Here is a 72,089-nt window from a genome sequence, read left to right as displayed (position 1 = left end):
AAAGTTGATATGTTTCTGTTTCTTGCCTCAAAAGAATACTATAAAATGATTTACAAAACGGAATCAAATGAAAGCTTTTCATTACTGTCAAAAATAATTTTAAAATGTTATCCAAATTAAAGATTTCATTTTACTTAGAAATAAGAAATAGGTTAGTAATGCAATTAAATCTTTTTTTTAATGCCTAAAATTATTATTTTTAAATATATATAATTTATATACAGTATTTGTGTTCCTGAACATTATTTAGATAGCAAAACGTTTACTGAAATAATTTCTAGAGTTCTCCTGAGCACTGATTTCAATCACAAGAACTTGTCTCAGTTGAAGTATGGTATTAAATTTCACTCTCAGACTAGCACTTTTCAATGTGAATTAGCATATCACCATCTGATTACTACTTCAAAAGAAGTCCTCTGAAAATTTAAGTGCCTGTGGTTGATCCAGTTGATCCATGCCCCTTAACTCTCACAAGAGTCTAATATCCTCTGTCAGTTTTTCCATTCAACTTCAAATCTCTTGATAGAAAATTTGATTTATCTGTAGTCTTTATTTACCTTTACTATTAAACACTGACATTGACAAGGCCTTCGTAAATAGGTGAATGCTATGGAGTCTGTCTATCTGATTCATACATACACAGTGTTTTAGACTTAATCATCTCAGAATTTCTCAGAATTTCTCACCTCAACCTCTCTTTTTCTTGTGTTTCCTTTCCTGGGTAGAAGGACATGGACCAAAGTTAGTTTAAGTGAATCCCACTGGAAGTTGTACGATTCATTATTTTGTTTACACCTGAGTTAGTTTAGTGACCTTTAATTAGATTGCAAAGTGATGAGCATAAATTCTGACCCTACCTATTATAAGTGAAAAATGAACAAACAAACAAAAAACTGTTAGTTCTTGTCATTTGTCCTCCCATCACAACTGTTTATGTCCACTACAAAGTTAAATATATGAGGCAATGGGAATTTTCCATGTTCCTCAGGAATACGAACACAGAATTTAATGGATCTCAGTGTTCAAGTTTTTATTTCAATATTTAAATTTCTCCATTCCTAAATTTCAGTGCTTTCATTCTACTTAATCACCCACCCTTCCACCTGATATTTATGCAGACCTGTTAATGTAAGCATAACTTTTTACTCTCTTGGTAATTTTTTAGCAAACTCTATACTGAAATTTCATTTTGCCACCCTTTAAACACTTGAATTGTTCTTTTCTAAACGTTCATTGCCAACTCATCAGTGCCAATATATTTTAAATATATTTTTATTTCTACCTATTGCCTTTCAGATATATCTTTACCATATTTGAGGCTCAGGGGAAACCTTATTGCTCTCTACAAGTACCTGAAAGGAAGTTGAGAGGAGCTGGGGGTCGTCCTCTTCTCTCAGATAACTAGTGATAAGACTAGCAGGAATAGCCTCATGTTGAATCAGGGGAGATTTAGGTTGGATATTAGGAGACATTTCTTCTCAGAAATAGTAGCCAGACATTGGAACAGGTTGCCTAGGGAAGTGGTGGAGTCACCATCCCTGGGGATGTTTAAAGAAAGGTTGGACTTGGTGCTTAGGGACATGGTTTAGTGGGTGACATTGGTAGTCGGGTGGTAGTTGGACCAGATGATCTTGGAGGTCTTCTCCAACCCTAATGATTCTATGATTCTATGAATCTATGAATCATAGCAAAAATTTCAGTTATGATGATCCTCAGTGAAAAGTTAAAGTGCTGAAATCTAAACTTCTTTTTCAGTTTGGGTATCCCATGAAGATAACTGGATTATTTTATTTTATTTTATTTTATTCTATTTTATTTTATTTTAATTTAATTTAATTTTATTTTATATATATATATATATAATTTTCTTATCATATATTCTTTTAGATAATAGCTTTTGAGTCTCAACGGAAGCTTCTTACTACAGCCTGAGTTTTTAAACCCTGAGCTAAGATGTGTATTATCTGACACGTAGTCCCCTGTTAATTTAAAAAGTCTTGCATTATATGCCACGGCAATAGTGCTCATGACATTTCTTGCTGTGAATAAGTGGTATCAGGGCCTGTGACAGAGGACAAAATAGCTAGACGTTTAATACATCTGCCCTCTTGAGACTCTCTGTAGGTGGTCAGCCATTCTGAATTACTTTTGTTGCCTGATTTTGCTTGCTGGTATAATACTCTAGAGTACAATGTTTCAAACCAAGTGCTCTGTCTTTGAGTTTGTCTAATAACAACACCATAGTGTTGTTAAACATAGATCTCAATGTCAAAAGGGATCACTTTTGTCATTTAGTCTGATCTGCCACAACACTCTGGTTGTAAGATTTGCAGGACAATCTCTTTTGTTAAAACTGAGATTGTCTCTCAGAAAGCAACTGCTGGTTAAACGTTCTTGGAAAAAAGCAGAACCTAATGCTGGAAGAAAAAAAAAAAAAAAAAAAAGGAATGCAGCAAATTGCAATAACTTCTGGTAGTAGGAACTGCTAATTTTATTATTATTATTGCCCATCACATCTGGTTATTTGATATTCGATTCCTATCTCTGCTTCATGAAATCTTCAGCCAAGGCCATGGTTTTGTTCAAATAAAAATCACTTTCCATTTACTGTGACATTTTTGAAATTAGAATTCAGATTCCAAAATTATGTTCCTATCTTATGTCCTTTTTCCTGATTCCTAGCTTGTCCTTTATTTAGCTGCCAGCTAGAACATGCATAGAATTGCTTCACAGAGAAATTAGGGTTAGTGAAGCTCTGGCAAAGCCTGACCACAGCTAGATTTCCTTTTCACAGATCTGCCTTTCAGGTATAATTCCATATGCCACTATGTGACTTATACATAATTTCAATAAGTGGTGTACAGACTCAATCAACAGGCAGATTTGATACTCCAACATAAACCATACTTTATACTTGACTTTCAAGGGTATGGTAAAGTATTTATTTCCCTTTGTATTTCTCTCAGGATCTGTACTTCTGCAGAAAGCTGTAAACACAATGTGTATTAGATTCAGTTCAAGGGAGCTAGCGCTGTTTGTCCTCAAGCTCTTTTTTTGAATTGTCCTGCAAACAGCAGTAAGAAGAGAAAACAAGATGAGTAGATGATGGTCTGTCAGTGAGAGCTCTGAGATTTTTCCAAGCCTGTAATAAACAGAAACAACCAAGATCAAAGAAGGGAATATAGTTCATCCCTAGACTTTAAAATTTGGCAGGTATAGGCCTATCTTACCTTTTACCTTGTTTATTTTCAAACACACTCTTAGACACATTAAACTTTACCTGTAAATGTTACTGGAGGCCTATTATTGACTAAAGTCCTTGAAAATGTAGAGGTTGAATAAGGTCTCTGGAGACGTGCTTTAAAGAGTAGAGAAAAATGTCACTAAAACACTGATTTCCATTCTTTCCATGACAAATAGTGATGTAGAGAAAATTTTGGACCTAGAATCTTATCATTTGGGGTATCTGTTTATAGGGGTACCTGTTTATAGGGGTGTTTGATTCCAACATTGCCAGAATGGTATGAGATACAGAAGGCCTACCTAATCTAACAGACTTAGTAGAAAGGACTGTGTCCAACATTTCAAAGACTAAAAACTTCATGAGATGGTGTGGTGGTTTTACTCGGGTGGGTAGCTGAGTTCCACCATGGCTGCTCTCTCACTCTCCCTCCACAAAGGGGAAAGGGGAGAAAATACGACACAAAGGGCTCAAGGTTTGAGATAAGGATGATTTAATTAAAGGGAAAAGGGAGAGGGGAAAAAAAAAAAAAAAAAGAAAAAAAAAAAGCAAAGGCCATGCGGAAGCACAGAGAGAGAAAAGCAGTTACTCTCTACTTCCCATCAATTTCCCATCAATGAGCGATGTTTGGCCACGTCCTGGGAAGCAGGGCCTCAATACCTGTAGCGGTTGTTCGGGAGGACAGACGCTTCCACGACGAGAGCCTCCCCCCACTTCCCCTTTCCCACCTTTTGTTACTGAGTAAGACATCATATGGCTTGGAATATCCCTTTGGTCGGTTTAGGTCGGCTGCCCTGGTGATGTCCCCTTCCCATCACTTGCCCACCCCAGCCGGCTGGCTCTGGTGGGGTTGGAGGGAGTCCTGATGTGGTGCCAGTATTGTGCAGCAATAGACACAACACTGGTGTAATACCAGTGCTGTTCTAGCTACAAGTGCAGAGCACAGCACTGTATGGGCTGCTGCAGGGAAATTTAACTCCATGCCTGCCAGACCCAGCACAGATTGCTTGGAGATCGGAAAGACAAAGGAGAGCACTGACTGGGAACCCTCTTTGTATGTTGTATAATCTGTACTTTGCATTAACTGTTTTGGATGGAGGACATGTAAAGCTACTTCAGCCTTTAAGATGTGTTAAATTAGAACATCTCAAGTTATTTTCATTTGATCGGTTGTATTTGTACAGAAGTCTTACTGATAGCAACTTATAGTAGCTCATTCTGCCTCCTAAGCACTTTCCTTCTCCTGTTTCATAGTTTATCTTCTATTATGGTTAAGATTTACCTCACAATTCATTTTGTCATTGTGTTCCCCCTGAAAAAAAATGTAGGCTTTAGATATCTTTGTAGATAAAGCAAGACTGATTTCTGGCTCTGAGGCCAGATGGGACAGATTGATCACATCCACATTAGTGGCCCTTTGCCCTAGATTTTAAACTTTCTGTGAATGACAGTCTCTATCAGAAAAGTTCTGATTTATTTTTATTTTTATTTTTATTTTTATTTTTATTTTTATTTTTATTTATTTTTTTTTGTTCCTTTAGCCTTTATTTGACTCAGGCTTGAGGTCAACTCTATTCACTTTACTTTTATTTTGTTGCAGGATAATAGTTTTATATTTTTGTATGTGTAACAAAACAGTAGATTATTTTAATAAGGCTTATAAGCATGTCACTTACACTTAATTATGTGAGTAGTAACATTGTAGTCAGATAACATAACTGACTGCTGAAGTATTCAGAATGAGAGAACAAACAAGAATGAAGTTTTCAAGTTGAAACTGACACAGATTTATTTCAATTTTATTTTTGCAAGTAGTTAGTCATCATATGATTCACTCTGTCAATTGAGCCAAACTTTTTAGTCTACTATAGCTCATCAGGGGTTTCTCAGTGGATTTTTAATTTTGCATTTAACTCAGTTTTATAGACTGTTCATATGTTTTCAAACAAAGCTTTTGAAATTATTTTCTTTCAAGAAAAAAAAATGTGAATTCAACCTAGGTTCAGGTGAAAAAACTGTCATGTATAGGAAAATCAAGAAGCATAAAAAAAAATAATTAAAAAAAACAGCAAACCACCTTCTTTGTTCTTTTGATAGCTTACAGCTAAATAGTCAGTGTGAACTGTTTTTTGTTCATTCCACAGACTGTTAAAGGGTGCGTTAGAAAAACCTGTACATTAATTCAAAAATCTCCAGAAATCAGAATCAGTTGCTGTTTGAAATTAGTTTTTTTTTTTTTCTGCAAATATGCAATTTCAACTTTTTATGTTCTCTCTCTCTTTTAAAAAAATATTACTAATTCTGAATTCCTTCTTTTTTGAAAATGAATATTCTTAAAGGATATCTTGTTAGTTCCCTCTAATGAGCAAATACTCTTGAGTATTCAGAACTTGAGGAATGCTGTACTGTATCTATTAACCCTTTCTGTAAGCATGCTCTCTATCTTCATTCTGTTGTTGTTTCACAATTGTATGATATTTCTACTGTCATTATCTATAACAATCCTGAAAATCCCAGGCATTTTTGTCACATGCAGGTCATAATTATTAATCAAAAATATTTTTTTTTTCTTAGTTTTCTTTTCACTTCTGTGAAATATACCTTCCTGTGAAATACTGCCTAACATGGATTCTATAATGATTCAGGACCATTGACCAAAAAATGTTCAGCCTGGTGTGGTGAATGCAGTGACTGGCATAATCAGTTATTCATCAGAGTGTAATAGACTTATCATGCTGATTGATGCAATAAGATTTGTGATTGTATTTTTAAGGTCAGGAGGTGCTCAGCTGTGATTGGCATGACAATTCTGTTCCACCAGAATCAGTAGCAGACTGTTGTGAACTCTGTGCTAAGACTTGTCTCCTGTTATCAAACATTTTGCATGATATACTTAGTGGATGCAAATTATATAATTTTAAAATAAGAACTGATGGTAACATTCATATTGATTTTAAATAACTTCTAAAAGTGACTCTTAGATTAGCAGAATATTTCTTTAGTTTGCTTGCTACACAGTTGACATTCTGCAGATCTGACATCAGGACATAGTTACAGAATACTGTACATTTATGTGAGTTGTACATGTATAAGTGAAAAAAAAAAAAAAAAAAAGCCACAGAAATCCCATGTAGAAGTTATGACATTTACTTAGTTAAGATATGTGAAGATGATTTCTGCAGTTTAGAGACAGAAACTGTTTGGTTCTGAAGAAGAAGGGAAAAGATCAAGGAAAATCCATGGAACTAAACGTCCATGGGAAACAGAAATGCTTTAAACAAAGAGGTGTCATCATCAGAAGACAAAAACAAAACAAAAATAAAAACAGCAACAACAAACAATAACAAAAAAAATAAAGAATTGAACCATGGAAATGTAATCCAACAACTGCCTTACTTTCTAGTATACATAGATGAAAATTGGCTGGTGTAAAATATGTGTAAGACATCGTAACTCTTCTACTGAGAAAACTATCTACTCTTTTATATTAAGCAGTCTTCTGAATGTCCTACCTGATGAAGATGAGCACCAAGAGCATATGCCAAAACCCAGTGTCTTCCAGAAATTTCCTCAGGCAAGTGATGGGCAAGACACAGAAAACTAACACAAAAATATTTTTACAGGATCATAGTGTTGTTTGGGTTGGATGGCCCCTTAAAGATCATCTAATTCATCATGCCATGGGCAGCTGCTGCTGCCTTCTGCTGGATCTGGTTGCTCGAAGTCCCATCAAGCCTGGCCTTGAACACTTCCAGAGATGGGCTACCCACAGCTTTTTTGGGCAACCTGTTCCAGTGCTTCACCACGCTCATAGAAAAGAAGGTTTTCCAAATATCTAATCTCAATCTATCTTCTTTTAATTTAAAACCATTACCCCTTGTGTTATCACTACACTCCCCGATAAAGAGTCTTTCCTCATCTTTCCTGTAGGCCTATTTAAGTGCTGGTATCCCGAGTCTTCTTTTTTTCCAGGCTGAACAACCCCAACTCCCTCAGCCTTTCTTCATGAGAAGTGCTCCAGCCCTCTGATCATCTTTGTGGCCCTACTCTGAACCAACTCTAATAGGTCTATGTCTTTCTTATGCTGAGGGCCCCAAAGCTGAACAGAGTACCCCGTGTGGGATCTCATGAGAGTGGAGTAGAGGAAGAATCACCTCTCTCGACCTGCTAGCTACATTTCTTTTGACATAGCCCAGGATATGGTTGGCTTTCTTGGCTGCAAGCACACCTTGCTAGCTCATGTCAAACTTTTCATACACCAACACCCCCAAATCCTTCTCAGGGCTGCTATTTCATTGCCCAGCCTGTATTCATGCTTGGGATTGTTCTGACCCAAGTGTAGGACCTTGCACTTGGACTTGTTGAACTACATGTTGTTTGCATGGGGGGGACTTATCAATGTGAGCTTATGACAGGCACTTACTGGGAATTCCTTGTTTGTGGGGAATAATTTCAGTCCCTGATCCCCAACATGAATGGGGTTCAATAGGTTACCTATGCTAGGGTAGACACAAGCTGAGCCAGTCAGTGTAACGCTTGTGCAGCCCCAGACATCTAAAGATAATACAGACCTGTTATTGCTCAATCTCAGGTAGATGAACATCACTTGTCCCTCTAAGAAGTTAGACATCAACCACCTGAGGAATGTGTAACTAGTTCATATGTCAGAGTCTCATTTATTATTGGAATTAACCAGACAAATCACTCCACCACCCATGGAATCAATTAAGAGCTCTCAATCTGCTAGTCCTGTCCATGTCTGGGCTGGGTGATATTTTCTATGTTTCCTTTTATTCTATCTATCCATCCATCCACCTATCTATCTATCTATCTATAATCAATTTCTTCACTTTATTACAGACTGAACGTTATAACACATACAAAAACATCTGGGTTATTTTCTGCTGGTTTCCACGGGGCATAGATTAATCCCATACTGCTAGGACAGATAATACCCAATTAGCTCCTGCAGATAAGGAAATCAGAAATTCCTCACATCTAGTAAATATAAGTGAAGAATTGCTGTAACTATCCTCTCTTCAAGTTTGTCTCCTTGTTATCTGAATTAAAATGCAAGCAAAATAATGCAACAGAAAATTTTACTACAGGTCTGACCATGGAAATGTATGTGGCTAGATTTGCAGAAGCAACTTAAGGGAATTAAAGACCCAAATCCAAGAGGAACTGAATTGTCTCTCTATTGTCTCCCTTAGGCTTCTTTTCAAAATCTTTCACAAATTATTTCTCGCTTATTTAGTGTTCTTTTTTTAGAGTAAAATTGGCAGTCCTTACTCTGTGAAAACCTCTGTTACTTTTAATCTGTCAAGGCATTATCAGAAACAGTTTACTAATTCAGTAATGCAGAAATCAGTAATGTTCCCTCATTACTGAGGTCATTATATAAAAACCAAAGGGAAAATAAAAAAAAAAAAAAATTAATCATTTTTTTCACATAAACAATTTTTTTCCAGTATTTAAACCATAATTCTATATTTTGTCTAAGTGTCTGAGAATGTGGGATCAGCCCCAATGTATGGTTGATTGTCAGACATTTCCGCACCTGGCTTCTTGGAACTATGTCAAAAAGAGACAAGGCAAGTCATAAAACTGTGAAAATCATAAAACAGAGGACTTAATAGATTTGATAATGCTCAAACTTTAACTAGAAAATCTATCTTGAAAATCCACACTGGATATTTAATCCTTAGTTGTTAGGTGATGAAGTATGCCTAACTGCAGTTTTTTCTCTGACCAATATTGCATAAAGTTCACTCATGAAAGATAACAAATGGCATAGAAATGTCTGAACCTAAATGTCTGTGTCCCGCAGGAGTGCTGAATGTGTCCTGCTGTTGATACCACCTGTGAGCAAAAGACAAAACGGGCTGGCTCCAGATAGGTGTGTCTCATTGTTAGCATTTACTCCACTACCTTGGTGAAAGATTGAGGCATTTTCCTCAGCACTTTTATATTTAAAGATTGCTTAAGGGAATCATAAATCTTGCTTTGTCGTATTTTCTAGTCTAACTTACTTTCTCCATACATTCTTTTCAGAATCACTCTTTTAAGTCTTGGGTTTCAAGCTAGTTTCTCAAGGCAGAATTCTTTTTGTTTCTTCTGCTTTTATCTAAGATCACGCAATGTTTATCCTCTATTCAGCACCTGTATTTTTCCCCTGCAGGAACAATCGCATCACAGCCATGAATTGAGCTTCTTAAAGCATGATATGACTTAAAATAAAAGAATTGGAAAGAAAAGTGGATCTGAAAAGTAGTCTATGTTCAGACTCGTCTTTACTTAAGGCATGCCCTCCTTTAGAACAAGGGAATGGCCAATATGATCAATTTATTTAATCTCTTTATAAAGTGTGCCATCCTCTACACAATTATTTTTAAATGTTTATAGTACCCATTCTCTTCTCTAATTTCCAGTCCAAAGGAAATGTATTCTCTTTTTGTTCCTAGAAAATTTCTGAATCTTTGCATTGAGTTGTTTCCCTGCTTGATAATTCCTGAATGCCTCCCCATTAAGCTGAGGGAATATCTTAATATAACAAAATATTGCATCACCAGGAAATTCAGCTTCATCTGACAGCACAGGAAATTCTGTGGGTCCTGGTTTTGGCAGGGATAGAATTAATTTTCTTCCTAGTAGCTGATATGCTGTGTTTTAGATTTAGAATGAGAATAATGCTGATAACACACCATTGTTTTAGTTGTTGCTGAGCAGTGCTTAGACTAAGTCAAGAGCTTTTCAGCTTCTTGAGCTGCCCTACCAGTGAGAAGGCTGGGTCTGCATAAGAAGCTGGAGGGGACACAGCCAGGACAGCTGACTTAAACTGGCCAAAGGGATATCCTATACCACATGGCATCATGCTGAACAATAAAAATGGGAAGAGTTCGCCAGAAAGGTGGGGGTCTGCAGCTCAGGGTCTGTCTGGACATCAGTCAGTGGGTGGTGATCAATTGCATTGTGCATCACTTGCTTTATTCTTTATTATTTTTACTTTATTCTTTTATTATTGTTAAATCATAAAATCATAGAATATCCCAAGTTGGAAGGGACCCACAAGGATCATCGAGTCCAACTTCCGGGTCCCCAAAGGACCACCCAAAAGGTCAGACCACGTGTCTGAGAGCATTATCCAAGCTCTTCTTGAACTCCAGCAGGCTCAGTGTTGTGACCATTTCCCTGGGGATCCCGTTCCAGTGCCCGACCACTTTCTTGGTCAAGAACCTTTTCCTGATATCCAGCCTGAACCGCTCCTGTTGCGGTTCCAAGCCATTTCCTTGGGTCCTATCGCTGGTCACCAGAGGAAGGAGATCAGTACCTGCCCCTATTCTCCCCCTCATGAGAAAGGTGTAGATCATGATGAGGTCTCCCTTTAGTCTTCTCTTCTCCAGGCTGAACAAACCTTCAGTCAAAACCTGACTTCAACCACTCGCCTCACCCTCCAGACTCTTTACCATCTTCATAGTCCTCCTTTGGACACTAACAGTTTTATATCTTTCTTATGCTGTGGCATCAAAAACTGCACACACTACTTGAGGTGAGGCCACACCAGTGCAGAGTAGAGTGGGACAATCTCTTCCTTTGACTGGCTAGCAATGCCGTGCTTGATGCGCCCCAGGGTACAGTTGACCTTCCTGTCTGCAAAGGCACACTGCTTGCTCATGTTCAGCTTGCTGTTTTCCAAAACCCCCAGATCCCTTTCTGCAGGGCTGTTGTCCAGCATCTCGACTCCCAGTCTGTATGTACAACCAGGGTTGCCCCTTCCCAGGTATAGAATCCAATCACACAAATTCTCACCCTACAAAGGAAAGCAGCATCCCTGTAATCCTCCCATGTTGCCTTATCTTGCTTTCAATGACCGTACACTTTCTTTTTCCACCTAAGCTCTTGAAGAAGATCCCTGCTCAGCCAGGCTGACCTTCTGCCCCTCCTGTTTGACTTTCCACATTTAGGAATGGCCTGCTCCTGCATTCTTAGGAGGTGGTACTTAGAAACTGACCAGCACTGATGGACCCCAATGTCTTTAAAAGCAGTTTACCAGGGAACCTCACTAACTAGTTCACTGAGCCGTCTGAAGTCTGCTCTCCCTGAGTTCACGGTTGAAGTTTTTGTGGCAGTTTTCCTATCACTAAATATTTTAAACTTGACTACTTGGTCACTATGGCCAAGGCAGTCACCTATCACCATTTCACCCAGAAGACCCTCCCTATTTACAAGAAAGATGTTGTTGATATTAGTTATTATTATTGTTATTATCCCCTCCTTTTCCATCCTCTTAAACTGTCTTAATTGTCTTCAAACCTTGAGCTTTTTTTTTTTTTTCTTTCCTGATTTTCTACCCCATCCCACCATGGGGTTAGGGGAGTGAGTAAATAACTAACTGTGTCATGCTTAGCTTCCTCCCAGGTTAAACCACAACAGTGAGCTTTGAAGATACATTGAAGATAAGACATATCTGTCTTACCATATCCGTCTAATTCATGAGGTACAGAACAACAAGAAAAGAAATCTGCTAAACAAAACAGTTTGTGCTAAGTTTTCATATCTACACTATCCATATTTCAGGATTTGGTGATTGTTTTGTTTTGTCTTTAGTTCAGATTTGTTCTTGTCTGATCCCATGAACCAAATACTCTTTAGTGACATCAGAGATACACATCTATATTTAGTTTCACTCCAGAGGAAACCAGCTCATGATCTTTGATATATCTCCAGAAGGCAAACAAGAACACAGTAAGTGAGCGTGACTGAGAGATCCCCCTCCAAAACACACTTCTGGCCTAAGGAGGAATATGGATTATGAGTTGATCCAGTCAGACATTGCCAAACCTCGCAGCAGAACTCTGCCATGATTAAAATGGGATACCAGCTACTGGCCTTGATTGTGCTACAGGTAGAGAAGCCCTGAAAGCATTGAGAAATGGAACCAGTAGAGATGCCAGATATTCATACTTTATTGCTATGATGCTCCAAGATAAGGAAACTTAAGTCTTAAGGATATTTTTTCATAATATGCTCCTTGTCCTTATTCACCATTGCTATTGTCTGAATTTTCTTTGCATGACTGAAAGCTTCTGAATGTCTCTTTCTTTGTAAGTCTATCTGAAATGCTAAAAAGGTTATCCACTCTTGAAAAGAGAAAAATAAGATCCTTAGTAATGAACAGAAGGTTGTGTGTGTGTGTGTGTTTATTCAAGTAAATTAATGTCTTTAAAATTAAAAAAGAAAGTGAATGCTCTTAGTAAATAATGTGAGATTGTGTTTTTCTCACTTATAGAGGTAGAACTAGAATAAGATAAATTTCAGGAAACACTATGAGAAAGTCAAAGTAGTTGCAAAAATAATTACTGGAGAAGATGAGAGAGTACACTGTACCCATAACATTTCTTGGAAAGTAAAATGCAAAAAGTACAATTGATCAAAAGCAAAGACCAGTATATTGACTGCTGGAAGTAGAACAGCTTTCATGAGGTGAGAATAACCATTTTAAGAACCAGCTTTTCCTGGTGTAGACCAAAGGCTGGTATAAGTAATATTTTGTAAATTATCCATATGTTCTGTCAATCTCTTTTGAGAGTTCTTTTGCTATGCTGAGATGAATGCTCTTCTGTTCACATAAAATAAAATGGTAACAATTATTGAGGCATAAAAGATGAAAGACAATGCTGGTAGAAGAGCTAGATTCTGGAAAATTTAGTCTGTCTGTGTAATCTCTTCCCACGGCAGGGACTGTAATGCTCAATAAATGAATTCAAAATAAAGAAAAGAAACAGGTCATGAAAGACATCAAAAGGATTAAGCGGTATGGAATGGAGCAATGAGACAGAAGGAAAATAAAATGGGAGGGAAACAGCAAAGTTGTACAATATTGAATTTACTACAACCTCTCTGCATGGCTGTCAAAAATACTTTTACCTGAAAAAGCCCTACATCATACATAAAGAATCACATGGACAAAAGGTCTAACACTTGAGTTGCATGAAATTTTAAGAGGAAGGAAATAGAAGATCTTATTGTGGGAAATAGTTCAATCTTTAAGGTACTAGAAAATATATGAGTTTTATGTTTTCTACATAATCTCTTAAGAAGAGATGACATTATGTAGGCTTCTTATTCTTTACTGTCTCATCCTTCCTAAAATAAGGAGCAAGACTAAAATTCCAACCTTCATCTGTGAGGGGATTCCACAGGGTGATATGTAGGCCAACTATACTATTAGCTTTTTGGGACTAACGAAGTGAATAACTTCCTAGGAAAGGATTCAAAACATTGTGCTTCGGTTATCTACACATTTCTGAAGGAATTGACTTAAGTTTGTCAAAGAGACAAAATGCCATAGTTATCCTTGTCTTTGTTGCTTGTTTTTTAAAAAAAAAACTCAATTTCTACACAGTACTGTAAAAACACAGGTCTATAAAGTTCAATGGCAGTTTTGTCACTGATTTCAGAGGCACCAGGACTGTATTTTTGACAGAGAGGTTACCGTCTGAATACATGCATGAATGTATATGTTTATGAATGTGTGACTGAGGAGCATTAAATCACATCCTCTAGTTTAATAACTCATTGGAGACTACTAATTTTTTTTTCTCACTTATTTTTAAGATCATTCATAATGCACAGCTTAATGAAATACTACATTTATTTAGTCCCAAGAGATGCACAACCATTCGTACAAACATGCATCCTTACTTATGCACTGGCATTGCAGTCAAAACCACTTTATATGGAAATGCAAACTATGTTATTTGTACAGAACTGTTTGAATGTTAGCTACATTTCTTGCTACTGTAAAGCTTACTGCTAAAATTTATAATGCTCTGTTTTTATGAAAGCCCAGTGTTCAAAAAACCTTTATGATCAAGGCTTGCAGAGCATGCTGAGAAGCTTGGTTCATCCAAATGTATGTACCAGACCAGGCCAAACCAGGCACCTCCCCAGTTGTTCCAAGGACATAGATACAAAATGGACTTAGATAAATGGACCTAGCTAGAAGGGCATTTTAATACTATTGGCACTCAAGAGAGCACTAATGTATTCTAATTCTCCACAGAATTTTTATGTGTGTATGGTTTTTATTTTCATTGCAAATTTGTAAGTTGTCATTACAACTCCAGTAGGAATTTTAACATTTTATACAGGTTGAAACTATCAAAAATGATAATTTCTAGAATGAAAGAAAACAAAAAGAAAACAAATGAAAACCAAAACCAAATAAACCAGAAGCCAAAAACCAAAACAAAATCAGCCATCCAACCAAACCTCTCCCCCCCCCAAAAAAAAAACACAACACCCTCCTGATATACAGGAAGGACATCTACAGTCAAATTCTCTGTAAATCAGCTAAGAAAGACCAGCCATCCTGTATTCAAACTATGTTTTTCAAAAAAATTAGATATATTGCTCGAGCAGGTGAAAAAAAACAAAACATGTATTTTCCAGTCCATGTGCCAGAAACCTGCAATGTAGAACTCATCAATAATATTTAATCTTCTTTCTCATCAGTAGTTCTAAAACAGAGATGACCAATCCGAGGTTATTATGGTGGCAAAAATATAGCACCCACAAAAGCCTACCAACAGCCATCAGGTGTCTAAAAGGGCATCCGCTTACAAGGCTAATAAGAAAATAAATATGTTATTTTATTAAATATATAATGCATTTATCTGTAAGTGAAGAAGTTTGTCTTCTTTATGAGTCAAATAAAAGTACGTTAACATATAAACGTGTATATATTAGTTAAATACTATAGTATTTATTTAAAATCTTTTAACTTCAGTAAGAACTGACCCTAAGTAAAATATCAAAATAAATACATACATAAATGGAAAAATAAATCCAGATGTTAAATCTATGTAGAAACATCTTTTATATGTCATTTCACTGTCACTTATTATAAAGAATATCTCTACTCACACATACAGCATGAGGGAGTTGTGCATACATCAGACAGGGCTAAGCACATCAGTTTACTTTGCCTTGCTTGTCAAAATATCATATTTTAGACTAAAAACAGGAAAGCAGAGTAAGATAATATTGAAGGAATTTGAAGCTATACAAGCATTAGTTTTGATGAAAACTCATTTACATTTTTATCCAGTGTTGTACACAGGGGTACATTGTATATATTTTCTTCCCTTAAAACTTTCCTGGTTTTAAGGGACAATCCAGTTAAGCTGAGAACAAATAAGTGACAGGAAGAAGTAAAGGACTAGAGGAGACCTAGAGGGAGAAACTCATACAGTATTCAACAAGAAGGAACAACAAGAAATCAATTTTTCCATTGCAAAAATAATTCCTAAAAAAGTTTGAGTAACTTTTTCCTAAAAAAAAAAAAAAAAAAAGTCAACCAACCAACACCAAAAGCAGTAAAAATAAATAAATCCAGGAACAGAAATTCTACATCTTTACTTGGCAATAATTTTCAAAGATTTAATATCTTCATAGAAAGAAGCATTTTTCCTAGTATCTGGAGAATGGTACTTTCCCATATTCTTTTCACTACCATTTTTCATACTTGCAGAATATTATCTATTCTTCTGTTTGCTCCTTTCCATTTTACAGAAACAGGTTTTCACTCACCTCCTTCTACTGATATGGACTAGCGCACATGTATTTTGGAGTGAGCCTAAACCTGGGTTGAGAGAGAGAGAGAAAGAGAGAGAGAGAGAGAGAGAAAGAGAGATGCTTTAGGTAGCACTAAACTGAGTGAAGTTTTTCTTCCTATATCTTACACAGGATACTTATTTTATATTTCATGCAAGCTGTGAAGAAGAGCAGTGTCTTCCCCTCCACCTCTATGCAGTTCTGTATCCAAAATGGAAGGTCTTTTTAAATTCCTTTTATCAAGGTATTTTAAAATATGCCCATTTAAAATGATGATCAGCTTAATGATAAAATGTATTAATCCAGATTTATTGAAAATTGATAAAGATATACATTTATTGAATATTTTCATTATATTGATCTTTATATTTGTAATATGCATTTAATACATGGATATGGAAATAATTATGAATATTTACCAGGTATAAATAAGAAATCATGTTTATTTGTAAACGTATATAAATGTATGTTTATATTTCAGTATGATATGTTTCTTAGTATTTCAATTTCCCATTAGGAAAATCTAAATAGTTTTAGGACATTTGATCCATGGATTGTAAACTGTTGCACTAAGACAGACCATTTTGCATCACATTGACAATCTATAAATTTATGATGTATATAATAGATATAAAAGCTAGCACCATTCAGTTAATCCTCTTTTTTTGTGAGGATTTTTGACAAAGGATCCAGAGGTGAACTGGCATTTGGAAAGACTAAGCAATATCACAGTTAAAAGTAAAATAGAGCATAAGAGGAAGGCAGAGTGGTCAAAGCTGAACATCATTATCGCATTGGTCTTCACGTAGTAGAATTTATTTGCCTTTAAAGGTCTTGATATCAGATTTAGAGACCACAACTTAGGTTAGAAACTTCCCCAACTCCCCAGGTATCCCTTTGTCAGCTAAAGATGAGAATATAGTCCTTTCCATCAACTCTAGCTAGATAATTTTACTACGTTTTTCATTTCTGTGACGTCTGAGAACTTACAAAGAGCTGCCACTTAAAATAACTTGAAATTTCTATTGCTACAGTATGCCATAATCTTCATATTACTTGTTGCTTCAGGATAAACTTGTCAGCACACTCACTTGGTTTTACAGAGTAGTAGCATATTTGCCCTCTTCATTCCTTCTGTGACTGTAAATCCAGACAGAAGAGAGAAAGCTGTAACAAAAAAATGTAACTCAATGTCCATATCAGTTTGCCAGAACTGGCACAGATGGGAATAACGCTGAACAGGCTTATACTCTCTTTGCAGGTATCTTCAGGGAGAAACAATTAAAACTAGATCTTGGCATGACTGCAGAGCTGGCAAGAACATTGCAGTGAAAGTTTTCTATGAAGTCAAATTCAATGCTTACTTTTTTTTCCATGAATTTAGCACATGGCTTCCGCTTAAAAGTCCTATTTCTCAAATATAAACAGCAGTTGCTGCTGATGCACTACAGTTTCAATGGTGCAAAAGGATGTCTCCTTTAACACTCACCATTCTGTCATATCTCATTAGGGACCTTGCCATTAGACTGTGCCAAGCCACAGAAGATACAACTTCAGATGACTGGACAGTTCAAATGTAAAAGCCAGCAACATTGACTAGCTACCTGCTGCCGGTCTAGTGTTCTAGCTGGATAGTCTGCAGCTGAAGCCCTGCTAGAGCCAGAGAAAAGACAGCTAGAAGTCTCTTGGCACTTCACTGCCCACTAATTTCAATATGTCCTCCAAATACTGCAGGAAACAAGCTATTGAAGTGATGTTTAGAGACAGGTTATTTATTTTTAAAAGGTGTTATTTTTAATACCTATATCCACAAAACAAAATAAGCTTTTATTTTTTATTCAAATCACTGTTTATGAAGTTAACATTTAAGAAACAATAGTTTCTTAAAAGCAGATTATTGTCAGTCACAAAAACCAAAGGTTTCACAACAGCAGCAATGCGAGTTTTTACCTTAAATCCACAATTGTACTCTATATGTGATTTAAACGAAATGTTTCTTGAAATGTAAGGGGTGTACAATTTCCTAATAATTGGTTCCAATTTTTTATGTAGAAAGTCTTGACAGCTCAACTATTAGTACCCTATACTATGTTTTGATTTAACCTTTGTTAAAATACAGGATGGAAAAGATCATTTTAGGTCATCATATCCATTTCTCTACTGTCACAGCCACCATATATCTTAAATTTGTCACTCCTGAACAGCAGGTTGGTTTATTTGTCCCTGTAGACTTACTGAATGACTGTCCAAAATCTACACCTAACTGAAGCTCAGGAATATTCTCATCCTTGGCCCATCACTGCCCAGTTCATTTGTTCCTATGCCAGTCTCACATATATGTTGTTTATCTCTTATGTACTTTACACAAGGTAGTCATATCTCCTTATACCTTTTGCTAGATTAGCCAAATCCATAATTTCTGTTCCCTCTTACAATATATACACACACACACACCTTCTTTTTCCCCCTGGCCGTCTTATATATTTTTCTATTCAAGGCTTAATTAATCTTTTACATGGCTTCTGAGAGAAAGCTAGCAACTTCTGTCATGTACTTTTGTTGTCATTATGCTAATGTCTACCCAAATATCTTTTCAAATGGAAAACCAGAATTCTGTCCTATTTTAAAGCATGAGGAAGGCCATAACTCCTATGAGTGCCTGCCAGGCTTGAAGAGATTGGCAGATGCTCTGGATGTTATTATTGGAAGGACAATGAATTTGGATTAAGATTCCTGAATAGATTCACCAATTTATTGTTTGTGTCTGGAGAAGTCTATGTTTGCACTTTTTTCATAATTACTTGGAATAGATCTTCCATAACAACACTGAAAGTTTAAGAGGTTTCATAAATAAATACTGGGAAAAAAAAAGAAAAAAACCTGCAAAACAAGCAAATAAAATTAAAAAAAAAAAAAAAGACTTATCAAACCTTCCTGCCTTTTTTTTTTTTTTTTTTTTTTTAAATAAAAGGATCCTGAGCATTCTGGTATCGCCTTTTCCCAAAGAGTCACTCGACAGAAAGAAAATGTTTTACAGGAAAGATTGTCTACTAAACAACCTAATCAAAATATTATTAAACAATTACACTGCAGTATGCTGCTTAATTAAGTGTTTTCAGTGTGGTTTGAACATTAATAGCAACAGTGTTAAGCTGTTTTGTGCTCTGTGTATCAAACAGCCTGGGGTAATGTGAGCTGACTAACAGCCAAATAAAATCTTGAAGCGCCTCTGACAGACAATATACTTGTGCCAGTCTAAATCTTGTCATGTATTATTATTGCTCACAGAAATGACAAAAAGGAATGTCAAGAGCTTCTACATAGTATATATCATAGTTAACTCCATGATAATAGGGGACCTACTGCATTCTTCCTTGTGGCTGCCCTGTGCTCTAATGGGGATTTGAATCTTAGCAAGAATTTGAGGCCGCATATTCTACAACTGTGTGAAAAGAAAGTTTAGATTTCTTTTCAGATTCAGCAACACTCCTGGGCTGTTGCTACAGGTGCTGCATCAGCATATAACTTACAGATAGTTGCTGGATCCCAACAGTTCAATTGGCTTTAAAAGGAGAGAAGAATACTCAAGCGAATGAGGAAACGGCCTGTCTGAATCTTTGCTGACTAAAGCTTTTCTAAAGCTCAGTATCTGTGAGATTTTTGCTTGCTTTAGCAAGAGGCCAATGATAGGATATCTAGCCAATCTTAAATGGAGACATAGGCATACTATTTCAGGATTTTGTCCCCAAAGCAATAAAAAAATTTCGTTAAGAAGATCCATTGTTACTGAATATCAACAGAAAAGGAAATTGATAGAGTGTGAAAACACAGCTAAATCTAGATTTAAATCTGGACTTCCTAGGGATGGGTTGCATTACCATTAGCATAAGAGCAGAAAAAAGTGGATAAGTGAAAAACTGTAATATTTCAATATTCTTTCATAGTTATTCCAGTTATGGAACTTAGAACAGTGGCTAAGGAGTTATGGTGATCGTCTTTAAAAAATGATTGAAGTAACTGTCAGTTCTGATTCCCCAACACCCTAGATCAGAACTGTCCCAAAAGAAAGAATGTCTGCACTTCAGCTGGCCTCTGTACAAAGTCCTTTTCTTATCAAACTGCTAATAGAAGTGGCTTTAGGTTGGGGTTTTGGTGCTGAAGCATCTGAGCTGAGGACATACTTTCTTTTCCAGTAACTCCACTGTATCTAGTGGGTAAAGAAGCATAACTTCTCACTGGCTGACAGAATAAAGAGCTAGGCACTACCACCTCTTAAGCACCCCACCATGAAGTGCCTGGGACATTGTTTTTAAATTGAGCCCGTGTCTATATGGATGCCTATATAGTGAACTCTGCACCCTGAGTAGCTCACAGTGACATAGCCCAGAGGACTTGCTGAAGTAGTGAGCAACTCTCACCTCTACTTGTACTCAAATTTAAAAGGAGGCTGAGCTCCAAGGTTTATTTCCTTTAGCCCCAACCTGGTCTGCCTTCACCTCAGTGTTTCTGTATATGCATTTTACATAAGCATGTGCAAGCTTTCTTAATTTTATCACACTGCCACAGCAAGACTGTCAATGTTGGTGTTAAGATGTGGGTAACAAGCACCTTTACTATGGTAAAACATAATGTCATTTTCTGGCAGTTAATGTTGCACAGTATGGAACCTATTAGTCTCAGAGGCACAAGTTGCGTTGCAGTTGTAGCAGGGTAAGAGTGTAGGAGTAGTTGGTGAGCTCTAAATAAACCCTGCAGCTTACATTGTGAATTTACCCTACAACAGCTTGTTCATTATTTTTTTTTTAATGATGCTTAAGCATTTTTAGTCTTCTTCAAGAAGCTTTTGTCTGAATTTTGCTGAAATGTGAAGAAATTGCAAGGCTGAGGTATTGTTTTCTTAACAGCTACTGAAGCCAACAAAGATGGAACAATGTTTTGTCTCTCCTTTCCAACTTAGCAACACAATGCACTGATTACAGTAATTCTCTCTTCCGAAAAACATCGTCCTCCACTTCCAAAAATATCTTTTCCACCGATCATCAAAGTGTTTCCTAATAGCAGTGAGAGAGCCCTAATGGGGTGGTTGCCATGAGATAATTGGATAACATACTCCTGAGATCTGAGGTGTTGGAAGCATGGCTTAGCTGTGCTTTGCCTCACTACACCTTGGAGATGTGATATAGGCAATTGAAGTTTCTGTTTCCACTTATGCCTCCTTGCCTCAGCACGCCAGATCACTCTCATGCAAACCTTGATGACACTTTTGGGCCTAATATAGCCTATGCTTATGGGTTCTGCAACACAACAATTTGATCAGCAGTAGCTAAAGTATGATACAACAATATTAGACCCGGCCAAAAAATAAAAATCCAAAACCACAGGTTTTCATTAGCAGATGTGGATTTCTGCAAAACAAAGCTTTTCATGGGAACATAGTATCCATAAAGGAAATTACCAATCTATTTGCTCATCTTATCATTCCTGTTGGAGTTATTCCACTGTCATAAATATTTAAATTCTGATTCAGGAGGGTAAAAACATGACTATACAGCCACTGGATTTGGGAATGCCAGGCTCTGAGTGTCTCTTCCTCTGTAATTAGGGAAATATGGAAGAGATAGCCATACCCAAATCCATTTCGAGGTCAGACTGGGCCTTTAGGCTCATTCACAGTTTTGGACTTATTAAGTTTGGGAAAAATCATCACTACTTTAGACACTTGACAGATCTGCCAGTAGTTCTTCTTAAACCAGAAATGCCTAAAGCTTCTGCACAAGGCAGTGGATAGTCTTGCAACAATATTTTTTCAGCAAAAAAAACAAAACAAACAAACAAAAAAAACCATAAGAGGTTAGAAATATAGTAGAGGCAGCAGTCCTGAGTCACACTGACTGACAACAGTTAAGGCTGGAACAGAGAGAGTTTGATTGAAAGAGATTAAAAGAAAAATATTCATTAGGGGAAAAACACATCCATACAGCTTCAACATTTGACCAAAAAGACATTGAAGATGAAGAAATGGGAATCCAGATTTTCTTTTCTTTTTGTCTTTAAGACATTGACAAGAGGGGAAAAAAATAGAAAAGAAAAAAATATCTGGTTCCAATTACTCCAGTTTTTCAAATCTCTACGGCATGTACACTTAAATATTTGCTTCCAATAAGTTGTTTGAATTACTATTTTTATGCACATACAAGTCTTTTGTGATCTGCAAGAATCTGCAAAAGTATCATAGAAAAAAAAAATAATCAGTGTTCATATTTCCCAAGAAACTTCATGCAGTGATCTGTGGTGGGAAATTTCCTGGCTGATAACATTTTTCATTTTTCTTTTTTCCTTTTTTTCTCCTTTTTGTAATTTTTGTTGTTACTGTTTTTGTTTTTCCTCACTGAAACTCTGATTTTAAACTAAGCACTGTTGTTCAGAATACCGCTGGCAATATCTTTAAATTACTACATTTGGAAGTACAGAGCTCTTTAAAAAGCATGAAACCTAAGACCACTCACACTTATTAATTTTTCATCCTTAAGTACTGGTATTAAGGAAGTTGGATGGTCCCCAGTATGACCCAGTTTATCCTGGGCACCTGCATTTTAGTAGCATTTTGCTACATAAAAAGATTTTTTCTGCTTTTTCTAGTTGTGTAGATTTCTTAACACATAACCTCTGGAGAAGAAAAAAACAAGTTTGACACCATGAATTGACATATTTAGAAAGTGAAATTTGTTTCTGAAACATTGCTTTACTTGCTGTCACTAGATATTAAAAATAAAAGCAGATAAAACACAAACAGTTTTTGGTACTATTCAAAACAAACAAACAAACCTAAGTAAAATTGTGACCAGATAATATGTTACATAATGTCAGTATTATATCATATACTTTGCTTAAGATCAGTGTCTTAGGTGTTTTCCAGACAGAAACAAAACCCAGTGTAGCATTATGTCTAATTAAAAGAAATAACTCCCTCCAGTAATGAGAGAAAGGTGAATTATAACTTATACTTGGAATTATTTTTATATTTATTGTTTTCTATTTTAAAATATTCATTTGTGAAAAGATTTATATATCAAAGATCTTTAGGCATACAGGATGTACTCACCTCTATCTGTCTACCCAATACCTAACCACCTACCCGTCAAACACAGCTCTGGCATAGGGTCTGCCACCTGAAAGCTTATGGTAATAACCCTGGAGCTACAGGGGAAGCTCAACACCAGTATCAATTACAACCTGAATCTGGGTAAACCATGCATTTATTCACCTGATGTTTCCATTCGTTTGGGTGGTTGCTAGGTTACAAATGCAGTATTGCCAGGTTTGCATGTTGTGTATTAGGTGCTGTTACACTTCATTATGTGCAAATGTGTTGTAAATGAATAAAGGATTAGGGCCCAAAATAGGATTTTTTTTTGTGATGCTATCTTTCTGTTCTAGGTAGAATCATTAAAAAGAAATATTTCCAGACTCAGAAGAGAGATTGTTCCACTGACAAGAATGACTTAACTGGCAGTGCCAGAACAAGAAGGGCATCAAATGAACTAATTTATGCTTTGTATTAATTAGATAATTTTTAATTTTATTAGACTCTTCAAAAAAAAAAAAAATCTGCTAGAGCTAAGTCAAAACTCAGAGCAGAAAGTCAAAAACAGAGCATTCTGAAATATACAAGCATTGTCTAACTCTTTGTATTTTCTTTCACTTACCTCTTATTATATGTCTTGACTCAGAAATTCACCTGTATTCTACTGCAGGTATTTAAATTACACCCCATCATGGGGCTTAAATCATATCTTAATTGCTTTTCTAAATTAAAACTAGGTTCATATTATTAGTGCTTTAATATTTGACACAATCTAAAAGCTACTTCATAAACCAACATCAAGTCTGGCTGTGCTGGAACTATCTATTCAGTGTATTCAATTTATGAGTAGGAGGGAAGTGGGTGTGGTACTGAAGATCTTTACATTCTTCCTGAAGAATGAATGTGTCACCAGCTTTGTGTCTTCCATCTTTTTTATTCACTTTTAACTTTTGAAACCTTCACAATAGTTTGAATTTATAGACTTCCAAGATCTAACACAGATTCCCTAATGAATTTATGGATTTTCTTTCTCAGTTGTCTCTGGAATCCCTGAGACTATTAATCTCATATGATTTCAATGTCCATGTTGACAATGTAGAAGATATGTTTACTTTCATGCTCATCCTTTGTATCATAGGCAAAATTATATGTTTATTGGGTTTGTCTATTATCCCTCTGACAACTCATGACTGCAAGATTTAATCCTTCTCTCCATGCTCATCATTGGATTGAATGACAGTTCTTCAATCTCTCCAGTTATATGGAAGCATTCACAATAATTCTGCCTAGTTTAATATCACCAGCTATGAAGCCCTTTCTATTTATTTTTTTGCCCTCATCTGTTTTTATTTTTTTAATTTTGTAATTATTTAATGTAACCACTTGTACTCAATTAATGTAATAAATACATTTTTTTTTTTTTCATGTAAAAGCATACAACATTTTTTGCCTTTAAGATCAGTTTTTGGATGTTTTTATTATTTTTTTTCTATTTTTCTATCACTTTAGAATTTTAGTATTATTTATCAGCTATTTCTATTAATTTAGTCTGCATTTTCTTTATAACTTATGTCATCAATATTGTCTGGGCTTGGATTTTTTTTTCTCTGTTCTCCAGTACTGTTTAATTTATGAGATTATTTTCTTCATATCTTAATATTCACATTTTAAATTCATTTATCCACATTTGGTTTTGGTTTTGGTTCTGATTTTTTGTTTGTTTGTTTGTTTGCTTTGTTGTTGTTGTTGTTGTTTTTTAATTTAAAATTTCCTGGTTATAATTTCTTATATATAACATACCAATTTATACCATATTATAACATACCAATTCTCGTTGTGTCTCTTCTAATCTACAGAAATGTCCAGTTTCCAAAAATGTTGTGCCTTGTTATTTTGGACTTGCATTACTTCAATTAGCCCTGGGCAATATTCCTTGCTTTTACCATAGGTGGTAAAAGGAAGGAGGAATTATTTTCTGTTCCCAGTAAAATGAACAGGCTGCAAAGAGGAAGCTGCAAAATCTGGTGTAAAATTAAGGTACAGGCTCAGACTGGTCCTGTAAAACCTCAACTGTTTGACTAATGTTTATTGTTCAAGTTCATCCTCAGAAACTGAGGTAAAAAATTAAACAAAGATAAAAATGTTTCTACTCTGTAGAAGAGCAGTATCCCAGACAAATCTTGGGATCTAAGTACACCACTTGGGAGCTACAGTCACATTACACAAACCCTAAGTAAGAAAACTTAGCAACATTCCCCTGCATACACATTTCATGCAGTTGGTAGGGAAATCCTGGACCTTGGATTTGGTTTTCCTTTGGTGCTACACAACAGTAACCATGGGAGGGAAGATGCCCACAAAAAACAGTTTTTAAGCTCTGGTTTCTTAAAATTCTTTGGCAAGAGCTAAAGTGATCCAAAGTCATCCAAAGATCCAGTGTGAAGTGATAATCTTCTTTTACCATCTCTCTCAACTACATTTTGTTTGAAAGGAATAATTTCTCTTTATATGTTGGGACGTTTTCTATTGCTGCTCTCTTCTCCTAGTAAAGGTATAATTTTCTTCTGATGATGTCCCTGTACTGGCACACACATTTTATATTTTCTAAATATTTTTTACTTTCCTTAGGGAGTGAGATGCTATGATATTCAAAACTTCTTTTGAAAAATCACCCATAATCATTGCACAAAAATGCTGTTTTTATTTATTTCTGTAAATAAAAATAAAAATAATAAAATGCAACTGTTAAAATCAAGGATTTTTGATGCTGGCTGTTGACATCTCACAAATGTAGAGCACCTTTTGTGTCCATGTTGAAGTCTTTGAGTGTTTTATCTTTCAGTGCTGTAAAAGTTGCATAGGGCCTGAAGTTCAAAAGCAAGAATCAGAAGTAATGGCTGAATTTTACATGTGGGGAAAATGAAGTGTGGAGTCACAAAGTGGCTTCTTCAGAGTCAATGTCAAAACTAGGAAATGAACCAAGAATTTCTCATTCCTAACCTGAGAATTTTAGCTTCTTCCTCTGAAGTGCATCATTTAAAAATTAGAGCTTGATGGCTCTGGTTGATAACATTAATTCATGCACAAAACACTTATCCTTATTTCTTTCTGACTGCCATAAGTAAAATTTTCAGAAACAACAAAGAAAAACAAAATTGCTTTGACTGCATTTATATGAATAAACTAATGAGCTAAATTAGTCTATCAAACTCAGTTTTATGGCAAAGTGTTTTTGTCTGTTTGTTTGCTCATTTTTTTGTTTTGTCCTGGAAGATTAGATGGTGTTTGGAAAACAGCGTGCAGCAAGGACATTTTGGCATAGTTGCCATCACAGAAACATGGTAGGATGTCTCACACAATTGGAGTGCTGCAACGTATGGCTATAAACACTTCAGAAGGGATAGACTGGGGGGGGTGTGGGGGGGGTGGGGGGTGGGGGAGGTAGTAGCCCTGTATATTAGGGAGTATTTTGATTGTCTAGGGCTGAACAATGGTAATGGCAGGATTGAGTGCTTATGGGTAAGAATCAGGGGAAGGCCAAAGAGGCGGAAGTCATGGTGGGAATCTGCTATAGACCACACAACCAGGCTGAAGCAGCAGATGAAATATTCTATAAGCAAATGGGAGAAGCCTCACAATCTCTAGCCTTTGTTCTCATGGGGGACTTCAATTTACAAGACATCTGCTGGAAATACAACACAGAAGAGAAGAAACAGTCTAGGAGGTTACTAGAGTGTGTGGAAGATAACTTCCTGACAGAGCTGGTGAGAGAGCCAGCTAGGAACAACACCCCACTGAATCTTTTGCTTGTTAACAGAGAAGGACTAGTGAGTGATGGAGGCCATCTTGGGCATAGTGATTATGAATTAATAGTTCTCGATTCTTGGAAAAGTAAAGAAGAGGGTCAGCAGAACTGCCACCCTGGACTTCCAAAGGACAGATTTTAGTCTCCTAAGGAGACTGGTGGCAGAGTCCCTTGGGAGGTGGTCCTGAAGGGCAAAGGAGTCCAGGAAAGATGGACACCCTTCAAGAAGGAAATCCTAAAGGCATGGGAGCAGACTGTCCCCACATGCCAAAAGATGAGCTGGCGTTGAAGACTGGCCTGGATGAACAGAGACCTGTGGCTAGAGCTCAGGAAGAAAAAGAGGGTTTATGACAATTGGAAGAAGAAGCGGGTCACTCAGGAGGACTACAAAGATGTCATGAGACTGTGCAGGAAGAAAATTAAAAGGGACTTGATGATCTTAGAGGTCTTTTCCAATCTAAATGTTTCTATGATTCTGTGATTTATATGCTCCTGGTATTTAATCATCTTTTTCAGTCTTGGATTGCCTGTCATAATTAAGAATTTAGAAATATTTTCCATTTAATATAGTAAATTGCTTCTGTGATTTTTCTGTGATTATTGCGCATGAAAAAGGTCATAGAGATTCTTTTGCACTAAATTTGAAACAAACAAACAAAAAAGTGATTATCATCACACTGCTAACGTACCTGTGTAATCATCTGAATAACAACATGTGCACAGTTTTTTTTCTCTGAATGTAGTTTGTAGGCAGCTACATTTGGATAAAAAAGACTAATCAATGACTCACTGCAAAACAAGGGTTTTTAGACCTCTCCCTGCTTCATCCTGGCTATCAATCTCTTTACCACAAAGTTTTAATGGCCCAGAATTAACTAATATCCATAACACGCTTTTCAGCTAACAATAAGTAGACTATTGCTGTCACATTTTCAATAACAAAATAGGCAGTTCTGGAAATAAAACACTACTAAGAAGCAAGATTTTCAGTAATACAAAGTCTGCTTTTGCTGAAATCCAATATTAGTGTGGACTGCTTTTTGTTGTTATTATTATTTTGTTGTTGTTGTTGTTTTGTTTTGTTTTCCTTGATCCCTGACCAAAACCAAAAATCTTGTTGTGACTTAAATGAAATTTAAATACCTCTTTATAAAAATGTAGTTCCCCAAATGTGCCCGTTAGCTGCTACCTATCTTTGGAAGAATCTGAACAGTATAACTGTTTCAAATATTACCTTTTCACCTAAAGAAATTAAGCTTATACAATCTTGCTGTCTACTTGTATCAATTTTTTCCTCATTAATCTCTTAACCTAATGGCTAAAGGACTGAAGTCAGTGACAGCCCTGCGCAGTGTACACAAATGCAGTTTACCATATCTAGATCTTCAGAGTCTCAGAGTCCACAAGCCCATTCAACTCATCAACAATTAAGGTACAGTGTCCAGAAAAGACAGTCAAAAAACACACAGCACCAGCTAAAAATGTTTTTTCTTTATTCACTGCGAAGGTAGATAATTTATGTAGATGAGAGCTAAGAATGCTGGGAAAATTAACATAAGATAGTGGAGGAGATGGAAGGATTGGAGTCAGAAAAGGCTGCAGTGTGAATATGAATTCATACTGAAGTTTGATTCAGTTAGGAAGTTAATCAAATACTAATCTCCCGGAAATTAAACTATATTATTTTTTATGTTTGTGGATTTGCTGCAATCAGAGATTCCCATGTGTCAAATCTTCTTCAGTTGACAAGTCTGACCAGCTCTCTAACTAGATTACATTTAAACCCTGTCCAAAACGTACGTGTTCCACTGACTGTCTAGCAGAAGGCTTCATGTTGAGGATATTCCCTATGCTCATTTGATAAAGCATGCTTCAGTTACAGTAATTCAGAAACTGTTTCTTTTAAATTGTAGCAAAAAGACAACTTTCTTGTCTGTATTAAAAAGCTCTGTGTTTACAACTCTTCAAAGGTATGAAGGACTCAGAGTTTGTTCATTCCTCTGCAAACATACATTTCTCAGCTCTCCAGAGTGTTTCTTGATACGGGAAAGAATGAGAGAGGAACATTCAACTCATCCTTTTGAGGTAGTTCAAGATCATTTTAAAAGAATTGGTGAAGTTGTTAAAGACGGGTTGGGAGGATCAAATGTTATATTTTTTCTAAATAAAGCTTAAGCTTAAATAAAGCTTAAGCTATTTAACCAGTGATTTTTTTCAATGCAAATATATAATGAATTTTTATGAAAAACTTGGAAAAGTGAAGAACTTCTACAGTGTAGGATGAGACAAAAAGTTATATATCTACAGAAATTTCAAGGATTAAAATATATACTATTTAAAAATATTGGTTATAATCATTATTTATTTATTTCCTTAATTGCAAGTATTATAAGATCAATCAGGTGAACCAAAACTTTGAAAGGCTGCTTTTGGAAACCATTTTGTGACTTGTCTGAGATTTCTTTCTGTCTTCATGACATTCTTTGCACAGTCCTGTTATGTTAATCATGTTATATCTAGCCCATAAAGATCTAAAGATTTACCACCTTGTTTTATGTTATTTGCATAAGCAAACACCTTGAAAAAGTGAGTAAAAGTATGACATCTGAGCATAAGTGGATACTTTGATGATTTTGAAATTTATGTCTTGAAAAAGTCTCGAATTAATTTGTTTCCTGCACTTTGGTTTGTTAAACAGAAGAAATAGATAATTGGCTTATATTCTCAAGGCAATTCTATGTTATGAATTGTAAATTGACTTTTATTTAACATCAAATGACTGTAGTATATAATAATAATAACCTTATGAAAATGTCCTATAAGTAATATATTATTGACACAAATATCCTGGTTATAATGTGGAGATATATATATATATAAAATTAAAGTTCAAAGGGAGGTTTAAAAATTTTCATTTATACAAAAATAATATCATATTAAATTTTATAGATGATAAGAGTCATTTACCTATATAGAATCCAATTCATTTTATCTCCATTCAATTTTGTAGGACATTCTACTAACTCTAGATACTCCAGATGTACTTTGCCTTGTACAAAGAATACTTAAAGTATATCTTTTAAATGTCTAATCTGTATTCGTTTAATATGCAACTAGCTCATTAAAATTAATTGTATGGTCTAAATTAATTAACTGCATTGAATTTGACACATTAAGAAGTATTGGTTTCATAAGGTCAAAATCAGGTTAAAATTTAAAAAAGGCATTAAATCATCCATTAGATATGTTCACAGTATGTAAAATAGTTTTCTGAATTCTGCAGTATTTGCTTCTTCTCTTCCGTCCCAGTACACCAGCAGTGGTTATTGGCAGAGCCACAACTTTATTTGATTTTGATTAAAAAAATTAATGCTCATCTGTTGTCACACTGTCCTGCTGAGATTTTTTTTTTTTTTCCACTGGTCCCACAATTTGTCATACACTTGACTGTATAGCATCCGTCACTTTTCAAAAATGTTTTCCTTAGTGCAATTGAAAGATCATTAATAATTAAAATAGAAAGATTAATAAATAAACAGCATGAGATACAAGTTAGCTGAGTTGGAGATTTCATCAGTTGTGAGTCAACATTTACTGCGATTAAAAAATATTCATGATATTAATGGAAAAAGACCAACAATTGAATTTGGTCCCAGAGCATAAGTATATTAGTAGAGAAAGAAGGAAGGAAGGAAGGAAGGAAGGAAGGAAGGAAGGAAGGAAGGAAGGAAGGAAGGAAGGAAGGAAGGAAGGAAGGAAGGAAAGAAGGAAACATTTTGTTTCAAAACAAGATATTTCAAGAAAAGATATTAGTGTACATCACATAGTGATACCTCAAAATTACAGTGGGGCAACTAAGCTTTCAGTCTTCTCTACTGGGAATCAAATAACGTAAAAGTAACTTTTTCTCATTCATGAACTTAATATTTTTCAGCTGCAGTTACTTTATGGGTTAAATACTTTCTCCTAATAAAACAGATTACATTTGTTTCAGAGTCCTATCTTAGCAAGTAAAATAAATGGGATACAGCTCATATTAATCCTTAAATGAAGAATTTTCTTCTTTTTCTTTTATTTTCTTTTATTTTATTTTAATTTAATTTAATTTTTCTTTTCTCTTTTTATTTTATTTTATTTTATTTTATTTTATTTTATTTTATTTTATTTTATTTTATTTTATTTTTAGTTCACTGTTCAGCAGTCATCCTCAAAGCCTCAAAGAGGCTCAGTTTTCCATGGAGGAGAATGTGTTGTTATTTTTTACACCCCAGCTAACATAAACATTTTTGATGTGTGTCACAAATACCACTAGCAATCGTGATCATTCTACGTGATTCCATACATGGTAAGGAATATACATTATTCAGCAATACAATAACAGAAAAATAAAAATAACTCTGAAGATCTTGCAACTAAATATTAATTGAATACTCTGGGCTTCCAGGAACATGACTACCTTGCTAAACTGAACTGAGTTTAGATTCAAGATTTTCAGACCAAGAGACCTACTTTTATCACAAATGATTTCCTGCATAGTACCAGAGATACAACTTCAACAAGTAATGCTAGCGTTGGGTTCGATAACTTGTCACTGAACAATCTTGAATCAAAGTCCCTATGTGACAGAATATCTTTCTTATACACAGAATCACAGAATCATCTAGGTTGGAAGAGACCTCGAAGATCACCTAGTCCAACCTCTGACCTAACACTAACAAGTCCTCCACTAAACCATATCACTAAGCTCAACATCTAAATGTCTCTTAAAGACCTCCAGGGATGGTGACTCAACCACTTCCCTGGGCAGCCCATTCCAATGCCTAACCCTTTCGGTAAAGAAGTTTTTCCTAATATCCAACCTAAACCTCCCCTGGCGCAACTTTAGCCCATTCCCTCTCGTCCTGTCACCAGGCACGTGGGAGAATAGACCAATCCCTACCTCACTACAGCCTCCTTTAAGGTACCTACAGAGAGCGATGAGGTCTCCCCTGAGCCTCCTCTTCTCCAGGCTGAACAATCCCAGCTCCCTCAGCTGCTCCTTGTAAGACTTGTTCTCCAGACCCCTCACCAGCTTCGTCGCCCTTCTCTGGACTCTCTCGAGCACCTCCATGTCCTTCTTGTAGCGAGGGGCCCAAAACTGAACACAGTACTCAAGGTGCGGCCTCACCAGAGCCGAGTACACGGGGACTATCACTTCCCTAGACCTGCTGGCCACGCTGCTTCTTATACAAGCCAGGATGCTGTTGGCCTTCTTGGCCACCTGAGCACACTGCTGGCTCATATTCAGCCGACTATCAACCAGTACTCCCAGGTCCTTCTCGGCCAGGCAGCTTTCCAACCACTCATCTCCCAGCCTGTAGCGCTGCTTGGGGTTGTTACGCCCCAGGTGCAGGACCCGGCACTTGGCCTTGTTGAACTTCATACAGTTGACCTCAGCCCATCGGTCCAGCCTATCCAGATCTTCCTGCAGAGCCTTCCTTCCCTCGAGCAGATCGACACACGCACCTAACTTTGTGTCATCTGCAAGCTTACTGAGGGTGCACTCAATCCCCTCATCCAGATCATCGATAAAGATATTAAAGAGGACTGGCCCCAGTACTGAGCCCTGGGGGCCCTTCCTTCCTTCGTTCCTTCCTTCCTTCCTTCCTTCCTTCCTTCGTTCCTTCCTTCGTTCCTTCCTTCCCTTTTTTCTTCCTTCCTTCCTTCCTTCCTTCCTTCCTTCCTTCCTTCCTTCCTTCCTTCCTTCCTTCCTTCCTTCCTTCCTTCCTTCCAAAGCTGTTAAAATCCTAAATGGAAAAAAGCATGCACTCCATTTCTGTTTTTATTTGTCTAGCTTTTCTTTCAACTATTGAATTTTCTGTTGTCTTTTCTGGATTAGAGAGCTCTCTACCTACTCACTGCCAATGTCACATGCATAAATCACAAAATATGTGAATTGTCTCATAACCTTTGATTATATAAGTAGATAGAGATTTTTTTCATTTCTCACCACAAAATGTATCTTCCAAGGACAATGATCACATTTGAAGCTGTCATGTTACATCTCCAGGAAGATTGTTTTCGTGTAATGGTCTCACTTATGCTAAATAACAATGCCACCTTCCAACCAAAGGTAATCAAAATATTTTGAATATATTAAAAAAAAAAAAAAAAAAGAGGTTTGTTTGTTTGAGAAAATTTGTCTACTCAGCTTGAACATGCCAAAGATTTTAAGCAAAATATTCATCATCCTTATCAAAGGTTAGATTGATAGTACAGGATAGGACATCCAATTTTCAGCTATGTATTAGGAATAAAAAATTCTCAGCTAGCTACTGTGTTTATTCTGCCTGAGAAAGCACAATAACAAAACTCCCACCTATTAGAAGTTATGAGGTATGTAGTCTGGAGGTGTAGGAGAAGTTCTATGTTTTCTCCGTTGATACTGTTTTATGGTTTATGAGTATTTAAACATTCATTGCAGTGGTGTGGAGATGCAGATAAATTATCTCTTAGTTCAGTGCCCAACATCCTTGGAGACTTCAGTCATTTTTATTTCTGTCTCAGAAATAATTTAATTCCACTAACAAAGATTCAATGAGACTTGTTTTAGAATGCATGTGATTAGAAAACTCACCTGAGATGTGGGAGATCCATTTTCTAATCTGCTTTCTGAATGATTTAGAGTTAGCTCTTTTGTGTAATGCAGCCTGGGAAAGGCATTTGTGATTTTCACTGAGAGACTTGCCTTTAGCTTTTCATTTTCCAGTATCCCTAACTCCATTTTAACTTTATCTCTTTCTAAACTATACTATCATTCAGACTGTAAGACTGACCTACATTCATTTCTTCTAGAGATGTACCTTGACATTTGATTTCTTTAAGGCATATATAGGCTGATCATAGCTAGAAACTATTATGCTGCTCTACAAGTCTTAGAGATACACAGACAATTATTTATTTATTCATTTATTAATCAGGAAAAAAAGTACAGTCTTGCAGGTCATTGAGTATATACTGTGTAGTCTCCAGGATAGGCAGTAGAATCTTCAAACATCCCGTTATTGTAGAATAGCATCACAGAATCATCTAGATTAGAAAATACTTTCAAGATCATCAAGTCCAACCCTCAACCTGACCTACCATATCCCATCACTAAACCATGCCCCTTAGTGACATATTAAAACTGTGCTAAGATGATTCATTGTATAAATCTACTTTAAGCAGTTTAGAGTAGTGATCTTTGACAACTGAATGCTTTTTATGTGTTAATTGTATTATTTTTAGTCAAAATTTTGTTAGGAGTTGCCAAATCTAGAAAACCGATATAGGTGAACTTGCCACATCTACACATCTGCTGGTCCAGCCAATATTTAGGCTGAGCATGTATTCCCTATGCAATCTGTAAGGTGCTCTGCAAAGTGTTGATGAGTTTCAATCCCAGCCCGTGAAGCTGACACCTTGCTGGGATACCCTGGAAGGAGCCATGTCAAGGGCTTGTTTCTATGAATAATTTGTTGGGGTGGCACCACCTGCTGCCTTGCCTCCGTGTACTTCTGTGTATATGTATTTTAGCTTTCAATCACATACACCACTCCTGTGTATCAGGACTGGTTTGTCCATACTATGGGTAGGACTCACTGTGAGTTTCAGCTTGTGCAGCGATCAGTAATACCTGAAGTACTAGCTTACAGCATGCAACACATTGCTTATTTGACTCAGGTATAACGCAGAAGAGTAGGAAATCTGTTTTATAATCAGATTAACTTAATTATCAGATCATAATCAGATTAACAGTTTACACTACAGTGCAAATGGCTTGCAGTGGAATTCATTGTGAAGGTATGTCAAAGTGGGTAGCTGGGTGGAAGGGTCCAGAAGTGAAACAGCCAGACAGGTAATGGAGAGACTTTCTGTAACACAGGGTATAATCTCAAATAGCTCAAAACTGTATTTGACAACCTTTAGGCTTAAGATGTTATTCTGAAGAAAACTGAATGTAGTTCTAGGCAGTATGTTCTTTAAGGTGAAGAAAACAACAAGGTTTCCTTAATATGATTGAGTAAATCCACTAACTCAACTTCTTTTTACTGTTATTTCTAAAAAGGAGTTAGCTCTTATTGACTGAACACATTATTTATTCAAAGTTTTCACTGCTGTTTATCACCTTAAATGACAAAATTGTTGATTACCAATAAGGAATATATCAAGTGTGACTAAAAATGTGAGCATAAAGGTTTTCTGTTATGCACATCATTTTAAATGTTTTAACAAAACTTATATTTTACTTGTAAAATGATTGACTTTTTCAGAACATAAATAAATAGTAAAAAAAAAAAATAAAAAATAAAGACAAGAAGTAAGATTTTATACTTGATCAGCCAGAATTTAAAATTCTGTTTTGATTTGTCAACATGACAAACACTTTGACTTGATTTACTTCTGATTTCTTTATAAACTTCAGACCTGCCATGAATGAGCTGATCTTGGAGTCTGTATCATGAAAAAATTTTACTACTCAGAGAATACAGTTTATCAGCTATATGTATAAGCTAGTCCATAGACTGTATATGCAGGACAAAGTAAAGTGGAGTCACAATTATAATACCTATGAGATGATAACAAACCAGGCTGCACTCAATTGCCAGTTTTGACTGCAAAATTTTAATTGAATTTAAATAAAATATTTTGACATTTTCCATTTTAACTCACTTAGAGATATAATCATGTCCAACTGTATACATTTCATGCAGTATTTCATATTGGAAATGTACTTCTGAAACAAATTATCCCTACCTGTACTTTGATTCCCTGTATAGAGTACATAGAATGGATTCCATTTGGAGGAAAATAAACTAAAGGGCCTTATCTGGTCTGTGGGACCAGACTGGACTCAATCTGAAGTAAATGTTCTTGAGAGGTATATAGTGTACCCAGTAGGTTTTCAGCAACAGTATTTTGCTCTTTGTCTGTTAGACCATATTTTTTTGTGAATTTAGACAGTCTCCATCACTATTACAGCTAAGAGATCAAAGAATGGATTTGAAATATCCACACAGTTGAGCAATTCAGCAGCATTATGAAGAGTAGAAACAGAAAACAAAATAAAAAATGTTTTACACATGTATCTGTCATGGATACAGGCATCAGGACAGCACATGCTTCATCTTTTTGAGGTTTCAAGGAGATAAATATTTCTGAGTTAATGTTCCACCTGTGGACATACTGTAATCGTAGAGGAGTTTGACAGTAAATCAACATTTCTTCCACACCCAGACAACAATTAAAGAAGTTTGACATGCACTTGTATAGGATTGAAGCACACAAGAGCATGTGAGCAGACCTTACGCCTAGCTTCTAGTTAAGTATGAAGTTAAAACACATCTACATACCTGTTTAACTGCATTCTTTCAAGCCATGTACTTTGGCTTTGGTACCAAACTCCAACAGTGGGATATAGACTAAAATTGAAGCCATTAATTTCAAATTCTTTCACACCATAAGTTCATTTGAGGGAAAAAGAAAAACAAACATACAAACAAAAACACCAATAATAAAGCTTCACACACAGCCCTTTGGAATTGCATTTTAAAAAGTGATGTCAGAATGCACAATGAACCATTGTAACTTACTTCATTGAAGCACTTTTCTAGTGCAGCTATTTTAACATTCCATTGTGTAAGACTGATATTTTGAAGCAATATCTTGCATTTCATCATAGATATAAGTTCTAGCCTCCCTAAAATACATTTTATGGTATGTGGTCTACCTAGTGAACTTTATTCTCTCTCTCTCTCTTTTTTTTTTTTTCCTTTTTTTCCATATTATGGCAATGAATATGGTAATGAATAAGGCACAACAATCACTTGTTAAATTAATTTTGATAAAATGAATATATTTGAATTTTAAATTAATATGTTAACTACAGTGGAGTTTCTTATGCAGAACAAAAAAAATCATCCTTGGATTCTGAGGTGGCATCTATGACATTCAGTGTTCAGGGCTGCAAAAAATATCCCTGTATTAGGGATCTTTTACTTCTGCGTAGGCCTACCCTGGTCCTGTTAACTGTATTTCTATAAATTTTCATGTTCATTAGCTAAGACAGTTTTAATTATCATTTAGTTATATGAACTGTTAATATTTTTAATGAAGACCTGTTCTGCATTGCTGTGAAGAGCAAAGAAGAATTTTGTTAAAATACGTGTCAACTATTTTCATATTGCTAATATTTATAATATCATTGTATGAAAAAAAAAATGAAGGAAACTGGAACATATCTGATTTCAACTATGTGAAGAGAGTTTGAAATATTTATTTCCATGTAAGTTTACCTCCACTGTAATTGGTCTATTATTTCATGATTTCTAAGAGATTTATAACTTAAACAAACAAACAAAAAAAAGTAAAAATTATATATATTTTGATGGGAAATATTGAGGTAATCTTTTAACTCAAGTAACTTGAGTTAATTTTAATCAAGCAACCTGAATTTAATTTTAATCAAGAGACCTGAGTTGCTTGAGTTGATATTTCATAGAATCGTAGAATCACAGAACCACAGAATCATAGAATCATAGAATGGATTGGGTTGCAAGAGACCTTAAAGATCATCTAATTCCAACCACCCTGCGATGGCAAGGACACCTCCAACCAGACCAGGTTGCTCAATGCCTCATCCAGTCCGGCCTTGAACACGTCCAGGGATAGGACACCCATAGCTTCTCTGGGCAACCTCACCACTCTCATAGAAAAGAAGTTCTTCCAAATATCTAATCTTAGTCTACCCTCTTTTAGTTTAATGCCATTACTACTTGTGCTACCACTACAGTCCCTGATAAAGAGTCTCTCCCCATCTTTCCTCTAGGGCCCTTTAGGTACTGAAAGGCCACTGTGTAAGGTCTCCCTGGAGCCTTCTCTTCTCCAGGATGAACAACCCCAGTTCTGTCAACCTGTCTTCATAGGAGAGGTGTTCTAGTCCTTTGATCATCCTCATGGCCTTCCTCTGGACTCTTTCTAATAGGTCCATGCCCTTTTAGTGCTGGGGGCCCCAGAGTTGAATATATTACTCCACTTGGGATCTCACAAGAGCAGAGAGGGTGAATCACCTCCCTTGACTTGCTGGCCACACTGCTTTCATGAAACCCAGGATATGGTTGGCTTTCTGGGTTGCAAGTGCACATTGCTAGCTCATGTTGAGCTTGTCATCAAGCAACACTCTCAAGTCCTTCTTCTCAGAGCTGCTCTCAGTCCATTCTCCATGCAGCCTGTATTTCTGTTTGGGATTGCTCCAACCCACACACAGGACCTTGCACTTGACCCTACTGAACTTCATGAGGTTTGCACAGCCCCAGTTTCTTGAATGCCTTGCCTATTTTAATTGGTTAATTATTATATATATCATTGCAGTGATACACTCTTTCTCAGTTGCATTTCTACTAATTTAAGGTACATTAATTAAAGATAAAAAAGAAATAATAACCTCCACTAGGAGTAAACACTGATTGTACTTTCAGAGGCTGAAATGCTCACAATTTTTGGTCACAGAGACACAAAGAAAGTAAATTTAATATTTTATAGATAATTCTAAGGTTTCAAGTTATCATTTCATAGTACAGAGAATAATCATTTATCAAAACCAAACAAACAAACAAACAAATGGGAAACCAGGACTTGTTGCTGATGTTTTTAATCTTCTCTGGAGTTTTTGATCCTTGCATACACCAGAACTTATTGAAATAAGATAAATTATTATGTTCCTTTTTATATATTTTCTGCATTAACTTTGACTAATCTATGTCACAATGTGGTTTAACCCAGCTGGCAGCTAAGCACCACACAGCCGTTCACTCACCCTCCGCCCTTCCACTCTGGGATGGGGGAGAGAATCAGAAAAAAAATGAAAACCAGTGGGTTGAGATAAAGACAGTTTATTCAGACAGAAAATAAATGAAAATAATAATAATAATGATAATAGTACTACTAAAAATAGTGTGTACAAAACAAGTGATGCACAATGCAATTGCTCTCCACCCACTGACCGATGCCCAGCCTCTCTCCCCGAGCAGCCGGTCTCCCCCACCCCAGCCAGACACCCCATATTAATTGCTCATCATGATGCTAGATGGTGTGGAATATCCCTTTGGCCAGTTTGGGTCAGCTGTCCTGGATCTGTCCCCTCCCAGCTCCTGCTGCACCCCCAGCCTGCCCACTGGCAGGACAGTGTGAGAAGCTGAAAAGTAGGTATTTTCACACAAAAATATAGTGCCAATATTGTCAAATATATTGTCAAGTATGTATTTTTATATTATTTATTTGTTTCTCTTTTCAGAAGGTGTAGGATCAAATACAACTTCTGATATTCTCAAGTTTTAGAAATGGAGTGTCTTTAATTTAGTTTATCCATTGCATAGTTCATGCAGTTGTGACTCTGGTGGAAGGTAGGGGAAAGATGTGTTGTTTTCATGTAACTCAGAACTTTTGAACTTACTCACTACCAAAATATATTCCTGCTTCTAGAACAATATGGTTTGGTTTACAGGACAGACTTGCATGCAGTATAATTGATCCTCTGTTGCAATGAAGCTGGGAATATATCCTGTGAGAAAAGAAAACTCCTGACTTGTTCAGCTGCTGACTGAGTTTAGTTAGTTTACCAAGCTGTGATTAATTTTCATTTTTCTAAGGTCTGGCTACTTTGTCTTTAAACCTTTTAATGCACAGTTTTTAGTAAGTAAGAATAGTAATAGAATTATTTTTCAAGAGTTGCTGTTGCCCATGTTACATATCTGACAATATAAACATACTAATATAATCTGTGTAAATGTATATAATATACTAATATATAGTTATACTGATATACTTATATAGTTATACTACTAATAATATACTAATATATAAGTATATATAATATACTAATATAATCTGTATAAATGTATAAACAATACATTTGTTGCAATAATTGTCATCAATTAAATTTTCCTGAATGCTGTGAGTTCTGACAGCACATTGTGAAGCAAGGAATTTAGTACTCTACAAAGATAATCTACCCATTGGCTTCATTCTAGAAATTTAACATATTTTGATCTGGTGCTTTTGCTGTGATATTTACTTTATATCACCCTTCAGAATGGCCTTCACTGGGGTGATCAAAAGGCATCATGTTTGGAGAAAATAGAACAGCCTGGTGGAGGATTGGGGAAAAAGCTACATTTTATAATTAATGTATAATCATATGATTAAAATGTATTTTGGCTAATGAAGGGACCATTACAGGCTAGATCCTAAACACCTCAATTTGCATTATTTTAGGTAGTAGTAACTAGCAATAAAGGTTTAGGACATAAAGGGAATGCACAAGTGTATCCATAGATTAAATGGAAATGAAACAGATGTATCTTTGTTTTCATCAAGCCTTGCTTGAAGATTTGCCACATTTTAATGTGAGTTTGTATTAAGTCACAGTGCATATTTTTGGAGGTAGATATAAAGGGGACTATGATACATTGAGAGGTGGAGTAGTGAGAAACATTCTTCTCACTAAATGTGTGATCTATTATCATTCATTTGTTTTGATTTTACCACATAAAGAAAGAGAACATTTACAATAATGGAGCTAGACAGATTTCAAAACAATGCAAAGTGGTTCTTCATTCACAATGCAGACTTGTGTATGTGTCACCAACACAGAGGTGGTGACAGGTAGCCCTGTAGAAAAAGATTAATGACACTAGAATTTACCAGCTTAATGCTTACACTGCACTTTCAGCGTGCAGGGACAAACTGTTTGTTTTCCCTTTTAGATTGCTTACCACTGCTTGATTTACTGGGCAGCAGAGTGAAGACAAGGTTTTAAACAACAGTGGTATGGCTACCATTCTTCTCAGCAAGCAACTGAACTTCTTTTCGAGACTGAAAAAGAGTACTTGTTCGAGTCCTTGTCATATTTCTTGCTACCAGGATTTTCTTTCGTGAAGCATGACCTTTGAGGATACTTCAGTTGAAACTTGTTTCTGATATTGGTCATCTCTGAGATCTTTTGGACATGAGGAAAAGAATCTGAGAGTAATGAAAGGATCTGTGAATAGATCCCTGAAAAATTATACAGGCAGTAACACCTTTCATTTGTATAAGAATGAACATTTAAAAATAAAATGGATTAATTACAGAATCATAGAATGGTCAAGGTTGGAAGGGACCTCTGGATATAAATATCTAGTCCGACCTCCTGACAAGCAGGGCCACCTTGAACATGTTGCACAGGATCACGTCCAGGGGGGTTTTGAATGTCTCTAGAGAAGGAGATTCCGCAGCCTCTGGGGGCAACCTGTTCCAGTGCTTTGTCACCCTCACTGTAAAGAAGTGTTTTTCATATTCTGCCAAAACTGCCCACATTTCAGTATGTGCCCATTGCCTCTTGTCCTTAATATTGCTTTTCACTGAGTTAAAAAGTTACAAAGTTCTCACAAACGTCTAAGTTACTATGGTATAAGATAACTGTGTGAAAATCTGCTGCTAGGTTTTTCCATTGAAACCACGTTATTTTGAATGCAGATACAACTGCTACAGATATTCAGATACATTGTTTTGAATTCAGATGGAACAAAGGAAAGAAAAACTTCCTTCTTCACATTATGTTATTACAGGTGTAACTCCACTGGTATTGAAGGAGTCACACCAAAATTAATTTCATCCATTATGTTCCAACTACTGACTACAGCTCTCTACGCAACGTTACAGCTCCTGATTGTGCTCCAGTTTAGCAATCTTGATCCCACTTAGTCTCATATTTGCACTTACAACAGGTTTTGTGAGGGAACTGTCACTCCATCTGGATAAACTGAGCATCTTGACAAAACACTGCAAACTTTACTCTGGAGAAAAGGTTTTAAAGCTAACTTGATTTCAGACATTTTACCAGGCATAGAGCTGTCTGGAACACGCTTTGTAGTACAACTTCATCTTCCTCATTAGTCAGAAATTGTATTTACTTGATATCAACTCTTCTTTTTGAGTGTGCTTAAGGATAATGCCAAGTTTATATAGTTATATGTAAAAAACAAATTTCTTTCAAAAAGGCTTTCTCCAGGTGTGCAAAGGTGGGTGGTTTCCTGGGGGGTAGAGGACTGCTCAGGGCCTCTTTGTTACCACACTAATGAATCACCCAGAGAAGGTGGACTTGGCACTTTAATTGAGGATCTCCAACACTTGACTCAATGTCATTTGCATAGCACTGAAAACTGGAATCTCACTTTTTAGATACTTTTGCTAAGACAGTGCAACACGGTGGGAGAGCAAAGTTAAAACGAAGCAGCAGTAACTGCCCCTGGCAAGCAAAAGAGATGTCATCAGCCTCTAGAGGACAGGCAAGAAGTTCATTTAAAAATTATAATCCCGGTGGTTTGCATACTGTAAAGAACTGTATCATACAAATAGTAGAGCACGGCTTTCCTTGAACCTCTGTAATTTATTTACAAAGTTGTAGGCCAGCTCCATTAGTCATGAGTGGTGGAATAAAAATAAGCTGTACTGTACATAGATAAACTCACAATTAGTGCAAATCACAGAATCATAGAATCATTAAGGTTGGAAAAGACCTCCAAGATCATCTGGTCCAACTATCCCCCTACCACCAATATTACCCATTAAACCATGTCCATAAGTACTACATCCAACTTTTCTTTAAACACCCTCAGGGATGGTGACTCCAATGCCTAAATACTCTTTCTGAGAAGAAATTTCTCCTAATTTCCAACCTGAAATGAATCCAATGGTTCAAAGGTCATTAGAGTATTTTGAAATGATGCCACATGTCATTACGTGGAAGCTCTATTTTGTCACATGATTTCCCTTTTGACCTGTTGTCTCAGCAACAGGATATCGTGATACTGGCAAAGACAATATTTTTGTCCTATAACATAGGTCTGTTTTTATGTGAAAAATAAGATTTCGTCTAGAAAGACTTTTATGAGATCACAATGTTTTCACTGCATCTGTCTATCTGAGGCTTTCATGCCATCATCTAATAACATATTATCTGAGTAACCAGCGCCTGTATATAATAATGTCACTGTAATGTACATAATTGACTCTGCATCAGTTCCTCCTACCAGGGAGGAACAATAATATAGACTTCCCACCTATACAGCTTTTTAAAGCTGGTGGCCCAAGCCAAGAAGTCTAGGCTGGGAAGCTACTTAACTTATTTTTAGATGAATACATATCTCATCATGATCAAAAGAGGTAAACTACTCAGGTCATCTTCAGCTGTACCAAGATTTGTCTGTACTTTGGCCACAACAACTCCATGCAGTGCTACAGGCTTGGAGCAGAGTGTCTTGAGTGTGTAGAGGAAAAGGATCTGGGGATGCTGATTGATGCTCACCTAAACATGAGCTGGCAGCATGCCCAGGTGACCAAGAAGACCAACAGCATCCTGGCTTGGAACAGTGTAGTCAGCAGGACCAGGGAGGTGATCGTCCCATTGTACACTGCTCTGGTGAGTCTGCACCTCGAGCATTGTGTTCAGTTTTGGGCCCCTCACTATAAGAAGGATATCGAGGCCCTGGAGGGTGTCCAGAGAAGGGCTATGAAACTGGTGAATGGCCTGGAACACAAGTCCTAAGAGAAGCGGCTGAGGGAACTGGGGTTGTTTAGTCTGGAGAAGAGGTGTCTCAGGCGAGACCTTATTGCTCTCTACAACTACCTGAAAGGAATTGTGGGGAGCTGGGCATTGGCCTCTTCTCACAGATAACTAGCAAAAGGACTAGAGGCAATGGCCTCAATTTGTGCCAGGGGAGGTCCAGGTTGGAAATTAGGAGAAATTTCTTCTCAGAAAGAGTAATCAGGCATTGGAATGGGTTGCCCAGGGAGGTGGTGGAGTCACCATCCCTGGGGATGTTTAAGGAAAGGTTGGACCTGGTGCTTAGGGACATGGTTTAGTGGGTGAAATTGGTAGTAGGGTGATGGTTGGACCAGATGATCTTGGAGGTCTTTTCCAACCTGATTGATGATGATTCTCATATAAAATATAGTCTTAAACCACATTATGTTTGTCATCAACCCTGGATCTGTTAAAACTTAGCAACAAACAAATGAAATTTTATTTAAACTTGTTAAAGATAAACCGGATGTAGGAAGCAGCCACCTCTGTAATTATATTTTCTGATGGTGCAAGCGGAAACCTACAGCAGGCAGCATGTATGTGGGATAATGTGTATGGGGGCTGGTGGTAGACTGTGATCATCTCTTAGCCTAGATCAGCACCAGCTGGAACAACATAGCTAGCTCCACCCATAATCTCCTATTTTATTTAGGAACTTTTGAAAATTTAACCCAGAAGCTAAAATATTTTCTACATAAATTAGAAGATACTGCAATCACATTTTCTTACGTCAGAAATTGCATTTACTATTAATTATGGTTCAAGTATAGCTATAGGCAAAGTTTGACATCGTGTCATAAGTTCAGTGCTGCTGTATATGTATGAGAGAGACACTTTCCTTTTCCCATTTTCCCATTTTGATTCTCTGAAATAACTTTCTATGCTTCCCTATAATGGGAAATAATAATAAGAATAATAAATAAATCAATTGTATTGAGATATGGAACACACAAAAACAAGATTATCTGAAGCAACACTTAACACCAAAATTGACAGAACATTTATCTCTTCATATAAAATCACAAGGCAAATGGATATATTCTACTTCTGAAATTTTGTATTCAGACACAGTAACTTATTTTTAATTTTTATTTTTTATTTTTTATTTTTTATTTTTTTTTAAACTGCTACTAATTTTTAGCTCCTCGAAGGCCAAGGAAGATGGGAGTCCAATTTTACTGGATTAAAAAGAGAGGAAAAAAGATTACACCAACCCTTGTGAAATAAATGTCTAAATAAGTTACAAGAAGAGAATACAAAACACTACAATGTCATAAGGAGGGTGAAAGAGAGCAACATCAAAAATGATGTGCCATAATATACCTTAGCCACATGTTCACTCCACTAAAATAAGTCCACTTCACAGTCCACTAAAATAAGTAGAAACTACATGACAACCCAATGGTTGGAACACTTTGTTCCAATGAGCTAAATACCCTGATTTATTGCTCCACAGTCTTCCAAGTAACTTTACATTCCTTAGAACAATTTTCATTTATATTTAGACCCCCCCCTCCCCCGCCCCCCCCAAACTGACATATATTTGTGGAAGAAAGTGTTCTAGGGAAAATGAGGGCTAATCATATAACTATGGAGTTTTCAAATTGTGTCAGTATGTGGTCTCCAGGGGAAAACAACATGGGAATTTCTGAAAGTAAACCAAAGATAAAATTTCATGTACTTAATTCTGTCTCCCAGATGGCCAATTGTGTAGAAAAAATGAGAGATGTTTCTGCCACCATATTTCTTACAAATGAGTCTCTAGTGAAGGAGGCAATAAATTCATTGCTGTTTGGGGTTTGAGACAGTGAAAGGATATAATATTTTTAAAATAGTACAATTGTCTTTTCAAATATATTCTTCCAGAAGTTCCTACCTTAGTTCCAAAGAAATTTATCGTTTTATAAGTCTAGTCATTCACCTGAATGCATTTCTTCATATATTTTAACACAGCTATTAGTATTGGTTAAAATTAATTATAGGTCTCTATAGGTTTACAGGAGACGTCTTTTCTTTTACACTTCCAGAACAGTCATTAATGAGAAGAAAATCTCTGAAATGTGCATACCTCTTTCTCTACCCTTCCTCACATTTCCCTTTTGTTTACAGTGAACTTATCCATTAAAAGAAAACACGTTGTTTGTAGCTTGCTTAAATACCATTAATTTCGTTTTACACTAAGCATTCCATTTATAGAAAAAATATGTATTTTAAATGTGTATGCATCTAACTTCTTGCTCACTTGGTCAGGGTCATCTTCTGGTTAAAGGAGAGATATGAGTCAGGAAACCTATGTTCTGGTTATCACTCTGTTTTTGATTTACTGTGAGATTTTGGACAAATTCTGTTCCCCTTTGTGCCTCAAATTCCCATACACAGAGAATGAGAATATTATTCATTAGGGTTTTAAGATTCTTTTGTAATCTCTGGAAAAAAATTCAATGTTATGATTAATTTTTACTGTCAATATATGTATTACTGAGTAATAAACGCTAACCACATTTAAATAGCAAAGCAGTCTCTGGCATTTGCACAATATTCAGATATAAGATAAAGAGAAAGAACTTTTTCAAACTTAAATTTATGGTATTTGAAATATGAGACAAAACAGAGAATGTAAAACAGATTTTTTTTCTGTATATAATCATAGCTTTAAATAATAATAATAATAAAAAAAAATCTAGCAAACCAAAACCTAGTCTTTTGTTAGTTTTATGTTTTTATGAATGTCCACATTTGATTTAAAGAACTACTGAGCTAAACTTAGTTTACTAGGAAAGTGGATAGTTGCTCTCTGAATATGTATAGAATAACAAAGATAAGTATAGTTATAGCTTTATCTCTAAAAGCTAACTAACTAAAATTTCTAATTTTAATACCTATTGTAATTGACATAAAATGAAATACTTTTATCATTTTAAAATTGTTTATCAGATTTTATAGTAATAAAAAATATAAAAATATAAATCTCTTTAATTGATAACTTATGTTTTCTTATGTCTTGTGTACCTTGCCTATTAAAGAGTATCCAAAACTGGACCTCTTTATATGGTATATAAAGTACAGTACATGATTTTTGTTTTACAATTACAGGAAATTAGACAAGTTTCAGGAATATATATATATATATATATATATATATATAATGACCAGTGTGTGCCCTTGTCTCATTTTGTGCAGTGGAGGGAAAATTCCCATCATTTTCTTTACTCAGCTTACATGAGTTTGTTTCTGGCTTGGAGCACAGCCCTTGTTTTCTTGAGACTCCATACTATGAATTATATCCTTAGACAAGCTCTTGTCCTTAATTGATCTTAAAGTCTTGGTCTAATGGTTTACTCGACAATGAAGTAATAATGGTTCTCAGTCATTATGCAGATTACACTGGTTTCCCACTCTCAAAATATTAGAGTAAGAAAATTGCAAAATAAGCTTTGTCTCATAACATTAACATCTGCAGGAAAATACAGAAATATAGAAAACTGATGTTGCATAAGACAAGATAAACATTGAGCCATATGTTTCAGTAACACTTAATGTTAAAATTGCCTCAAAATCTTGCACGTAAGCTAAAATTAACTTTATTATTAAAGGAAGACAGCAAGATTGTGCTGAATGTAAAGGAACCACTGGAAAGCAAAAATCACAGAATAGCAGTTACAGAATGGTTGAGGTTGGAAGGGACTTCTGAAGATAATCTAGTAAAACCTCCCTGCCAAACAGGATCACCTAGAGCATGTTGCACAGGATGGTATCCAGGTGGGTTTTGAATACCCTCGGAGGAGACTCCACATCCTCTCTGGGCAACCTGTTCCAGTGCTCTGTCACCCTCACAGTAGAGAAATGTCCTCTCATATTCAGACGGAACTTCCAATGTTTCAGTTTGTGCCCGTTGCCTCTCATCCCGTTGCTGGGCACAACAAAAAAGAGTCTGGTTCCATTTTCTTGATACCCTCCCTTCAGATATTTATATACATTAATGAGGTCTCTCCTCAATCTTCTCTTTTCCAGGCTAAACAGGCCCAGCTCTCTCAGCCTACCCTTGTAGGACAGGTGCTCCAGTCCTCTAATTGTCTTCATAACCCTCCTCTGAACTTGCTCCAGTAGTTCTATGTCTCTCTTGTGCTGGGGAGTCCAGAACTGGACACAATGCTCCACCTGAGGCCTCACCAAGGCTGAGTAGAGGGGCAGGATCACCTCCCTTGACCTGCTGGCAACACTCTTCCAAATGCACCCCAGGATACCATTGGACACCTTGACCACAAGGGCACATTGCTGACTCATGGTCAGCCTGCTGTCCACCAGGACTCCCAGGCCCTCTCTGCAGAGCTGCTCTCCAGCAGTTCAGCCCCCATGGTTTGGGGTTGGGGTTGGGTGCTTGGGGTTATTCCTCCCTAGGTGCAGGACCCTGCATTTGCCCTTGTTGAACTTCATGAAGTTCCTCTCAGCCCATCTTTCCAGCCTGTCAAGGTCCCTCTGAATGGCAGCACAGCCCTCTGGGGTATCAGCCACTCCTCCCAGCTTTGTGTCGTCAGAAAACTTGCTGAGGGTGCACTCTGTCCCATTGTACAGATCATTGATGAATAAGTTGAACAAGACTGGTCCCAGTACTGAACTTTGACGGACACCACTAGCTACAGGCCTCCAACTAGACTGCACCACTGAGCACAGCCCTCTTACCTCTGCCATCCAGACAATTATCAATCCACCTCACTGTCCACTCACCTAGCCCACACTTCCTGAACTTGCCTATGAGGATGTTATGGGAGACAGTATCAAAAGCTTTACTGAAGTCAAATTAGATCACATCCACCTCATCTACTCAGCTAGTCATCCCATCATTGATAGCTATCCAATTGGTTAAGCATGATTTCTCCTTGGTGAATCCATGCTGATTACTCCTGATCACCTTCTTATTCTCCACGTGCTTGGAGATGACCCCCAGGATGAGCTGCTCTATCACCTTTCGAGGGATGGATGTGAGTTTGACTGGCCTGTGTTTGCCTGGGTCCTCTTTCTTGCACTTTTGAAGACAGGCATGGGACTGGCTTTCTTCCAGTCCTCAGGTACCTCTCCTGTTTTCCATGACCTTTCAAAGATGATGGAGAGTGGCCTAGCAATAACATTGGCCCACTCCCTCAGCACCCGTGGGTGTATTACATAGGGCCCCATGGATTTGTGGGTGTCAAATTTGCCAAAATGCTCTCTGACCTGATCCTCCTTGACCAAGGGAATGTCATCCTTTCTATGGGGTCTCTTTCTCCAGGGTCTGAGATTCCTAAGGGGTGGTCTTAGCAGTAAAGACTGAAGCAAAAAAAGCATTCAGAAACACTACCTTCTCTGTATCCTTTGTCACCAGGGCACCTGCCCCATTCAGCAGAGATAAAATGTATAGTTTTAATGTAAATATGGACTGTATCTGGGTAAAATAATATAAAAATATGGGAAAAATTATATAACTTACTAGAGAGAAAATACTCCATAATTATTGCTTGATAAAGTCACAAATATAATATAATCATCCCTTCATTATATGTCCCAGCATAAAACAATAAATGTCAATGCATATGTGTTTGTGTTGGTTTCCATCTCACATAAAAAAGAACTTCATGAAGTTTGCATTGCAAAAGTCTCTTCTCTTAGGATGAATTTTTCCATAGTAGCTATGATGAAAGAATATTTAATAATAAATATTTAAACTCATTAAATATTAAACACTATTAATTATAAACAGTCAATTAAATAATTAAATAATTATCAATCAAACAAATACTTGACTGTAGTTTCTAGACCGAAATTACCATTTGTTAACTTCCATATACTCCAGTATGAAACCCTACTCAAGGATGTGAGTGAGGTTCATTCTCTTAATAGCTCATGTGAACTTTTAATTTCATGACAAAGAGCCTACTGTCAATGTAAAGGACTGAAATTCAGTAAAGAGACTATCACGTACTTTCATGTAAACATTCACTAGAGATAATTCCATTTTTTACAGATTTAATAGAATTTGACATTAGATATGTTTACTTTTAACATCATATATCTAACTGGGTATAAAGAACCTACAGAATTATTCAACAGACTAGCTAGTAGGGATGTAATTCACTTACCTAGATAAGGAAGTTTACTGTCACTTGAAACACCCTAGATCATCCAAGCTGTCCACATGAATCTAGCAGATGTGCCATAGTTAACATCTACACAGGTAACCCATTGCATTTCTGGAGAGGTCAGTAAAGGCTAGGTAAAATAACCTAGCAGTTTTAAAATACTAGAAATCTATGTCTGTATGATATGTTCTGTAAATACCCTTGAGTCTGTAGATTTGATTTTTACTGGGATCTTAGACTGAAAATATATATAAAGTCACCAAATTTTAGAAAACCTAAATGGTGTCTGGTACCTGAATCTGAATCTGAATCTGAATCTGAATCTCAGTCTTTGTTGCCTATGATAAGAGAAGTAAATAATTGACTGCATCAACAGGTTGAATGCAGTTCAGTTAGTGTTCAAAAAATTCAGAAACTTCTGAAAATTTCACGATCTAAGCAGCTAAATACTAAGGTTAAAATACTAAAATACTAAGGTAAAAATATAAGGGATTATGGATTTCAAGTTTCTGGAAATAGAGATTTAAAGCATGTTTTCAAAGGTTTAAACACGCACTTTGGTAAGATACACAAAAATCTTGAGAGAAAAATACGTTTGTTTTAATTCACTGTAGGTTTGAACTAGGAAGGGAATATAGGAGATGACAATTCAGATCCAGTTGGAAAACTAGACATTTTTAGGTTAATTGTTAAATGTCTAACAACATGCTTGTTACAAAAGGGAATGGTGAACTGAGTATAGAAATATCTCAGAATAGAAAACCTCAGAATAGAGGTTTCTCTAAAAAAAAAAAAATCTCAGAAAAAAAAAGTCTCAGAATAGAACTCAGAATAGAAAACTAGATGAAACAAACAGAAAAGGTCTTGAATTATCACCAACTTGGCCAAAAACATAACTTAAAGATCTGTCCTAAACAAACACAAAATGAGTTTAACATGGAACGTTTCTGAAATTCCAGAATCAAATGTAGATTACAGTCAACTTTTGTAGTAAAAATTAAAATACTAAATGTCTATGTCAGTAAACGTTTTGTCAGGTTTGGGCTGGGTTATAGGCTAAAACATAAAATAATGATGACCAGTTCATACATTATCCCTTGAATTCAAAAGATATATAGATATTATTAACTTCTTTTCAGCTTCTGTCACTCTTGCATTGAATATTAATTTTAATTCCAGAAAAAAAGAAAAAGAAAATTGGAGTATATGGGAACCACTACAAAACAAGCTGGTGATCAGTGTTGGAAGATTTGCAGAATATGGACCAGGTAAAAAAAAAAAAAAAAAAAAAAAAAAAAGTAGAAAGAACCTTCTCAGGCTGTTTTACATAAGTTGTATGTAATGGGAAGTTATATTATCAGTGAATGTGACCTAACAAATAATCCAGTGCATAAATATATACATATATATATATATTTTTTTTTTTCTCCAGAAAATCAGCATAAGCCTTGTACATGTGACGAAATATAAGCATGTTGCTTTTAACATTTCTGTGTTTTTATTTTATTCTCTATGGGGGCACCTTTGAACCACAGAGTTTCAATCTACCAGATGAGTTTACTGCAAGTTCCAACTACAGTTGTTTTTTATTGCTCTTCTGTCAATATAATAACAGAGAAATTAGAATTAAACTTATGTTTCAAAACTTTGATTGCCTTAAAGACCTCTGAGGGTAATGCTGAGGACTTGGATGGATGAGGGATGTTCTCAGATGGTGTATTTATTTGATCAGATACAAGAAAGTATTTCACTTTTTTTAGCAGCAGAAAAAGTTACTGGCTGCAAGCTTTTTGGTAAACATTTATCTTGAGCAGCAGATGCAATATTTCCCAGCCATTGTTTTCTGGAAAAGGATTTTTTATTTTTTATTTTTATATTATTATTATAGTTATTGCTATTTTCATTATCATTGTTGTTATAATCTAGGGAGTACCTATCAGAATTTAAAATTATACAAGAAGAGGGAAATAATTTTTAATAGGAAAAAAAAATGTATTGACAGTAGAACAAATAACTGAAAAAAAAAAAAAAAAACATTTTGGACTTTGAAAAATAATTCAGAAGAAAGATATGAGCTTTGGCTTGCTTTCACTAGCTGTGACAAAAGTCACATCTGGCTGCTTTGTATGTGGCAAAAGAACGATTAAGGATTGAGAATACATAGGTTATTGTATTCAGGATTCAATTCATACCTTCTCCCTTTTTTTATTAAAAAATAATAATAATAATAATGAGAGTGTGGAGAGAGAGAGAGAGAGGGAGAAAGAGAGAAAGAGAGGGAGATTGAAAAGTAAATTTAGTCTAATTAGGTTTAAGTTCTATTTTGATTTGTTGGTTTTGTGGTCTCCAGAGGAGGCAGAAGCAGAAAGTGAGCTCTCCTATTTCTCCGATTTTACCCCTTTAGGAATCCTTGCTAATGAGGGAAGGTAAGGTATGTTCTCATTCCAGCGTGTGTTGCTCCCTCCAACAAATCACTCTGAAGCTTCTGAAAATTTTTGATCATTCATTTGGAAAGGATATAATAAGAAAGTATTCTGAACTAGCTCAAACTCACAGTAGTGTCTGTAGTTCAAAACTCTGAACTGTGGACTGAAGTACTGAGGCCACAGTCTTCTGCCCTTTAGCTTAATGGCATAGACAGGGATATTTTTATAATTATTGATTATATCTCATAATTTGAAAAATAACTTTTCAACTGTTATCAATACTACAAAAGGGAACTGGAGAATAATGGAAAAAGGTGAGACAGTGCACGTCATAAATGGAAAAGGCACAGAGTATGAACAGTAGCAGACTGAGATGTAGCAAGAAGGTTGCTACATTTATTTCGTTTTCAGTATGTTCTCCATCTGGGGAAGTATGAGAAGTAGTCGGGCCTTGTGAAAACATTTTATTAGTTCCTTTTTTCCCTAGATTATTTTCGTTTTCCTTCATACAGTTTGTGGTAACCAGTAGAAACTCATCTCTTTGGTAACATAATATGACCTTTTCACAAGTTCTTACTAGTTGGAGCTACCTTTTCAATTAATATGTGTAGAAAGCAGGCACAGGGTATCCTTGTGCTGAGTATCGGCACCTGAAAGGAATTATGGTAAGAGAAATATAGTACTGGGTGCTAGGCTAACTGCTGGAAGTACTTTTAGTGCTTACATCAAGCTCCCAATTGAATAAGATGATATTTTTTTTCAGTTTCCAGAGGGTTTTCTGTGCCGAGAAAGCACCTCATGTTTGCTAGCTAACATTAGAAAACGTCATATATTTTTTAAAGCAATTGAATAACTAATAAGTACCGTCTGTTATCTCACATTGCAAATAAAAATATGGAAGCTGAGCAATTGCTTTCAAGTCTCCTAATGTGATTTGTTGTGTATAATCACGACTATCCAACACATTGAAGCATTTAAAGACTCCAAGGCTGAGCAGGAGGAGCTAGAAAACAGAGAAAGGTAATTTTAAATGCCATGAGATTTGACATAACATCTACTTCTTGATATAGATGAACCGTGGGCTTTATTTATTTATTTATTTAAATATTGTCAAGGAGGTATGAAGATAGGTAGGCTTTATTAAGGAGGTTTAAAATAGGGAATGGAAGAAGGTGATGTTTTCTTCCCAGGTATAAAAATGTAGTAATGAGGAAGAATGATTTAAAACATTGTTAAGTGTTTTAGTTGTTTTTTTTTTTTCTGCATATTGACTGGTGTTTGTCTCTTTTAGGTATTTTCAGCCCATATTCCATAATTTAATTTCAAGTTAGTCTTTAAGAAAAGTTGTATATTTTTATAACCCTGTCAGAAAAACAGTCTGCAGTTGTGACAAGTAGTAGAAGTAGGTTTAGTATACACAACATGTTGCAGTGTAGTGCAGACAATTTTTTTTTCCCCACAGCTATCTAAACAGACTTTGGAAGGGGAAAGTGCATATAAATACATCAGTCTAGCAATGACAAGGACAGCTTTGCAAAACACATTCTAAATCAGTGAAGTATACATTTAACCACTATGAAAATGCACCCTTCTAATTCCTGAAGTAAACAGAAAATTTTAGATCCTAACATAAGCTGTAGAAGTCCTAAGAAGAGTTATAGCAACACATTTTAGGATCTGATCATGCTTCCAGTTTAATCAGAAATACTTTTTCCAATTATTTCAAAAAGACAAGAGTCAAGACCCAAAATTTCTTGTCAAATAAAATCTCACATTTATCTCTATATCTGTATATTCCTGCTGTTAGTGTCTACATGTTGGTATATTTTCCTCAGAACAGCTATATATATATTTGTTTTAATTTAAAATCCTTACTTTAAGAAATTGAATTTGCTTGTAACGGCTCAGAATCAGGCATAGAGAAGGATAATTTTGTTACACATATTGTGCCAGAGGGAAAAATACCAATGTAAATATATGGAGGGTGAGAGGACATGGCATGTAGTAGGGAGAGGGGCTTGCTCTCCTTTATGTCACAGACCTTAGGTAGGCCTAATCAGTTCTCAAAGGGACTCTGCATTTCTTGTCTGGATTGAAACAGAAAGATTGAGCATTCAAAACTGACATATTACAGGGTCATACATCTGTGTCTTTCCTAAAACAGCCAACCAACCAACCAACCAACCAACTAAACAAACAAACAAAACAAAACAAACAACAACAACAACAAAAAGATATATGAAGAAATCCCACTAATTTCTGTAGGCTTTACATACTTATTACTTAGAGAATACTTGTAGAGCATATGTACATATGCATAGATATTGTTTTAGTATGCTATTTGGATAACTGTTCTTTGCTTGTCTAAAAAATATTTTATTGTTAAAAATTCAAACAAACCAAATCTTATATACCTTAATACTTTTTCAAAGTTTAAATGCCATGTTTATATATTACAAATGGAAAGAATATCCAGCCATACTTATAATTCTCAAATATAAAGATCTATCTTTCCCCTGTTTGTTTCTCAATAAAATCCTGGAAGAAAACATATAAACTTACTGTAAAAACCTAAGGTTTTTCTGAAAGTTCCTTAGAGAAAACATGCAAGATCATGTTTTCTGATCCTTTTAAACTACTATGGTTTTGATCCAGAGCACAGTGTCTCAGCAATGTCTCTGAATCAATCAAGCTGGACTTTCAAAGGCATCACAACTACCAAAGATTTAAAGTCTCTCTATGGGATATGGGTATGCAGTTTTCCATGATGTCTTTTTATCTAGGGGCAAAACAGGTAATTTTTTAAGACACTGGAACTTGGTCACATGTTTCCATGTCAATGCTTTACAGAACATAAGAAAAAAAACGCATTGTTTTGGGAACCTATCTGGAAGTCAGAGGTAGAACAATCTTCTCACAGAGTCAGCCACAAAATCTTAGAAACATTGACTGGAAGTGGCCTCTGGGAGTCATTGTGCCCCACTTCTGGCTAGAAGAGATAATATTACCAAAACCATATCTTGTATGTTGGAGCTTCATTCTACTATAATTTAAACTTTTAATTGTCCTTAGTGTGTATCTAAAACCGGACGCGAAGTCAATCAATGAGTAGAGTTTCATCTGGCATTAACCAACTACTGTTCTTAATCTCAACTTTTCTGTATCACAGTTTTGTTGGTGGTGTGGAGGGTGACTAAATACTATCTATTTGTACACAGCTGTCATCTTGTCCAGAATGTTGTATGGGAAAAACGACATATCAGAGATCAATCGACCTTCTAATTCCTACATACTGTCTCGGTGGGGGGTGGGGGTGGGGGGCAGAAGTCAGGAAAAGGATGGAAAAAGACAGAAAAGGAAAAAAAAAAAAAAAAAAAAAAAAAAAGAAAAAGGAAAACTCCCAAGATGTATTGCTTGCTTAACGAAACTTAAACAGAAGTTAACTTGTATCTACCAAAAAACATCAGTTATTTCCTTCCCGTATGAGCCATCTGTTTGTAAGGATAAGAAATGTTTTAATGTAATATAATTCCCTCTCAAATGACTAGTTTAAAGATGATGTCAGTATCTGTTGTGAAATCTAAGGCAAATAAGGTACGTTACATTTTGCAGAGACCTGAAGGATTATTCTTAGGTAGATAACACCAAGAGGAATGCATTTTAGCAAAGTTTTCCTCTGAAGTCATTGACAAATTGATAAATGTTTCGTGTCAGATATACATTGTTGTTAATGTTAGATTTCAGTTTCAGATTCTGTGGAACTCTCTACAGCCTTTTCACTGTCCCAGTGAACTGCAGCCCACACTCTTCAGTACAGAAAGGTCAAGATATATAGGAATGTTAAAGAGCAACATAATATTAAACTGATTAAGTGTTTTTATATTTACTCAAATTGCATAGCTACATACTAAAGATGTCAAAATGGTAATGCACTGTATGAAAAGATATCTTATGTAATTTCCCTCTAGTCTTTTCACTTGAAAATGTTACCTATCAACCCTAGTGAAGTTATGAAACTTCATGTCACAAAAGGTCTTAACATTGTATTTCTCACCATTTTTTGTTTATTTTGTTTGTTTTTTCTGATTGCCAGCACTTTAAGTCATTAATGGACAAGACTAAAATTACTATATATATATTTAATGAAGATATTTTTCACATTCAATCATCTATTCGTATAGTCCATGATACTACTGCAAGTCCATAATACTACTGCATTTGCAAAATCAAGGTGTGCAAGGTATCGGTCTCTGTCAGACTTGACTTGAGGAATTTTAATAACAGATTGAAGCTATTGTGTTCATATTTTACTCCAATGATACTTGATTTCATACCTCTTGAAAATTATTATTGATATTTTGATGAAGAAGTAATGATTATTAATTCCTTTTATGTAGAGTACCAGATTGTGTGGTGTCATTTATGAGATTTCATTTGAAATAGTATCATAGTTTTTTAATTAAGTTTGGACTAAAACTCTCATACAGAGATAGTCTGGACACATGCTTGTTGTGAACTATTGTGAAGAACAAGCAGAGTTACCCAGTGAAGTTCTTCTGAAAATCGTCTTATTGCCAATGTTAGAGAAAGGTGACAAATGAACTTTGCACAAGACAGTGGACTGAAACAAATATGACTATGCATTTGACTATGCAAATTAGTTCAAGCACAATCAAAGGGAGGACTTCCTCTAAGGGATCAAACAATAGGGAAGATCCTCTATAGGTGAACAAATAAGACATGAGTTTAGGATATCCAGAGCAGATATCTACTCCTTGGGCCAGGTACCAAGATGAAATAGTCATTACATTGTAAAATAGTCCTTTTGAGCAGAGATCTGGAGTTATCATCAAGCCAACCTCAGACTTCTTTGGCCCCAGTTTCGCTAGAGCATTAACAAATAAAAGAAATAATTCATCACCTTTTTAATAATTTCTGAGTATGGAGAGATCAGAATTGAAAAATAGTTTAGCACAATTGGGCTATAGTTTTGAGAACACAAGCTCAAGTTTTTCACAGTTCATGCAACAGCCCCAGTCACGAAGGTCTTGGGAAACTTCTAAATATAACGCAGTCCTAAGGATAAAGAGTGAAATCTTGGATCACATAATGTCAGTGGCTCCATGCACACTGAAGCCAAGATTCCATTCACCACCCTTTGAGTGCTCACAGTGACGTTATAAGAATAGGGCTCTGAAACAAGTCTGTTCCTAATGGCATTTTTTGGAAAAAAAAAAAAAAAAAAAAAAGTGATAAGAAAATAAAGTGATATATCATATCAGTTCTAGAGGTGTCATTTCCATATTAAGAAAGGGAAAGGCGAAGAACTGGGAGTGGGATGATAGCCCTCCCACCCAAAGTTACAAACATAGAGTATGTAAGAGTAAAGAAAAAGTACAAAAGGTTTGACTGATAAATAAGAATACATGCATTCTTTTATTTCTGCATAAATACGTTTTATATTTTTAAATCATATCTCATCCCAAAACAAACCCAGGTATTACTTTATGGCTGTAGTAAGGGCTATTTATTAATTTACTTTTAGTCATTTACTTTTAATTCACTATCTTTTATTTTTCAGTTTTTTCTAGCCAGCAACACAGAACTAATACTCACATTTTCACAAACCAAACCAAGCCAAACCAAGCCAAGCCAAACCAAACAAAACCACCTCCCCCCAGTAAATAAATAAATAAATAAATAAAAAAAGACACGAAAGCTGAAGAAGTAACAGTGTTTTGTCCCTGGGCTCTCTAATTTGGTGTCCTGGTTTCAAGTAGGACAGAGTTAATTTTCCTCCTAGTAGCTGGTAGGGTGCTATGTTTTGGATTAGAATGAGAAGAGCGCTGATAACATGCTGATGTTTTAATTGTTGTAGAGCAGTGCTTACACCAAGCCAAGGACTTTTCAGCTTCTCGCTCTGTCCTGCCAGCGAGCAGGCTAGGGATGCAGCAGGAACTGGGAGGGGACAGACCCAGGACAGCTGACCCAAACTGGCCAAAGGGGTATTCCATACCATCTGACGTCATGCTGAACAATATATAGGGGTGGCTAGCCGGGGTGGAGGGGGGCCGGCTGCTCGGGGATAGGCTGGGCATCGGTCAACGGGTGGTGAGCAATTGCATTGTGCATCACTTATTTCGTACACATTATTACTATTAATACTATTATTATTATTATTATTATTATTATTGTTGTTATTCTTTTCCCTGTCTTAATAAACTGTCTTTATCTCAACTCACAGACTTCACTTTCCCGTTTCTCTCCCCCATCCTGGAGAGGGAGCGGGAGGGTGAGCGAACGGCTGTGTGGTGTTTGACTGCCAGCCGGGCTAAACCACAACAGTCCATTTGGCGCCCAACGTGGGGCTCGAAGGGTTGAGATATCGACAGATTTGACCAGAGTGTGTTAAACTAAAATTGGTATAAGTATTCGACCTGCTTAATAGTTGCTAGTCACAATGTTGATTGTCTTAATCTCAAGTCTGCCGTGCCTGTTTCCCAAATTGAGTTTTATAGCAAGTTACTTTCTGTATGTGCTCCCTGTTGTGCTGTTTATCCTTTCCGGGCCCTGGTTTAAGATTGTTATGGTACTGTGTGGTGTAACGACGGCTTATGAAATGATGAGATTTCTGGTCATGACTCTAACCTGGTATTTGTACTCAGCACTGTCGTCGACTCTATACTTCGGAAACCATATCTCAGAAACTATTAGCAATTACACCTATTGCCTTTTTTCATCAGGGAGTCAATCTGTGGAGGGGACAGGGGGAGATATTTTTTCCTACCTGTTCACTCTCCCTTCCTCCTTCACCACCCTCTTATCCCCCGAGCTAGTTACGGTAGCTCTCCAAGATGTTGAATATCCTTGGGATACTCAGACCAGCATGTTCTTGTTGTTATGTCTCCCGAATGCGCTTCAGGTTTTGTTTAAGGTTAAACAACTACTTAGGAATCTCATCCGGAGATCTGTCTTGAGGCGGGATAGTTGCGAGTGGCAGGGAGTGTGGGGGATATGGGCAGGTTTCTAGGGCAGTGGGCACCTCCAGTGTTTTGGACATTCACCCCTGAACAACTGCAAAATCTTAAAAAACTGGTAGAATGCTTGAAAAAAAGGTGTCATGACTCTGGCAGTTCCAAAGTGACACAAATCACTGTGGCGTGCTGGGGTCTGGCTTGTGCCTATTGAGCTGCAATTGATGCTACTATTAACCTAGTGGCAGACCCTGCGGCCGTTCCAGTCCCGGCTCCTGCAGCCGTTCCAGCTCCAGCTCCCTCAGCCGTTCCAGCTCCAGCTCCCGCAGCCGTTCCAGCTCCAGCTCCTGCAGCCGTTCCAGCCCCTGCAGCTGCTCCAGCTCCTGCAGCCGCTCCCACTCCTGTGGCTGGGTCAGAGAAACAAACTGTAGCAGTGCAAGTTGCCCCTGCAGAGGGTATTCCAACCCCGTAGCAGACCCTGTGGCTGGGTCGGAGAAACGAACTGTAGCAGTGCAAGTTGACCCTGCAGAGGGTATTCCAACCCCTGTAGCAGACCCTGTGGCTGGGTCAGAGAAGCGAGCTGTAGCAGTGCAAGTTGCCCCTGCAGAAAAGGTGAAAAAATGGTATAGAAACTCAGGTCGTTTAGAACGCAGAAAGTCTTCTGCTAAGTCTGGGTGTGGAGAAGACGAGGCTGGGCCATCAAGTGTGCAGGAGAAGATGAGGATGAGGATGTCAGAAAATCAACAGTAACTACCCGAACCCTATACCAGCGTGAGCTACGAGATGTGCGAAAAGATTTTGGTCGCTGTATAGGTGAACAGCTTGTCACCTGGCTGCTCCGGTGCTGGGAAACTGGGGCCAATGGTGTGGAATTAGAGGGCAGGGAAGCCAAGCGGTTGGGATCCCTTGCTAGTGATGCAAGCATTGACAAAGCAATTGGAGATGGAGCACGATCTCACAGCCTCTGGAGGCGTCTCCTGTTAGCTGTGAAGGGAAGGTATCCCTACAAGGAAGAACTTGTATGTCTACCAGTCAAGTGGACCACCATGGAGAAGGGAATTCAGTACCTGAGGGAATTAGCCATACGGGAAGTAATTTATAAGGACTTAGACGATGCACAAACATCCACAGATCCAGATGAAGTCCAGTGTACTCGACCCATATGGCGGAAGTTTGTACGGAATGCACCATCAACATGGGCCAGCACATTGGCAATAATAACCTGGAAAAATGGTGAAGATCCCACAGTGGGCGACATGGCTAAACAACTCCGGGAGTACGAAGGAAATCTCTCCTCTTCCCTACAGGCCTGCGTCTCGGCTGTGGAGAAACTCTCTGAAGAGGTCCACCAACTTAAAGAGAATTTATCTTCCCCCCCACCTGAACAAACCAGTGGCCACCAACTAAAAGAATACTTTGGAGAAACTTTTTGAAGAGGTCCACCAACTTAAAGAGAGTGTATTTTCTTCCCCACCTGTACAAACCAGCGTCTCGACTATTAGGGGTAAACGTGCATCCGTGCAAAGAAGACAATATGGTGGGTACACACCCCGCGCCACCCTGTGGTTTTACCTACGTGACCATGGAGAGGACATGAGAAAATGGGATGGAAAATCTACTGAGACCCTAGAGGCACGGGTACGTGAGTTGCAAAAGAAAACAATCGGGAGAAAGGGGTTCTCTGAAAAGTTTGCTGCTCCAACTTCTAGCAGGCAGTCTTTTAAACACAGAAATGAAGATTCTGACCAGGACTAGAGGGGCCCTGCCTCCAGCCAGGGGAGGAAAGGGACAACCGAGTTTATTGGACTGTGTGGATTCGATGGCCTGGCACGTCTGACGCACAGAAGTATAAGGCTCTAGTAGACACCGGTGCACAATGTACTCTAATGCCATCAAGCTGTAAGGGGCCAGAGCCCATCTGTATTTATGGCGTGACAGGGGGATCCCAGCAGTTAACTGTGTTGGAAGCTGAAGTGAGTCTAACCGGAAATGAGTGGCAAAAGCACCGTATTGTGACTGGCCCGGATGCTCCGTGCATCCTTGGCATAGACTATCTTAGAAGAGGATATTTCAAGGACCCAAAAGGGTTCCGCAGGGCTTTTGGCATAGCTGCCTTAGAGACAGAGGACATTAAACAGTTGTCTACCTTGCCCGGTCTCTCAGAGGACTCTTCTGTTGTGGGGTTGCTGAGGGTTGAAGAACAGCAAGTGCCAATCGCTACCACAACTGTGCACCGGCGGCAATATCGCACCAACCGAGACTCCCTGATTCCCATCCACGAGCTAATTCGTCAACTGGAGATCCAAGGAGTGATCAGCAAGACCCATTCACCTTTTAATAGTCCCATATGGCCAGTGCGAAAGTCTAATGGTGAGTGGAGACTAACAGTGGACTATCGTGGCCTGAACGAAGTCACGCCACCACTGAGTGCTGCAGTGCCGGACATGCTAGAACTCCAGTACGAACTGGAATCAAAGGCAGCCAAGTGGTATGCCACAATTGATATTGCTAATGCATTTTTCTCCATCCCTCTAGCAGCAGAGTGCAGGCCACAGTTTGCTTTCACTTGGAGGGGAGTCCAATATACTTGGAATCGGCTGCCCCAGGGGTGGAAACATAGCCCTACCATTTGCCATGGACTGATCCAGTCTGCGCTGGAGCAGGGGGAGGCTCCTGAACACCTGCAGTACATCGATGACATCATTGTGTGGGGTGACACTGCAAAGGAAGTTTTCGAGAAAGGGAAGAAAATAGTCCAAATCCTTCTGAAGGCCGGTTTTGCCATAAAACAAAATAAAGTTAAAGGACCTGCACGAGAGATCCAGTTTTTAGGAATAAAATGGCAAGATGGACGTCGTCAAATCCCAATGGATGTGATCAACAAAATAACAGCTATGTCTCCACCAACTAGCAAGAAGGAAACACAAACTTTCCTAGGTGTCGTGGGGTTTTGGAGAATGCATATTCCAAATTACAGTCTGATTGTAAACCCGCTCTACCAAGTAACTCGTAAGAAGAATGCTTTTGAATGGGGCCCTGAGCAACGACAAGCCTTTGAACAAATTAAACAGGAAATAGTTCATGCAGTAGCCCTTGGGCCAGTCCGAACAGGACCAGATGTAAAGAACGTGCTCTACACCGCAGCCGGGGAGAATGGTCCCACCTGGAGCCTCTGGCAGAAAGAACCTGGGGAAACTCGAGGTCGACCCCTGGGGTTTTGGAGTCGGGGATACAGAGGATCTGAGGCCCGCTATACTCCAACTGAAAAGGAGATATTGGCAGCATATGAGGGAGTTCGATCTGCTTCGGAAGTGGTCGGTACTGAAGCGCAGCTCCTCCTGGCACCCGACTGCCGGTACTGGGTTGGATGTTCAGAGGAAGGGTCCCCTCTACACATCATGCAACTGATGCTACATGGAGCAAGTGGGTTGCACTGATTACTCAGCGGGCTCGAATAGGAAACCCCAGTCGCCCAGGAATCCTGGAAGTGATTATGGACTGGCCAGAAGGCAAGTACTTTGGGATATCATCATCAGAGGAGGTGGTCCGTGCTGAAGAAGCCCCACTGTACAACAAGCTACCAGAAAATGAGAAGAAATATGCCCTGTTCACTGATGGGTCCTGTCGTATTGTGGGAAAGCATCGGAGATGGAAAGCTGCTGTATGGAGTCCTACACGACGAGTTGCAGAAGCTGCTGAGGGAGAAGGTGAATCGAGTCAGTTTGCAGAAGTGAAAGCCGTTCAGCTGGCCTTAGATATTGCTGAACGAGAAAAGTGGCCAGTTCTCTATCTCTATACTGATTCATGGATGGTAGCAAATGCCCTGTGGGGGTGGCTACAGCAATGGAAGCAGAACAACTGGGAACGCCGGGGCAAACCCATCTGGGCTACTGCATTGTGGCAAGATATTGCTGCCCGGGTAGAGAACCTGGTTGTAAAGGTACGCCATGTAGATGCTCATGTGCCCAAGAATCGGGCTACTGAAGAACATCAAAACAACCAGCAGGTGGATCAGGCTGCTAAGATTGAAGTGGCTCAGGTGGACCTGGACTGGCAACATAAAGGTGAATTATTTATAGCCCGATGGGCCCATGACACCTCAGGCCATCAAGGTAGAGATGCAACATACAGATGGGCTCGTGACCGAGGGGTGGACCTGACCATGGACACTATATCACAGGTTATTCATGATTGTGAAACCTGTGCTGCAATTAAACAAGCCAAACGGTCAAAGCCTCTCTGGTATGGAGGACGATGGCTGAAATACAAATATGGAGAGGCCTGGCAGATTGATTACATCACACTCCCCCAAACCCGCAACGGCAAGCGCCACGTACTTACAATGGTGGAAGCAACCACCGGATGGCTGGAAACATATCCTGTGCCCCATGCCACCGCCCGGAACACTATCCTGGGCCTTGAAAAGCAAGTCCTATGGCGACATGGCACCCCAGAAAGAATTGAGTCAGACAATGGGACTCATTTCCGAAACAACCTTATAGACACTTGGGCCAAAGAACATGGTATTGAGTGGGTGTATCACATCCCCTATCATGCACCAGCCTCTGGGAAAGTTGAACGATACAATGGAGTGTTAAAGACTACACTGAAAGCAATGGGTGCTGGGACATTCAAAAATTGGGAAACGCATTTGGCAAAGGCCACCTGGTTAGTCAATACTAGAGGATCTGCCAACCGAGCTGGACCTGCCCAATCAAACCTGTTACGCACTGTAGAAGGGGATAAAGTTCCTGTAGTGCACGTAAGAAACATGCTGGGTAAGACAGTCTGGGCTACTCCCGCCTCAGGAAAAGGCAAGCCCATTCGTGGGATTGCTTTTGCTCGGGACCTGGATGCACTTGGTGGGTAATGCAAAGAATGGGGAGGTCCGGTGTGTACCTCAAGGGGACCTAATATTGGGTGAGAATAGCCCATGAGTTGAATTATATATGTTAATTATCATATAACACTGTATGTCATCGCTACCATGGTTGCTATATATCATAGATGAAAATGGTGATTAATTAGAAGGTATTGGAAAGAGTGTAACCTGAGCATGACATAAATGGTATGGAATAAGGGGTGGATATCTGTCCTGGTTTCAGGTAGGACAGAGTTAATTTTCCTCCTAGTAGCTGGCAGGGTGCTATGTTTTGGATTAGAATGAGAAGAGCGCTGATAACATGCTGATGTTTTAATTGTTGTAGAGCAGTGCTTACACCAAGCCAAGGACTTTTCAGCTTCTCGCTCTGTCCTGCTAGCGAGCAGGCTAGGGATGCAGCAGGAGCTGGGAGGGGTCAGACCCAGGACAGCTGACCCAAACTGGTCAAAGGGGTATTCCATACCATCTGACGTCATGCTGAACAATATATAGGGGTGGCTAGCCGGGGTGGAGGGGGGGCTGGCTGCTCGGGGATAGGCTGGGCATCGGTCAACGGGTGGTGAGCAATTGCATTGTGCATCACTTATTTTGTACACATTATTACTATTAATACTATTATTATTATTATTATTATTATTATTTTATTATTATTATTATTATTATTATATTATTTTCCCTGTCTTAATAAACTGTCTTTATCTCAACTCACAGACTTCACTTTCCCGTTTCTCTCCCCCATCCCGGAGAGGGAGGGGGGAGGGTGAGCGAACGGCTGTGTGGTGTTTAGCTGCCAGCCGGGCTAAACCACAACATTTGGCAATCATCAAAATTGTCAGAGAATACATTTGCTTCTGTGTTGTGCAGTCTCAGAACCCATTTTGAGTCATTCCTCTGTTTGTCTCATAATAAAAGTAAATTACTTTTTTCCCTGGCAGCACTGATAACTTCACACTGGTGAACTTTACTGTATCTGATCCTTGCCTGAGTCTGCAGAGAGCCTGTAATAATATCTCACAGAATCATAGAGTGGCTTAAGTTGGAAGGGACCTTAAAGATCATGTAACTCCAACCCCCCTGACATAGGCAGGGATGCCACCCACTAGATCAGGCTGGCCAAGGTTCCATGCAGCCTACCTATATCTCCAAGAGATACAAACTGCTCCTACTAACTGCCTTAGTGGGTGGTTTAATTGTTCAGCTGATTAATTAGTTTTTTGTTTGTTTGTTTGTTTTTTGTTAACTATGACTGAAACTATTTCTCAGTTTTGACTCAATTCCAGGAACCACTTCCTTGAAACTAGATTTTCCAGCACATAGATGATCTTTCTTCTCCGACTGTTATTGTTTAGGACAATCACTAAATAGCTATCACTTTTAAATATAATGCATGTGGTTTCTGAGTTTACCTTCTATTCCTCTAATATTCCACAGCTATTTTTGAGATGGAAGCAGAATCTCTTTGAACATTCTCTTTCCCTCATTTTTATTGCTTGTTCAGCCTTTGATGCAAGTGACTCATGCTCATATTATGCACCTGAGTCTTTTAACATATTGTAAATTCTCCCAGGAGACCTTTCCCTTGCTGCCCTCAGGGGAATACAGATGTCAACCTGTGTCTTACTGTATGTAGTCTCCCTACAGTGGCTTAATAGATCAATGATATGCTTAACAGGCAAAATGCTTTCAGTAATGACATAATCCTGAATTAAGAGGGAATTTGTTGCAGTCCCAGCATTCACAGCATGATGGTGACTGGGTGCCCTGCTTACATTGTGACATAATAAAGTCATCTTGTGCAGACAGCAGTAGTATATCTAGCACAACAAGTTCCTTCAGTTTCTGGAAATGTTTGATTTTGGTAGGACTACTAACCTTGCCCTGATTTGTTTAGTTTTCTATTCATCTGAAATGCAGTCAAGATTACTATTTATAGATGTAAATATTAATGTAACAGTTATGGTAATTAGATACGAGGGTGTTTATTTTCATATGTTCTCAGTGAGACTGATCAGAATTATCTTTCTCTGAGTAGGATTTACAGAATCACAGAATGGCTGAGGTTGCAAGGGACCTCTGGACATCTTCTGATCCAACCCCACTGCTTCAACCTAATGAGGTTCAACAAGTCCAAGTGCAAGGTGCTATACCTGGGTCAGGGCGATCCCAGACATGAGTACAGAGTGGGAGAAGAACTCATTGAAAGCAGCCCTGCATAGAAGGACCTGGGGGTTCTGGTGGATGAAAAGCTTGACATGAGCCAGCAGTGCGTGCTTGCAGCCCAGAAGGCCAACTGCATTCTGGGCTGCATCAACAGAGGAGTGGCCAGCACATGGAGGGAGGTGATTGTGCCCCTCTACTCCGCCCTTGTGAGGCCCCACTTGGAGTACTGTGTCCAGGTCTGGGGCCAAGAAGGGCACAAGAAGGATGTGGGTCTGTTAGAGCAGTTCCAGAGGAGGGACACAAAGATGATCAGAGGGCTGTAAAGGATGACTTCTCTTGACAGAGGAAGAAGAAAGAAGAAATGGTTTTCAAAAAATTTAAAACAAAAATAGGATGCCTGATGCCAAATAGTTAATTAAAAAGCAAAAACAAGAAATTCTTTTTGAAACCTGGGGGAAAAAAAAAAAAAAGAAAAAAAAAAGAGAAAAGTAAATATAAATACAACAAACTATATTTCAGACTTGAAAAAGTTTGTGCACAAGTAACAGTGACACATTTTCTCATACATGTTGAATATCAATACGACGTATATGTAACTGTTTATATAATTGAATCCATACTGTGTTTATTTAGTGTTTTGTTTGTTTGTTTGTTTGTCCTGTTTATTGTTGTTGTGGGTGGTGTGTTTTTTGTTGTTGTTGTTGTTTTGTTTGTTTGTTACCAGCTAGGCTTAATGATATGTACTTAGGATAGTCATCTCAACAAGCAATGTTTCTTTGCTTGTTTATATATATGAATAGTGTTAATTGTTTTAGTAATTGAGAATCTAAGTAAGCCTAATGTTCTTAAAACATTTCTATCTTTAATAAGTAAATCTTTAAGAAATTATAGTGCATTTAGATAACAAATGTAGGTGCTTTGTTTTATCGTCTTTTAATACAATTTATCATTTAATATTGCTTCATTCACACAGTTTGGGGTGTTATTTACTGTATATATTTATTCATAAGAATTATATTTTTAAAAGAAAATATAGATTTTTTTTTTTGTTATTTAAGAAATGAGAGAATCAGATATCTCCATACAATTCATTTAATTTCATCTGGAACTGTCTTTTTTTTTCGGCTACAACAGAGCAGAAACAGAAAGAAAGAGCACTAGTGTGAACTAACTTTGCCACTAAAAGGAGATTTATGTAATCTCACTACGTATTTTTATACTCCTGCAAAAATAGTTTGTCACCGAAGTACTCTGAGAATAGAAGAAAGCTAAAGATTGATTAAACAATGGTATAACTATAAAAATAAACACTAGTATGTGTATTATCAATCTTTTTAACAATTTAAGGAGCATTATTAGAAAAGGGAATACAAACCTTAACCCTTTTCTGGTTTTATTGACATTATTTAGCATTCATGCTTAAAATATGATTAAAACTGTTGTTAACAATTTGTATGGAAGATAAAAAGTACAACAAAAAGTACTTAAGTGGCTGCATATAGTTAACAAAACATTCCAAACTATTTCTCTTTGTCAGAAGTGACTGCATCACTCACTTCAAATATAAATTTGGTCCTTTCTGTTAAATTACCACTTCAAAAACTAGTTTGGATTAGTTATGTTTCTCCAGAACACTGCTGAGTCTTTCATAAGGAAAATATATGTGACAGGATTCCTGTTTACATACAAGCTAACAATGTACAACATATATCCCCTTGGAACTACCCTAGCTAATATATATAAGCAAAAATTTATACCAGTGGAAAACAAAGTAGCAAACAAACACACACATACACACAAAATTATACGGCAGAGATAAAGGAGAAAAGTAAATTTCAAAAGGCATCTTATCTACTTATCTACTTAAGACTGTTACAAAAAGAATGTGAAAATAAAAAACACTTTCAATCAAAAAGAAGCAACAATTGGAACCTTTGAGAGTTTGCGAACAAACAGCTGTAGCTTGAACTCATCACACCACAACAGTTGTTCAAACTTTCCTGAGACATGAGGAAATCCCTTGAAAGTCTTTTTCATTAAATACCTGAGTAACAGAGGGACAAAAATGCTGCTTGAATCCAATGATTTTTTTTTTTTTTTTTTGGGGGGGGGAGGGGGGCAGTTGGGGGAGCTGGAAGGAACCTTAAAGATCACCTAGTTCCAACCCGTTGTCATAGGCAGGGACACCACCCACTAGATCAGGTTGCTCAGGACCTCATCTAACCTGGTCTTGAATACCTCCAGGGATTGGGCATCTGTAACCTCTAAGGGCAACCTGTTCCAGTGCCTCACCACCCTCTGAGTGAAGAAGAATGGTCATCACTATTAATATATTACTAAAAATCTCCTCTTTCCAAAAAAATATTAAAAACTGCCAATTTCACAGTATTTATAGCTGCACATTTAGGAAAGAAAAGAAATTAAGAATAGATTGAAGTATTCCTAAGAAAAGCTCACTTGCCATATTTAATCAACTATTCTTCAAAGAGTCTTAAGACTGTTACTATTTAAACAAGGAGGAAAAGAAAAACATGATAAAACATTAGTGAAACTTAATTTTACCTTCTCTAGGGAGTTACTTGTAATTCTTAAAACTAGAAGTCGTCCTTATTCTTCCAGGATTCTCCATTTCTCACTGAAAAATATTCAGGAAAATCTCTTGGTCAACTGGAAAAATTAAGACAATTTCTGTTTTCTGTGAGAAGGAAGATTGTAAATAAGGGAAGCTGGCCAAGCTAACCACTGAAAAACAAGTTTCTACAATGCCCTTCTGTGGGCATAATCCTGATTTTAGATAACATCAAGAGAAAATTCCAATTGCATTAGTGTTATACACTTGGTAATATAAACTGAGGTTAACTAACTAATTCAGCAATCGTGCATCAGCTCATGGGATTAATAAGGTGCCATGATATTTTAGGAATTGTTGCCAAATTGTCATCTCTTCCATCTTTCTTTTTGGTGTTGGACTGACAACATCACAACAGTTTGAGTTTAATCTACAAAATCCTGAACTTTAAAAAGCAAACAATTTACTGATCCATCAACATTTATTAATCACAACAATTACTCCAAGGCCAAATACTACAATTACAGAGTGTGGTGCTTACACCACAGACAACTGATTTGTGTAACTCTCCAAAGAACAAGAGGCTCTTTTGAAAGAGCACCTATGCCTTGAGGCACTTGTTTGGAAATAGGATGTTTTCAGAATAGTCTAGAAATTCTTGTACTAGAAAGGTATAAAATGGAAAAAAAAAATAGGTCTCAAATGATTATAGATTTGTGTGAATTTATCCTCGTTTGTTGTAGCACTGTCAGTATGTAATGATTACCCAAACGTTTTAAATTTATCTACAGTGTTTCATTGAGAAAAAAAATGTAATGAAGGAAAACTGCTTCAGAAAGGACTTTATAATGAAAAAGAATGGGAAGAATAGGAAATTAATTATCGACCTACCTACCTACCTACCTATCTACTTCACAGTGCATTACCCTTTGGCTACTTATCTGTTTGTTTATGGTGGGTTTATTTTGCTTTTTTGTTTGTTTGTTTGTTTTTTGAAAACCTGTTGAAATCAACTGAGAATTTGGTTTTTGTCTACTCACAAGTGTAAATAACCAAAATAACCAACTATGAAAATGGTTCGACCTTTACTGAAAATATTAGTTGAAGACCTGTCCAATATGGGAAAGTGGTTTTGAGCATTGCCTATATGAAATATTCTTCTTCATACGACGGACCAATAGCACCAATTTCAAGATGGCAAGAATAAGATTCCCTCTGGTACTAACTTCAGAAAAGCTTCAGTATTTCCTAATAAAATACAGCTTCAATCATGATTCATAAGATGAATATTTTAAGCTTCATTAGATCATATAACACAGAAAAAGAAATACATATTCACCGAGGACACATTTTTGTAACTGCTCAGAAAGGTCTCCTAAATGAGATTTTCTTTTAAAAAAAAAGATCTTTCCAAAAGTCTTTGCCATGATCAGAACAGGTCACAACATAGAATTAATAATTTGTTATTCAGCAGTGTGCATAACCAAAAACTTAAGATTCATATGCACAAATCCCCATGGATCAGTATTGGAGCCCAACCTCTTTAATATCTTTATTGATGATATGGGTAAGGGAATTGAGTGCACCCTCAATAAGTCTGCAGATGACACCAAGTTGGAGGGAAGTGAGGGTCTGCTGGAGGGTAATAAGGTCCTGCAAAGGGACCTGGACAAGGTGGATTGATGGACAGAGGCAAATGGGACAAGGTTCAATATGGCTAAGTGCTGGGTCCTTCACTTTGGTCACAACAACTGCATGCAGTGCTACAGGCTTGGGGCAGAGTGGCTGGAAAGCTGTGCAGAGGAAAAGGATCTGGGGGCGTTGGTCAATGCTCACCTAACATGAGCTGGCAGTGTGCCCAGGTGGTCAAGAAGGCCAACAGCATCCTGGCTTGTATCAGGAATAGCATAGTCAGCAGGATCAGGGAGGTGACCGTTCCCCTGTACTGCTCTGGTGAGGCCGCATCTCGAGTTCAGTTTTGGGCCCCTCACTACAAGAAAGACATCGAAGCCCTGGAGCCTGTCCAGAGAAGAGCTACAGAGCTGGTGAAGGGCCTGGAACACAAGTCCTATGAGGAGCAGCTGAGGGACATGGGGTTGTTTAGTCTGGAAAAGAGGAGGCTCGGGGGAGACCTTATTGCTCTCTACAACTACCTGAAAGGATGTTGTGGGGACCTGGGGGTTGGCCTCTTCTTGCAGATAACTAGTGACAGGACAAGAGGTAATGTCCTCAAGTTGCACCAGGAGACGTTCAGGTTGGAAATTAGGAGAAAATTCTTCTCAGAAAGAGTGGTTAGGCATTGGAATGGGTTAGCCAGGTAGGTGGTGGAGTCACTGTCCCTGGGGATGTTTAACGAAAGGTTGGACGTGGTGGTTAGGGACGTGGTTTAGTGCGTGATATTGGTGATAGGAGGAAGGTTGGACTAGATGATCTTGGAGGTCTTTTCCAACCCTCTTAGTTTTATGATTCTAAGAAAAGATGGTGTCTGATGAAGCGGAACCTGAAGCAGAGGAAATGACTTTCCAAATATCACAGAACTTAATGATAGCAGAAATAAAGACAGAAAAATAAGTCTTATATTTTGCCCTGATCCTGACACTCTACTTACTGTCTTGGAGAATGCTAACAATATACAAGGTATAAACACAAATATATTTGCTAAGACAAATATTGCAATGATTGCAACAGATGTAATGTTGTTAATATTTTTTCCAACTACATAAAAAGAAATGTTAACGAAAAGTAACATGGCAAGTATGTAAATGTTCATAAAGATATCTTACAAATTTAAAATAAACAGAATGATATAATCAGAAAAATGATGTTCATTTAATAGAATGGGAAGAAAGGTATAATACACTGTATCTCAAAATGTATATTAAAAATGCCCCTCCCCCAGTTAATTGATCAATTTTTTAAAAAGAATCTACTATTAACTCTTTATCTCCGTAGTTATACTCCATCTAGATTCTTGAGAATGTAATTCTAACCTTACTAATTCTGCCACTATTTCAATAAATTCAGTTGTTTGTTTTTTTGGGGGGGGGGGTGTGATTTTTTTTTTAATGTTGACTCTTATTTCAAGTATGTTATCCCAAAGGAGTCTGTAAATAACTCATTTACATCACTGCTTTTGCTTGCAAAGAGCTCTCCTGATGTCTCTATAAATTATGTCTCTCCTTGTTTTACACTGTGTTTGTTCCCCAGTTTTGTTAGGTGCTGACAATTCATTACCTTCTGATCTCTCATCAGACGTCTTTGCTAATGAAGACCAGAACCTTTATGGGTAGTTCACCTCCTGCAGTTCTGAAACATGCTTTCTACTATTCACTGAATGATTTAACTAAGTGAGAAGGCATTAGCTTTGATTTACCTTTAGATTCTGATGAATAGAACTGCCATACAAGAAGTTTTGGGAGAAGCTTTCCTGCAGTTTCATAGATATTCTTGTTTTTCTTATAATGACAAACTATTTAACTAAAATAGATAACTGTATTATAATTGCATGAACAGGTATTTAATTGTTACTCTGCTTATACCGTAGTTACTTGAACATTTTTAAAGGCTCCTAATTA

Source organism: Cygnus olor, chromosome 3 (assembly GCF_009769625.2).
Source record: "Cygnus olor isolate bCygOlo1 chromosome 3, bCygOlo1.pri.v2, whole genome shotgun sequence".
Classification (NCBI taxonomy): domain Eukaryota; kingdom Metazoa; phylum Chordata; class Aves; order Anseriformes; family Anatidae; genus Cygnus; species Cygnus olor.
Note: the sequence above shows the minus strand (reverse complement) of the source record.